The sequence below is a fragment of the Solanum pennellii genome, chromosome 3, assembly GCF_001406875.1.
Source record: "Solanum pennellii chromosome 3, SPENNV200".
NCBI classification, from domain to species: domain Eukaryota; kingdom Viridiplantae; phylum Streptophyta; class Magnoliopsida; order Solanales; family Solanaceae; genus Solanum; species Solanum pennellii.
The window spans coordinates 2,682,371-2,737,866 of record NC_028639.1 but is presented as its reverse complement, the minus strand read 5'-3'; the positions used below and the strand labels follow the sequence as shown (position 1 = coordinate 2,737,866).

Below are 55,496 nucleotides of genomic sequence, written 5' to 3'. Positions count from 1 at the left end.
CCCCCACCCCATCACCACCCCAAATAAAAATTAACTTTTTAAAAAAAAATCAATTTCATAAATTTTCTATTCTAGTAAAAATTAAAGATGTCTCTAAAAAACATTCTTCATTCGTAAATCAAACACTAAAAATTATTTTAAAAAATTATTTTCTACTCACCAACCAAATATGAAAAATAAATTTAAAATCTATTTATTTTCTAAAAAAACATTTTTCATTAAAAACATTTTCTTTCGTACCAAACACAACCTAAAAGGCAATTATTGGAAGACAGCTAATTCCGACAAAATACAATCGGTAATAAAATTTGAAGGAAATGTCAGAATTACAGAATATAAGATAGGGACTAATGACAAGAGCCAGTTACTCGGAAACACTCCTTATTTTTAACTCAAAAATGACAAATTTATATTATTAAAAGAGCAAAAAAGGGTGAAAGTTGTAAGAAAAAATTATAAAAACGTTAAAAACACAAGACTAAGGCCTTATATATAAAAAAAAAAAAAAAAAAACTAAGATTGAATTTAATTTGATATCATGTTGAAAATGAACCTAGGGCTGGTGGTATATGCAAAAAAAAAATAATATATTTTATCTGTCTTAATTTATGCTATTTATTTTTTTTAATTAATTTAAAAAAAATGTACATTTTTATACTGAGTAACAATTTAAAATGTGACGGAAAGAGTAACAACATTGATATTTCAATGTGTGAACAAATCTTTAACTAATGAATTAACTATTTTGCTATAAATAAAACATCACCCGCATAAATTACCACAACTCCTTTGAAATATCGCAAATTATTGAATTTTTAGCGGATCAAAGAGAGTGACACTTAATTTTAGATGTTTATCATTTACAGTATAGATTTGAAACTCAATTTTGAAAGTAGTTTGTGAATTGAGAATTGTACAAAATAACATATGGAGCAAAGTTATTTTTTCTTCGGAAAAGGCTTAAAAATATCTCTAAACTATTCGAAATAGCTCATATATATCATTAAATTTTATTTTGGCTTAAATTATCCTTCTCGTCATACTATTAGATCAAAAGTACCTTTCTTATTAACGGAAGTTGTTAAACGCCACGTGCATGTCATATGGATGCCACATTGCATGCCAATAGAATTCCACTGTCACGTAGACTAAATAGAAAGGTTCAAAAATATCCTTAAACCATCCGAAATAGCTCATGTATACCCTTAACAGAAGTTGTTAAATAGAAAGGATCAAAAATACATGTGGCATCCACATGACATTTAACAATTTTCGTTAATTAGAGGGGCACTTTTGACCCAATAGTTTGACGGAAAGGGTAATTTTGAGCCAAAATATAGTTTAAGGGTATATATGAGCTATTTCAGATAGTTTAAAGATATTTTTGAACCTTTTCCGTTTTTTCTTTTATAATGAGTCACTAAACAAGTAAATAATAAAATTTTGTGTATATATATATAATTACTAAACTAATTTAGAAAAAAATCGTATTAAAGGTGTGTAAGTAAAATAGTGGCACCTTTCATTGTACTACTATATTGAAGGGATTCTTTGGACCAAACTTAAATAATTACAGGCACCAAACTCTGTAGACATAAAGCTTTATTATATTAAAAGACGCCTCAAGCATATGCCAATTCGATCTATCTTCATTGGAATTAATGTCAACACCCCTCTTGAGATGTACTAATTTTTTTTTAAAAAAAAATATATTTTAATTTTGGAGCTCGCATTAAAATTTGGACTAAATTTGAATTATGAGGGCTCATTTCGGGTGGTGTCAGAGGTGAACTTAGGATTTAGAGACGACGGATGTACTATCAAAAGCTAATGCGCGTTTGTTCATTAATTTTACAATTTTATCTCAGCTTTTTAATTCTATATTAAAAAGAAATGCCGGAACGTGTCATTGATGGATCTTCTTAACTAGTTATAGTTTAACTAATTATGGTAGCATGTATGATGTAAATATTTTATTAATTAGTAGTTATTAAAATATTGGATTGTGATTTTAGGATAATGTATTACCTAGTTCATTATAATAATAAGAATTTTATGCCAAACTTATGAATATATATATATGATTATGATTTGTGATAATTAATGAACGTCACGAATGAAGGTTCTATATAATTTGAGCTTAGTAAGTATGTTTGTTTGATAGAATTGGATATTCTCGATAGTTTTTAAAATTTACGATATAAGTCGTGTTTGATATTTTTTAAAATAAAATAAAAAGTGAAATATATTTTGAAAAAACTATAGATAAAAACAATTTCAACTTTAATCCAAAATTCACCCAAGACAATTTTTTTCCGGAAAAAATATATAATCTTTAGCTAAACATTAGCTTAATTTATAAAAATTATTTCATCTGATTTATCCATGTTTTTGGCAAATGATAAAAGTGGAAATACTTCTTCAATCATTATATTAATATTGAAAACAGACAGTGAAGGGAAAAGAAAAAAGGGATAAAGTTGGAACCCTTCAAACAATCTCGATAGTATACTTTGTTAACCTGAGTTGTGGTGCACTGATGAGATTATTTTATTTTTAATTAGAGGTTTTAGGTTCAAACTTTTGATATTGAGAAAATTCTATTAGAAATATCTGTTTTCAACAAATTTAAACATATTGAAAAAAAATCAATCACGCAAATAAAATCTGAAAAAATATAAATATTTATTGATAATAGTACGGGTACAATACAGTTCCTCCATTAGTTCTACTCTCCTAAGAATTTATCAATAATTAGAGTATCGTTAGTGACGTACTTTTTCGGACTACGATAATTAGATTTGATCTCTCTATGAATAGTCCAAGAATTTGCGGAATATTTGAGATGCCTCTCAAGGGGATTATGTACCCTTTATGTAGACGTAAATTAGGGTGTAGGGTTGAGTAGCCTCTAAAAATTATAATTGAAACCGAACACTTTTTATTGAGTCGAACATGTCTTTTAGAGTTTCACAAAATTTTAATGTCTACATCATCACTCCTAAAAGGTCCTACACTATGCAATTCGAATTAATTAGAGCTTTGAAACGAACGACGAACAATGGGTGAACTTCGTAAAGAATCTTTCTTTTAATATTTATTATGTAATTTAGGTAGGATCTACATTATGAACATTTTCAATGTTATTGTTGTTTGTGGCATGTCAATAACTAATGATGCTAGAAATTAAATCGCAAGATTCTGAATTCTTTTTATTTATAATTGACAAAAGTTGTATTAAATTAATTTTGTTTGTATATCTAACTTGTGAAGATAGCAAACACATTTGATTGAAAATTGAAACCATCAATCAAGAAGTATCCAAAAACCTTCTTCCACAATCATACCTCTATTTTGTGGTCCTACTTATAAAAATAATCAACTTCTAAAATTTATTCTATGACGTTGTGTCTTTATTTTCTTAAATTTTTTTAATATTAATTATGAAACCTCCCTCCTTTCTTTTACGTTTTGTCTTCCCTTGAAATATTTAATTACTAATTTAGTGCATTTATAAGATATATATTCTTATGATATGTACGTCTAACGTGTACCATAAAAGAACAAAATAACCATTTTATAATCTTTTATTTCCACTAGTTGACAATTAATTTAAGTCTAACGTGTACCATAAAAGTTATAATAGATTAATACTAGGAATTCAATCTCTATGTTTTTAATCTGATGTATCGCTATAAGTTTTGAAATAGAAACAATTTTTAATAACGAGTGATTTTCACCTTTGAATAAATCTTATATGATATAAATTTTATTGATCGAAATACAAATGAGGCATTAAATATTGACTCGAAAATAAGTATTACATATATGCATAGTCAAAATTAAGTGCACTGAACTATCCTTTATTTGTATAGTTATCTTGTAGCATATGCTTTTTAGTTATATATTTGGATTGCCTTAAAAAAATATGAAATTTGTATAAGTAGAAGAAAAAAAACAAGTATAAAAAATAATTTAAATTTTACACTATCAAAATTCACGATCTACTAAGCTTTATATTGATTCAAAGCCAATTATAACTAACCGAATATTTATGTAAGTTACACAATAAATAAATGAGCCCAATCAGTAACATTGATTTATTGAAGCACGACTACCACAAAACTAACACAATCTTAAGATGCATATGACCAAAATAATACCCATAAGAGTTAATATTATATACATAGTGATAATATATATATTTTCGTTTATATACGGTAATATGAATTCAATTAATCATATTCGTGAAATATATACATATTTAATTTTTCAAGTGATCGACGTATGTTTGTTACATATTTTCGATTATTCTGCTTGTAATTTATTTTTAAATATAGTATGATTGTACTAAAAAGGTTTAGCTTGCGTTTGGTTGTTACATAAAGTTGTGATTTAAAATTAGTGTTTTGATATACAATTTGGGATCATAATTAAAAATTATCCAAATGTTATTTTCTTCTTTTAAAAAAAAATATGATTTGAGATTTCAAATTATGATTTCAACTTCTTTTTAAAAAATGTAATACTTGACGAATGGGTTCATATTTCGTAAGAAAAGGCTCATCATTTTAAATTTTGTAAGAATAGAAATTCATGTTCAGCGTGAAGAAATTGTTCTTTACAATCTGAAGAAATTTTATTAAAGAATAACTAGTTAAGTTAATACTATTATTGGCTAATATATCGTTATAAAATTATATTTATTTGAAAGTTTGCAATCATAGATATGCATTTTATTATTGTAGCACTTAAAAAATGATATACTATTTATGAATTATGACGTGCTTATTTATTTGGATCGTATAAGAATTTGAGAAATTCTATTAGTTTTCACAATTTGTTTGGATTTTATATTTATATAAAAAAAAAATACAGCATGAATAAATCTAAATCATATTCAGAAAAGCATCAATTTTGATTTAAGTTCAATCTACGTATATGTGTGTAATTTCACAAATAGGAGCTGATTTTTCATTTGTTTGATTTATATAGTATCACCATGTAAAAATCATAGTGAGTAATTAAAAAAATGTTCATAAGTTTATACATTTGATCAAACTTAAATTAAGAAAAAAAAATCTAATTAGGATAAGAGGATCTACTACTTGTGTCATTTTCTATTTAATTATATCTATTTGATGTACTACCTAATTTTAATTATTTATTTATTTTCCTTAAAAGAAAATCAAGTTGCTTCTTTTGCAAAAAAAAAAAAAAAATTGGTCCACAATTAGTCTACGTTAACATTATTCATATCACCGATAGCTTTTTTCTGGTAATATAAATAAAAAAAAATGTGTGTTCACAACGTCGGCCGAATTGTTTTACATATTATTTGCACCATGACATATGTATAAAATATTAGATTTTCATATGTATTTTAAAAAAAATATTCATATAAATATTGTATCAGCTGCATAATTATCCCTATAAATTTATATAGGTTTTTTGGAGCCATTATTGTCCATCATATCCCCAAATATAAAAATCATATGAAGAAAGTTTAAAAATAGTATCATACATGCTTTATTATTTATTAATACAAAATTTGCATATTATTTTTGTACATCTCCGTTTAGGAGAAATAGATTTTAATGTATGTCAAGATATTACTTAAAAAAACAATTTAAAATCAACTATTAATAAATTTATGCTTTATACGATTAATAGATAAGAATAATATTAAAAAATATAAAAGAAAAACTTACTGGTAGTGATGCAACGAAGTAGAAAGTTAAAAGCAAGAAAAAAAAGCAAACGACAAAAAGTAAAAAAGTTGACTAGTATCGCTAATTTTTTTTATGAAAGTTCAAGTAATATATAATATTTATAGTTATAATGATGTCTTTGATATGGTAAATCTAGTACCCTACATGGTAATTGGTAAATCTAAATATAATATGTGTAATTATTAATCTTTATATAAATATATAAATAAGTCATTTTTTTTTATTTTTCGATTTTTCATTTTTTTTTTAAATTCGAAATCAAATAAAAAAAACCCAAATAAAGTAACTTATAAATCCAAACTCAAACCAAAAATTCAAAAAAAATCAATCGAAACTACAATTGAATTTGAATTGGTTTGATTTTTTTGATTTAATCCAAATAGTGCATATCACTACCTGAGCAATGCGCAGAGTCGAAAGTGTTTGATATTTTATATTTTGATTGAATTCAAATGCCTTATTAATTATAAGTAGTATAGCAAAGGTAAACTCGACACAAAATAATAAATTATTTTATAGTTTTTCAAATAAAACAAATAAAATTGAATCGTTATTTTTAGTATATTAAACAAATACAAATAAGGAAAATATTTAAATATATATTTTGTTTATCATAATCTATGAAACCCTCAACTATTTTAAAAAAAATTCAAAATTCTCATTTTGTATACATCACTCTCCTCTTTTCTATTAGATACATCTCTGCTTTTTTTTTTAATACATCCCTTCATTATTCATCCCTTCTTTACATTTTGGGATAATTATTGATATATTTGGAAGCCAGTGATTTAGCCAAACTACATAAATTCAAGGAATTTTTATAATTTAAAAATTGATATAAAAATAATATTATAACACAGTATAATTTAGATAAACTAACTACAACTAAATTAAAGTAATAGCTCAAAGAAAGAATAATTATCGCGCGTTATATTTATAAAAATACTTACCACTTATCTCATTAATCTACGATTTGACTAATTCTTTTAGTTTGAACGAGATACAACCAATAAAATTTGTATGCTGATCCATTAATTTTCCAACATGTGCACTTTTTCATGTTTTTTTAACATTATTTGGTTACACCACAAAGGAGAGGACACGTATAACAAAGTAATACTTCATCCGTTCAGAATTATATGTCATGTTACGCTTATTGAAAGTCAATTTGATTAATTTTTAAAGATAAATTAGATCATATTAATTTATTATTTTAAATAAAAAAAATAGATATTCTAAAACTACATGAAAAATATTATAAATTACAATTTTTTGCATGTTAATCAAAATTTTTATAATTTGACTCTAAAAATAGAAACCATGACAAATAATTCCGTGACGGAAGGAGTATAACTGATCAGCTATGAGGTATCTATTTTTTTAACCTAAAAGAAAAATGGTTTTTTTTTGTTGATAAAAGAACGGAAATAATAAAAATTGCATTCAAAATAAAAATTGGTTCACTTAACTAGGTAAAATATTCTATAATTCAGTACTCCACTAATCTTGTTATCTCCAATGTCTATACCAATTAAAGGTTATGTTAGTTGGTAAGTGTCCATCCATTATTAATCTGAAATCATGTATTTGAACTCTCAAATTAAAATGATTCTTATACTCAAATTGTATACTATTAACATAAAAAAAAGTTCAACATAAAAATCTTATATCTAATAAATAGTGATATATGAATATTGAAGATAATTTAGTTGTTAATAATAGGTGTGAAAAAAGGAAATATTTGGTAGTTTATTTTGAAGTTTTTAAGAATTAATCTTGTTTGATTATAGAGAACAAAATGTTGTTAAACTGCTTTATTAGAGTAATTTTTGCTGTTAAGATTTAAAAACAAAAGAGGAAGCTTCTCCAACATTATAGCAAATTCTATGATTTTAAATTTAACGACTAAAAAAAGTTCTATAAAATATGAAGAGAAAATAGATAAATAAAAATAAACTATAGACAATAATTAATAATAATCTTATTAAAGGAAAAATTAAATAAGTAGCTAGATCGGTATGACAGCTAATTGCCGACTAATATTAAAAAGGGAAAATAGTAATAAAGATGCAATATTATATGCCAATGAATTAATGATGCGTTGAAATTTTCCACTTCAATTTTTTAATTTCTTTTACTATAAAGTCTGTGTTAGAGTCTCGATTAATTAAGTACGCGTTATATATTGAATAGTAAAAATCTGATGTACCACTTGATCCCAATCATGTTTTACTTGACTTCTATTTACACTGTTATGATTGGTTCATTTTTCAAGCTTGTCTTTTTTTTTTCATCACATTTGTTGAATATCAACTTTTTTTTTAATTAGGATTCGTTTTGTCATGCAATATAATATTATAATATGAAATCATACGATAAAATTAAATTTTTGTTTGAACATGCGATATAAATTTTTGTATTATATATTTTTTCATAAATATAAAAATTACACAATTAATAAAATAGCCCTAATTTCTTATTCAATCTTATGAAATAAAAAATTATAAAATCGCATAACAAACTATTACAAAGTTATTTGTTCTTCACTTAAGCAATTGCGACATAGAGTTTTAATTTAATAAAAGAAATTTGAACATAAATTGTAGTCTACTAATTTTTAATTTAATCCTCCCACATAGTACGAACAATTTTCTCAAATTGAACTTCCATTTCTATATCATGTGACTGAGAAGACAAATCAACATTGTTACATTGAGCATTTTGTTGGTCAATATCATCCGCAATTATATTTTCATGTTTATAAGCAATTAATATTTTGTCATTTTAACAATCGGTTGATGTGAGTTATAGTGACTATATGTTGGTGAGAATAATAAATTTTATGTCAGTAAGAATAATAAATTTTAAAAAGTAATGATGTGATTATGAATTTTATTTACATATGAATCAATAAATGATTAGTAGATACAAATGTAGGGTTGTTTTAACAAAATATAAATTTGTAGATCAATTTTTGTATTAAAGTATCTAAAATCATGTAATTTCATTTCATGCTTTTTGGAGAATATGAAATCACATCTCATGATATGAAATCATGAGATGAAATCAACGCGAAATCACATGTCCAAATACCATATCGTGATATGGTATCGTATGATCAAACGCCATCTTAGTATTGCTGGATTATTTTTATTTTTCACACATATCTAAAAAAAATGAGAAGATAATTTAATTAACTTATCTCTTAAATGGTGTATTGAAAATTTTTCAAACAAATGTAAACACATGAAAAGAATGTAAGAATAACATAGAAAAAAGTTAAATTAATGGTTTCTTCATTTTGTAAGGTAGGCAACTAATATAAGATAATTATTTTAGTATAATTATCTATTAATATAGGGTGGAGGGAGTAATAATCGGTGGGAAAATATAAATTAAATAATAATTTTTAATTTGAAATCAGAAATTCTATATAAAATTTGTATAAATTATAATTTTTAAGAAAAATAGTCAAATAACTTTAAATTTGATTTCTTCGAAAAGTAGAATTTTAAAATTTATTTTTGAATTTTTTAAAAAATCTATAAAACTTTGTCTATACACTCAATGACTCATCATTTGATTTGATTTTTTGAAAAAAACTCATACACAACATGAATAGATTGTTTATATCATGTTAACAAATGAAATATATTAAAGAATTGATAAAATTATATAAAAATTGATAAACTTTTTAATATTTTTTACAAATAAAATTTATATATGTATAAAAAAAACTTAACAAAATTCAAATTATATTCGAACAAGATCTCAACAACCTCTTATCATTTGTACTAATAACACATTGTCTACTTACCTAATTTTTTTCTTTATAACAACAACTAGGGGCGGAGCTAATAAGACTAGGAGTGAGCTAAAAAATATTTGGCGAAAAATTATATTATATATATATACTATGTGTACTTTGAATCTATAGTAGAAATAGTAAAATTATTTTCAATGTATTATTAGTTCAACAAAATAATCTTAAGCAATTCAACGAATAAAGTAACAAAAGTTTATCAAATAATAGCTAATTACAAAAATAACATATTGTAACAGAATAAGAAATTATAACCAAATAATATGATAATAATAAAAAAATTTACATATCTGAATTTACTCCTAGCATTAATTAGTTTGATCATTATACTCGAATTGATTATTTGTAACTAGAAAATCAAATTCAAAACTTAAATAAGCCACAAAAAAATAAAAGTAATCAAAATAAGCTAATATTTTAAAAAGTAACTAAAATAGGTTTAGTGGAAAAAAAAATTCATTTTATCCGATATTTCAAACATTTTTCATTAGTCTCATAACATTTATATTTTAATATATGAAATATTTCTTACACTTTATAAAATCAAACTTTTTTTTACACTTTATAAAATAGAAGAAAACTTACACTTTCCAAAAAAGGTATATTTTCACGTTTGCTCTCTTTATGAAGTTATTGTCGCGTTTGTCATACAATTGAGATATTTTTCTTATATATATAAAAAATTATAAATATTTGTCGCATTCAATTAACTTAAATAAAAAATCAAGTGTTTGACATACTGATAATCATTTGCACAAAAAATTAGGCAAGACATGAAAATTTGAAAATATCCCAATATTTTTCGTCATTCCAAACTGTGAGTACTGATCAAAATAATTTTCTAGTCCATAACTTGGAGCAATAATCTTCTCTTGCTGAAGTAAAACGCTATAAAATATATAATAATAATAATAATAATAATAAGAAGAAGAAGAAGAAGAAGAAGAAGAAGAAGAAGAAGAAGAAATCATATAAATTAATAAATAATAGACATAATAAACAAATAACAATCGAAATATAATTATTGAGCATTACATGTCACTTTCGTTCAAATCAAAATCATATCAATTGGTAAGAATATTTTGATAATGACTCATGTTAGAAAAATCAGTAGATTGAGTTAACGAAAATCTATCAACGTTGTTATGATTTTCAAATTGAGGATGAACATCGACCGATAATGGAGTACGTTGTTGGCTAGTCTTAGGCTCATTTCTAACATAGATCTCAAGTATTTTTGAACATGATTTGATCTATGTAATCATTTAAAACCCTCAAAAAGTCGGTCAACAATTCATCATTATAAATAATTCACTCTCCAAAATTTACTTGTATCTGTGACAAAAATGAAGTAGGTAAAATGAAGTAGGTATGTTCTGATCATAATAATACTACTTATACCCCATTCTTTTATAAATTGGTGGAAGAAATATATGATTATCGGATATGAATTGAATATGTAATATTGTATTTGGGACGACAATTATAATAAATGATATTTTTATCATGTATAATTTTATCATCCCAATAAGCTCGATGAACTTTCAAAATAAAAATAAAAAACTAAAAATACATAAGTGTAATAATTTTTTTATTTTTATAATATATCAAATTAATATAATTGTACGATAAATATTACAAAAATATCATAAGTAGAGCAAAATTTAAAAAATATTCCTCTTTGTAAAATGTAAGTTTTTCTTTTACTTTATAAAATATAAGAAAAACTATTAAAAAATAATTTCGTTATGTATTAAAATATATAACATCATGGACCAATGAAAAACGTGTGAAATTCAAATACTTCTAACTCTTTTAAGTATTAGATTCAATATAATTATGTTTTTCTTCAAGAAAGAAAAACTCTCTGTCAGAACTTTACGTTCTAGCAATGCATGGAAGATAAAATATTTCTGTTTGTTATAAATTTTAAACAAATAGAAAACAGATATGATGAATATGATTTTATTAAAAAAAATAAATTATAGATATAATTTTATTGATTTTTTAATTTTACTCTTTAGAATTTATTTATTATTCGAGAATCGTTAATGGCGTATAATAGCGTATTTTTTTTGAATTAGGATAATTTAGATTTGACCCCTGTATATAAATATTCTATTAATTTGTAAAGTATTCGAGATCTTGATCTCCTTATGAAACTTTCGAGATACAAAGAATTTAGTACCCTTTATAGACATAAACTAGGATTTAAGATTGAGTAGCCTCCAAAAATTCTAACTTGAATTGAGTACATATTGTAGAGTCTCAACTCGAATAGAACGCATCTTATAGAGTCCCACAAAATTTCATTGTCTATAATTTCCTCCGTTTTATATTAGTTGAATATTTTTTATAAATATTAAAAATTATAAATAAAAACTAATCTTACTAATTCATTCTTTACTTTCTATCATGAGAATTTTATGAACAAATATAAATATATTCACCAAAATATTGATTATGAAAATAACATTAAAAAATCAACACAACAACTAATATGAAAAGAATTATTTTATAGACGAAAGATTTGGGAAATATTAGAGCCGCCTAAAGCATACGCCACGATTTTACGTAATTCATTCAACGTGATACTAATGTCAAAATACCCTCTTCACACTCTAATTTTTATTACTTTTGACTCCCAAAATTTTTAATATTGCTATACTTTTTGATTATCCACGTTTTGAGAAAAAAAAAACGTGTTTCATTTATTTTTATTATTATTTTAGTATAGAATAATGTGTGGGGGAAAAAACAATACTAAAATTAGTTATATCCAACGCCGTTTTCTGATCTAGTAATATGGATTATTATGGTATTTATTCGGTTAAGAAATATTTTATTTTTTTATATTGTTTTAACTTTCTACCGAACATTAAATAAATATGAGATTGTAAAATTAAAAAAATTTCTCAAAGTAACAACAAATTAAGGAAAGGAATAAACAGAAATAAAATGATACAATATTAAGATTATATTTGCTCCCGTCCATTTCAATTTTATTTATTTTTTAAGAAAAGGACTTCCTAAATAACATGCTCATGTCTATTTGATTAATAAGATTAGATTGAAGTACAATTTAATTATTATAATTACCTCCGTCCTTAATTATTGGCCTATTTTTTTTTTATAATTGTTTCGAATTACTTGTTTATTTTGATAAATCAAGATGGAATATTTTTTTTACCTATTATATCCTTAATTTAATAACTAATTATTTTTAAAAAATGTATAATTTTTCATCCACTTCATAATTATGAGTACAATGATAAACTCATTACGTCATTAATTATTTTCTTATTAGATGTACCAATTCCAAAGTAAACAAGGAAGGATAAAACTTATCCGCACCAGATGTTTACATCAATTCAATATATGCATGTCATATGTTTAAATTTATAATTTATTTTACTTTATTTTAATTAATTAATTATATTTTACTCTATTAAATCACGTAATAATAAAAATTTAAAGATAAGTTTTTTCAACTAAAAGAGAACGTATTATTTTTAATGAATTGAACAGATGATAAATTGCAAGTGCTATTTAATACTCTTTTTTTAATGTCTTCGAATTCTTTTTTATTTTCTTTTAAGGACACTTTTGTCTTAGCTAACTTTAATGCAACTACTAATATCTACACCGTTAGATTAAATATGGAGTCATACTAACCGTTGGATTAATAAAATTAGGTGGGGCTTCAACCTGTCCACTCCCTCACCATATTCTACGAGACAAATTTCACAATGTGTTGCGCCTCTTTTTCGTGTCTTCATTCTTCTCAAAATAAGTGTAATGTTAAATGGTTAATTTTTAATTATTATAATATTTTTTTATTTAAAAAATTCATTTGTTAATTAAAAAGTTCCAAATTAAAATATTTAAAAAATAAAATAATATTATGTGAAATATGTTATTCTATCATCCGGCTAAAAGAATTTTTTATTTAAAATAATATTCCCTTTGATCTTTTTCACTTGTTCAGTTTTGAATTGATATATCTATTAAAAAAATAATTAATAATATAGTGAGTTTATCATTTTATCTCTATTAATTATAAAGTGGATGAAAAGTTTACATTTTTCAAAGTAATTAGTCATTTAATTATGAGTATAATAGATAAAAAATTATTCTTTTTTTATTTATCAAAATGGACAACTAATTAAGGACGAAGATAATATATTATTCAACTATTTCTTATAAGAATTTCTAAAAAATGATATTTATTAATTTCTTAAAAGACGTGAAATTAGGTGTAGATGACAATTATTTAAAAAAAAAGTATTTCGATCTTATTCTACCTTTACACGCGCTTTTCTTAGCGCGTGAAGTCTCAACCATTCGTCACTCTCGTTGGAATTTTTTCCTTTCTTTTTAATTAAAGGGCAACTTTCACATATAGCAAACAAAAAATTCATATTTGTATGTTATAGCAAACTTTGCATAATTGCGCTCCATAGCAAACATAAAAACTGTATAATTCGCTATACATATACAAGTGTATAATTCGCTGGCCTAAATTGTATAATTCGCTGGCCTATTTCGCTGCAATTGTATAATTAGTTTTGCATACAGTTGAATCGAATTAAAATGTATGTATATTGCATAATTATAAGTGTATAGCAAGAAGATATATGTTTTTCTCGCTTTATACAAAAACAGAAACACAATATATACACTTCTGTTGTATAAAGCTAGAAAAAATTGTATTTCACTGCAATTGTATAATTCACAATTGTATAATTCTTTGGCCTTTTTTTCTGCAATATTTGAAGTAAAATGTTTGTAAATTATATAATTAAGTGTATAACACGAAGATATACATTTTTGCATGTGTATATACAATTTTCTCTCGCTTTATACAAAACAGAAACAGAAATTATACACTTCTGTGTATAAAGCGAGAGAGGCGAGAATGGGAGAGTGGCGAGCGAGACTTCTGGGAGAGAGACGCCTGGCAAATTTTTGCCAACGTTTGCTATGGAGCACAATTAAATCAAACCTAGCAATTCTTTTTAATTTAGGTTATTAGTTTGCTATTATATACAATTTTCCCTTAATTAAATAATAGAATCTCCACGTAGATAGTTTAATTTAAAGAACCTTTTTAATTACACGTGGACTGTCCTATTCCCTAAGCAATTATCTGGGGATTTTAATTATTAATCTATTTAAAATTCAATAATACTGAAAAATTCATTTTTTTTATCAAACTATATAATACAATAAAAAGAATAACATAGAGAGAAAAAAAATACTTTTAATTTCTCATGAATAATATATTAAGGGATTGAGGTATAGTCATAGTTCTATTAAGAAAAGATTGACTTGATCTTTAAATAACATTTCAATGGAATATAAATATTGAAAAAAAATTCAATTTTTTTAGTTTATCAAACTATAAAATACAATAAAAAGAATAACATAGGGAGAAAGAAAAGACTTCTAATTTCTTCTGAATAATATATTAAGGGATTGAGGTATAGTCATAGTTCAGCTACATCATTAGTATTAAGGAAAAACTGACTTGATCTTTAAATAACATTTCACTAAAATACAAATACGTTTATTACGGTGTTTAAATAATAAAATGTTACGTGAATAAGCAAATTAGTATGAAATTGATTTTGGGACCTTATGCCCTAAGGTTAGGCAGGGAACAAGTGGAACATATGCCCCATGACTACAAATTAAATAATAAAAATTTGGATGGAAATTTGCAAAGCATCTATAGGAACATTATTAGAAAAAAAGTATAGATTAAAAGAATACTCAAAATATGTCTTCTTATGCAATAAACTCTAGTTTCTTACTCTTATATAATTTTTTAAAATTTAATTATGTTGAAAGTTTGATTTTTTTTGGGTATATTTGTTAAATAAAAGCATGTGGTGTAACAAGGAACTTGGAAGTAAGAAATAATATTTTTAGAAAAAATAATAAATTGGGGACCATATGTGACATTGTGTGGATAATATGTGGTACGTACCCGAAAAAAAATGAAAAAGAAATTGAGGATATTGAAAGAGAGAGATAATAATCCTCACCATTATCGAGTTGTTAGATAAAATTTAAACTTCATTATTCTTAAACAAGAGTTCTTACAGCAGTGCCACATAATGATCATCTTTACCTACAACGACTTCTGGTCATGGAGCAAATGGTTCCCATGGTTAAGGCATCGAAGACAGAAGGGCAGGTCCGACTAACGGTCATACAACTCTAGAAAAGTCCTAAGAATGAGAAGTTGACATTTGTGGCCACCATTACAAGTTTGAAAGAAGACAATGGTTCTAATAAGTTCTTGCCACAATGCACAAAGAAGGCTCTAAGAGGGAACAATGTCGTGATGTGAAAGAAACCGCCGAGGCGCTTGCCTCCTAGGAAGGAGGTAGGTCGTGAGGCCGAGTTAAAAGAGATAAGAAGCAATTGAAGGAGTTGCGCGAGGGAATTGATACAGTCAATGTACTATTGTTCGCGCATACGAGAAAAAAAACTCAAACTCGGTCGCCGATGCAGTGACGATGCAACGCGGTCGTCGCATCAGTAAGTGAGGGAGAGTGTCACGTCCTGCCAATTCTTAGTAAGATTTTGCATCCGGATAGGGACGGAAGAGTCAAGAGTTTTGAAATGGTTTATAGAAAAATTCTAGAAGCCCCTAGATCTTTCTAGAAGACGTTGGAGAGTTCTAGAAAGAAGATTAGATATTTTCTAGGAAAACATTGGAAAATTCTAGAAAATAGAATTATCTAGAATCGCCACCAAGGACTATATTGAATTTTTACAGAAATAAATACATGTTCAATAATTATACTTATGCCAACTTATCTTAATTATATATTTCTTAAAATTTAGTTGAAAATATGAACCATTAAACTATTGTTTAAATTACAAAAAAAAAAAAAAGAATTAGAATATAGCCATTTTTTTTCGAAATTGACAACACAAATCTTCTTCATCATAAAGTGGTAGGGAATCGAAAATCTCTATAAAAGCTAATTAAAAAGAAAAAAAAAAGTTAATTTTTCTTGTTTGATTTGTGCTCTCTAAGTGGAAAAAAAAACTTGGAAATACGTTTATTTGTTGTCCTTTTCTATTATCTTATTCATGAAAAAAGTATTATAAAATGTAATATAAAGTATATTGATGAGTAAATGTGGTCCAAGTACACTACAACACTATTATGAGATTGCGTGTACAATAAAAAGAAAATAATTTAATTTTCTTGATGTTGTTATTAGTTGTTAATTAAGCAAAAGCAATTGCTTGATACTTCAACTTAAATTACAAACAATGATGATATGATACTTAAGTAATTATACCATAACGTTATAAAAATTGGTTATCAATATATAGTTTCTACGTTTCAATTTAATATAATTTCGGTTTAACTCGATGTGCCTATAAATATTATTTATAAATAAAGGTGTTGAAAATGTGAGTATTCAGTTTAGTGTTAACTTCATAAATTACTATAAAAATTAGAAACTTAATAAATAAATAAATATTTGAGTAAAATTGCAAATATATAGTGTTTGCAAAAAAAATTTTAAAAAAAATAAATAAATTACACAAATAAAATCTGAAGAAACATGATTTTATTAATCAAAATTGTGAGTATAATTCTGTTAATCTATTGATTCTACTCTCTTAAGATTTACCCATTATTCGAGGTCATAAGTGGGGTATTACACGAACTAGGATGATTTAGATTTGACCTCTAATCCATCAATTTGCGGAGTATTCGTGATCTTGATCTGTTTATGAAATTTTCAAAGTGTTCTTAAGAGAATTTAATACCCAGGCATAAACTAGGGTTTAAAGTTGATAAGCCTCCAAGAATCCTAATTTGAGTTGAAGACAATTTGTAAAGTCCCATTATGGAATTTGCGAGATCTTTTAAGAGAATTTAGTACCCTTTTGTATAGGGATAAACTAGGGTTTAAAATTGATTAGCCTTCAAGAATCTTAATATGAGTTAACACAAGTTGTAAAATCTCATTATTTTCCGAAATGTCTTTTAAGAGAATTTAATATCCTTTTTTATAGGCATAAACTATTGTTTAAAGTTGAGGCATACATGAAATATTTGAAGTTAACTTTGACAAGTTTTATCAAACTTTATTAAAAAACGTTTGATATTTTTTACTTTTATAATTACACACTTCTTGTAAAAAAAAAAAAAAAACTAACTTTGAATATAAATACATGGTAACCCTAAAAATGAATTTTTGAATTAGTTTTCATCAAAGTGTAAATATATCAATGTTGAATTGAATGAATTAAAAATGGATTTATTCATGAAATAGACTAATTTAATCAAATTTTAATATACTAAACACCAAATAAAAAAAATAAAAAGCGATCCCTCCGAAGTCTCCCCCCCCCCTCCCTCCTTTTTTTTTTTCTCTTTTAATATATACATAAAAATAAAATATGACTAAGTTATTTCTTATAATTAGTTTGAATTACACAACAATTAGGCTTGACTTTCTTCATATTTTACCCTCTATGAATATGAATTTTGATGAATAAAAGAAAAGTATGTTGCAAGAATACCGACTTTGTCATTTGACAACTAATAAAAATTGACTATGAGCTCAAGTAACTAAAACAAACTAATATATTCAAAGTTGCTATGAATTTATTTTTATATATCTTGTACCGCACCAAATATTAGATGTCCATTTAAAATGTTGACTTATTGCAATTTCACTTCAAGAATAAAGTATAAATTTCTTCATTGCAAATTAATCTAGCTTTTTTTTCTCACTTTAAAAAATATTTTATTCGTCTCAATTTATATGACATTTTTCTGTATATCAAAATTTAAACAAATTTATAATGTAAAAGAAATTTCATACATATTTTAAATTTTTTAAATTAGCAGTTATGATAACTTATTGTACTTTTTTCAATTTATATGACCTTTTTTTGCATATCAAAATTTAAACAAATTTATAATGTAAAAGAAATTTCATATATATTTTAAAATTTTCAAATTATCAGTTATTATAATTTATTTTACTTTTCACGTAGTTTATAAATACATAAATTTTAATTAAAAAATAAAGATTTCTTGCGTATATTTATATTTGACTCTCGGAAAAAAAAAACTACATAGATTAGGACTTTTAAAGTTATTCTTTCTATTTTTAATAATTTTTAATTTCAATTTTCTACCTAATATATTTGTACAAAATTAAATACTAACATATTTTAATTAAAAATAATAATATTTGAAAGTTTTTTATTATTATTTTAACTCTCTATCAAATCAAAATAAATCGTATAAATTATAATGAAATAATTACTTTTCACCTAAAAATTGATTTTATTCGTTATGTTCGAATATGAAACCTACGATTTTTTGGGCGGCGTGTAACTTCTACTATGTTTTCTTCACAAAGTTCAATACGTAAAGAAAGTGAGGACGCGTGCCGGTGCTATTGAAAGAGTCAACCGGTGATAGGCTGTTGATGTGACTTAACATTGATTTTATTTTTTAATTCGGTAATCAATATTTATATTGAAGTTCGATTAAATCAATATTCACAAAGTAAATCCATCATTAGAGGATAATATGCTTTCAAATAAAAGGGATTTCGTATCCATAGGCCTTAAACTCAAAACCTTAATTACAGATGAAAAAATACTTATCGCTCTACAACAATTTTGTGATACAATAACAAACCAATAACATTAGTAATAAATGATTAACTTAGCTCAAAACCATATACCAAATGACCCTTAGCTTTACAAATTAATTGAATTCTGCATTTTCAATACGAAATTTCAGTAAATAACATATTTTAAATTCACAATTCCATTCTTAATATACACTCTTTTTTCTTTTTAGAAAAAAAAAACAATAAAACATCAAACAAAAGAATACACAAATTCATGATTTAAAAGACTTAAGTAAATATTTTTACTGTGTTAAAGAACTTTTTAAAGTATTAAATTCATTGAGTTAAAAATCGGAGCACTAAAGTCAATATTCATTTTTTTAAAAAAAATAATATTATTAGTCATATAATAAAAAACATTTTAAAAAATTATATTAAAAAATATATCTTCATATTATTGAAATGGTATTATTTGAGAAAAATAAATAATTGAAAGTATAAATGGAGGATTAAAGTGTAATTGTCCTTTGGCGTTTGACAAAAGGCGTCTCCATAAACTGTTGTGTTCAGGTGATCAAACTCAAGTCTCACGCGCTGTATCCTCCACATTCCCACGCGCTTCCCTCTGTTTTTTCCCTTTTTTTTTAAAAAAAAATGGGGTAGGGTCGTAGGGAAGAGAGTTTTGAATTCTTTCATGGTAATTTTTGTCTTTTCTTGTAAAAAAAAAAAAATTCCTTCAAATTAGAAAAATAAATTAATCCATGAAGAAATATTAATAGGAAAAAAAAAATTTACCCAGAATTTGATTAGAATGAGATTTTCTCTATGTAATTTTATTTTTAAAAAAATATTTTTATCTTTTTATCTTTAATTTCTTTTACTAAAAAATAAAAAAAATTAATTTATTTTAAAATTAAAAAAATATTATAATTTTTAAAATTTTCTAATCATATTCTAGCTTAACTTTCTGACTATATAGCAATTTCATATTAACTTATTGATTTATTTGTTATTAATCGTTATCAGTTCAATTATTTATTGAACCGTTATAACTTCAGACAAATCTTAAACTATTAAAAATCACTTAGCAACAACATGACAAGCCAAATAAACAATGCAATTGAGTTCACCAATTGTATCTTGCTCAAAGCCAGACATTGTCACATTAAAGAATAACATACATTTCGAGATAGTTAGAAATAGAAGTATGAAACTAAACTAACTCAAGAACTTTGTATACAAAATGATATAAATATAATTATTTAATTTGCTATTGAATTATCGATTAATTTATATTTATGAAAAAACCTCAAACCATTAAAAATAATTAACCCGATAATTAAAAAAAATCAAATTATTACTAAAACTTCTAAACCAGTAACTCATTATCAGTAAAGCAATAACTTAACTTTTTATGACCCAATTATTGATTTCGATTCAGTTTTAAACTACTCTAATTTCAACTAATGAAAGAGTATTTGTTCGTGGAATATAAAAGATAAACCTCTATTACTTGTGAACTAGTTTCATATAGAAGTCTGATTGATAATTGCTCCCTCCGTTCACTTTTGTTTATTTTTTTGTGTTTTTCGATAATCTATTTAACTAATTTTCAAAGTTAAATTGGAGTACATTAATTTGATATTTTAAATAAAAAAAAATTAGTTATTAGAAAACTAAATGAAAAGCACTATATATTGCAATTTTTAAAATATCAATATGATGAAAAATATATCTTAAAATGTTAGTCAAAATTTTTATTGTTTGACTCTAAAAAAACATGACAATTAATAGAGGACGCACGGAGTTCTTCTCTGTCTCATGTAGTTGCTTATTATACTAAAAATAGTTATTTTATATTAATTGTCGACACTACTAATTAAGAAAATGATAATTAAAAAAATTTCCATTGATTAAATATTTTTTAAAATGTTTATATTAATTTTTAAAATTCTCAAAAAAAAAATTTAAAGGGTGAATTGATAAAATTATTATTTTTTTTATAATTTCTTAAGAACCATACAAAATATGAAGTAATTAACTAGAACAAAAAAGCTTCAGACCATCTCCAATCCACCTCTATTTTACTCTTCAAAATGGAGAGTAAAATAGAGAATGAGACTCCACCCACCTCCAAATTTGCTCTCTATCCTTCAAATTTATAAAATTGAATAGTAGTTTTCCAAATTTGGAAAATTACTATTTACCCTCTCTATTTCACTTTTTCAATATTTTATTATTATTTTCATTACTTTTCAATTAACATATTATTTCACATATAGTTTCATTAATTAAATGTCTAATATTCATAATTCTTTTTAATGTAATATAATATTGTAAAAAATATATTATTTAATTAATTTTCATTATAAAGATAACACAAAATTAAAATGGTAAGATGAAAAGATTATAACAATACAATACGTAACATAATAATTTAAACAAAAGATAAAATACAATACATAACATAATAATTAATTCGTGACGAAACAAAAATCATGTCGAAAAGATGTGGAACATGCATTCAGAGTTTTGCAAATATTGCAAGACCGTCACGTTTTTTGAGAAAGGAAGTGCTATATCATATAATGACTACATGTATTATATATACTACACAGCGTGATAATTAAGAATGAACATTATCTTAATGAACCAACAAGATGTTGTAGAGACTCCATCTCCAACGACAAAAATGGTGATAGATGAAAATCTCGGACTTGAACAAATTTTTCGCTGGACATAATAAAATTAAGGAGAAAAATGCTCATTTTGAACACCGTAATGCATTAATAGAGCATATATGTGAGCAATGTTATAGTTTCAAAAATTGAATGTTTATGTAATATTTATGTAATTGTATTTGACTTTTATTTGAATTTGTTCATTAGTTTACATATTATATAATATTTTTATGCAATTTATGGAATTTAAAAATTCAGAATAAAATAATTTATATTAAATAAAAAAATTTGAAAAAGTAAACTTTTATATCACATGAGAATTATATTAATTAATTATTGAAAAGGAAATAAACTATTTATATTATGAAAAAAGAAAATAAGAATAAAATAAAAATAATAATATAATATTGAGAAGAGAGACAAAAATCTTTTTTTTTAAAAAATAAAATAGAAAATTGAGTTAAAGTTCATTGTCTAAAAAAATATAAAACTTTATTTTTGGAGAGTAAAATAGAGGGAAAGATTAGCGATGCGCCTCAATTACTTATCATCATTAACAGGTGGAAACCACTTATGATTAATAAAAATCAATGAATAAAATCATTTGATTTTTTCTTTAACATACTAAGCCGTGAGAAAAAAAAATTGTTTTCCTCATTATTCAAAAAATTCATGCACACGCTAGTACGCAGTAATCTATTATTAGAGACAATTTGAGAAGCAAGTATTTTTTTCATTTCGATTAATCAATATGTATTTTTTTGTATTATATTTCAAAAATTATTATAGTTTTATATTTAAAAATAATGTGATTTCAAATTTGTTATTTTGTCATTGATGTATAAATTATTTAACATAAATATTTCTAAAGTTGTATGTTACCACAACTTTAGTTTTTTTTTTTTTTTTTTTCCAATGAAATGAAAAACACGAGGTTGTTGGTTGTTGATCAGAAAAAGAGACATCCAAGTATTAGAAGTGACCTAATTAATATTTTTTTCCATTTTTATATTGATTATTTTATAGTTTTTAGTTAATTTTAAAAAGAATGTTTTAAAGTAATTTTCTAATTTTATTTTTTTACATAATATGTCTAGTTTCAGACCATATAATACAAAGATAGTTTAATTTACTATATAATATTTTTAATTTAAAATCATATTATATATATTATACGGAGATGAAACAACTAATATAAAAATATAAAATATTATGATAACTAGTTTTACCTCTTCAATTAGGGGTAAGCTGGTTAATGAAAATATTTTCTCTCAATACTCCAAATAAAATTATATAATGCATAATAATGTCAAATATAGTAAATCAAACATTTGAAGAAATAATCCAAACTCTCTATATCTAATTTCAATATGATTATTATTTATTTCTTTCTTCGTCTCAATATGTAGTTTGATTGATTATAAAATTTTAAAAATATGAGAAACAATTGTAATGTTTGAGAACTATCTAAGATAATTTTTTTAAAAAAAATAAAAGTGTATTTTTATGAATCTTTAAATAATAAACCGTACCAAACAAGTACAACATGTTAATAATATCGTTAGACATTTATCTTATCACTTAAAAGAATTAGAGTATGATACTAGCATTAATTTTTTCAAGTAAATAGTAAATATTGTACGATATAAGTTTTTGACCCTGTGTTCTCACGGAACGAAGGAGAGAACTTGAAAATAAATCATTTGGTGATGGGGTGTTCATTGAACCAAACGCATTGCCTCAAAAAATGACAGATTTAAATGGAATCTTCATAATAAAATATACGCGTATATTTAAAAAAATATTAATATCATAATTGTAATGGCGAAATGGTTTGGTGGACTCTTATACTTGTTTCAGTTTGTATTCTGAACCCTTTTATTTATTCCTTTGTCATCTGGACCCTTAAACTCAATTTAAAATGAGACTTTTGAGCCCATCCAACAATGTGTGTAGCCCACTCTTCTTTATATAATTGACATGTCATATCCACGTCAGATATATTAATGCCACGTCATAATTATTTAATAACTATTTCAACAATTATTAACCAAAATTATTTTAGAAAATATAAAAAAAATAACATTTTAATTTATTATTGGCATTTCTGTTTCTCCTTATTTTCACTATTTCACAACCAAAAGAAAGTCATCGCCACCGGGTCATTGCCATTTTTGCAGGCGAAATCACATATACTTTCTCCCTCATCCGTCTTCATCTCAGATGCACACCATCACTATTTTTCTTTCCTCCTTCTACCTCCACAGTAACAACTACATGCAGATGGATATTGGTGGCATTACTTTGATGATCTCCACTCCGATCATTTCTAGAATGTTGTTGCCATCCATTTTTCAGTCACCGACTGCTGGTGGGGTTTGGAAGTGTTGAAGTTTTTCAAGGTTTATTTGGAAAATGTTTGGAAAATCTCAACAGAAACAGAAATTTGGCGTAACTAGCCTCCACACATTAAATTTGGCCACGCACGACCAGATCTGGCCAAAAACATTTCCGTAATCCAACGCCGACTACTATTTTTACACTCAAAATTGCCTATAAATACAATTTCACACCAATATATGTCATGAAACTTGTCGAAATTTACTCAAATTTTGCCTGAAATTAGAGTTATCAAAATTGATTGAAAAAGAAATGTTTAAGGGATTAGAAGGAGACTTGGAAGAGATTTCTTGAGTTATCGAAGAAGATATCCAAAAATTGCAAGCGAAAGATATTAGAAGAAGAAAAATTAAAGGGATTAGAAGAAGATTTTCTTGAGTTAAAAAATTCATCCAGAAATTGCTGTAAAAGATTGAAAATATGGAAGAAAAGAAAGTTAAAGTTGCCATGAAAGCAATTAGCTTTGGAGAAGAAAAAATATCTTTTTAATTAATTGTTTTTTTTTTTAAAAAAAATCTTTTATAATTTTATTATTTTTTAACCTAAAAAATTGTTCACTTGCTTTAAAATACGTAATGTCACGCATTTTTACCAACTGAATCATTTTAAAAACACATAAGCTTGATCAGTGGTCAATGAAATTTATTAAATTATGTTTTATTGAATTTAAAGATTCAGATAACCAAAGTATAAGTACGAAAATTCAAAATATAAATTGATATAAATTTAAAGGTCTATCAGATCATTTTACCTAATTGTACTTAACAATAGAAAAAATTTACTAATATGATAACTCTAATCAATGACCAAAATGAACTCTCACTTCAATAGAATGATAAAGGTGGTATGCAGCTAGTGACATGCATGTTAAAACATGATAGCTACTTGACTTGTACCTTCTACCTATTTCATACTTTTATCTGCTTACTGATTTGACCACTAACTCTTCTTTTTCAATTAACTAATTAAACTTTATTATTCAAACTATCCACTCTAATTACTTCCACTCACCTCAGTAAACTTGTATAATTTCAAACACAGCCTGTTTAATTACCACTTTAGATATGGGACACCACCATGGTATCCTTTCATCTTAAATTATTTTTATAAAATCCAAAATTCAGAGAGTACTTTATTGTCGATGTGAATTTGAATTTAATCGGATTATAACGAGATGGGACCGATAAAATAATTGAAATCACAAGCATCCTCTTTTTTTGCTTTTTGTTAAGATTTTAATAGACCCTCTTATTAAAATTTAGTGTTGAAACCTTGGACATGATTAATTAACAACTTTGTCAGTTACACTGACTACTTAAACATCATTCCAGATTCTTAGTTTCTTTGCCTTTTTTCTCATCGCGTAGCTCCACGCTCTCTAGTATCGCGCGTGGTTGCTGTGTCCTTATCCGGCCCCATATCCAAGGACCTTTGAAAGTTCAGTGAAGAACCCGTACATCTACTTGTAAATCTGACCGTTGATCAGATATAGAATGAAATTAATGAGAGATTTTGAACGGTTGAGATTAAGAGAATAGCACCAAACACAAGGAATTTCAAATTAAATATGGCATACAAGAGACCACAAAACTACCCAACTTATAATCATGACAAGAATCAATCAAATTGCTTAACAACAAGCTAATTTTTTTCTCTCTCTTTTTCTCTCTATAAGGAAATTACCTTTTCTCTGTAATGCAGAATTTTGTTAAAGATCCGAACTTTTGCTGATCATAAAGCTGTTTTGGCCGGAACTTTGTTGAAATATGTCGTCAGGTTTCTCCGGCGAGATTTACGGCGCCGGTGGGAGATCTACCATGAATAACAACAACTCACAAAGGCCTTATTCTTCGCCGCTATCGGGTATTTTGCCTGACCCGGTTACGCAGATGGTTCATCAAGGGAGACCTAATTTGATGGGGAAGCGATCTCTAGCGGAGTTTCAACAACAGCAGCAATTGCAGTTTCTACAACTTCAACAGCAGAAACAACAGCAGATGATGCTACTTCAACAACAGCAGCAGCAAGGAATTGGGTTTTATCTCCGTAACGTAAAGCCTAGAAGTTATCAGCAGTCTTCTCCAATGTCTCCTCTTTCCCCTGTAGATTTTTCTGTTGCCGCTGCTGCTTCAATTTCATCTTCGAATTCAAATGTATCCACCATGATGAACACGCGCCAGGCTCTACCTGTTCTGCAGCAGCCTGCGAATATGGGTGGGTTTTTATCTCCGGGTATTCAGAATTATTCTACAGGGGTTTCGTCTCTAAATCCGGTTCAAAACAGAGCAACCATCGGAGTACAGGAATCTGATAAAAAAATGATGAATTGTCTTCAAGAGCTTGAGAAACAGCTCTTAGACGACAACGATGAAGAAGAAGGCGATACAGTTTCGGTCATCACCAACAACGAGTGGTCGGAGACGATACAGAATCTGATTAGCCCCTCTCAGAACCAAAACCAAATTCAGAAACTGGCATCACTATCTCCATCCTCTTCGACTTCTTCGTGTGCTTCTTCAACAGAATCTCCGGCAATATCATGTCCCAAACAGTCTATAATAGAAGCAGCCACAGCAATATACGATGGAAAAAACGACGTCGCACTGGAAATCCTCACGCGCCTATCACAAGTTGCCAATATCAGAGGCTCCTCCGACCAGCGGCTAACGGCATACATGGTTGCTGCTTTACGGTCGCGCTTGAACCCCGTCGATTACCCACCGCCGGTCCTGGAGCTGCAAAGCAGAGAACATACAGATACTACTCACAATCTATACGAGGTATCTCCCTGTTTCAAGCTCGGTTTCATGGCTGCCAATCTAGCCATCCTTGAAGCTGTAGCTGACCACCCATTTAACAAGCTTCACGTCATTGATTTCGACATCGGCCAAGGCGGACAGTACTTGCATTTACTGCATGCACTGGCTGCCAAGAGATCAAACAACCCAGCCGTTTTAAAAATCACTGCTTTCACAGAACAAGCCGGCGGAGTTGACGAGAGACTCAATTCCATCAACATGGAGCTTAACTCCGTCGCTAATCGGCTCGGGGTCTGCTTATATTTCAACGTAATGTCCTGTAAAGTAGCCGATTTGAGCCGAGAAAACTTAGGCCTTGACCCTGATGATGCATTAGCAGTTAATTTCGCATTCAAATTATACAGATTACCCGACGAAAGCGTCACAACAGAGAATCTCCGTGACGAGCTTCTCCGTCGGGTAAAAGCGTTATCACCGAAGGTGGTAACGGTGGTGGAGCAAGATATGAACGGCAACACGGCGCCGTTTCTAGCGCGTGTGAACGAAGCGTGTGGTCATTACGGTGCAATATTCGACTCGCTGGATGCTACAGTTCCACGAGACAGCATGGACCGAGTCAGGATCGAAGAGGGACTGAGTCGCAAAATGTCTAATTCGGTAGCGTGCGAAGGGAGGGACCGCGTTGAAAGATGCGAGGTATTTGGGAAGTGGAGGGCCCGTATGAGCATGGCTGGGTTCGGGCCGAAGCCCGTTAGTCAAATCGTGGCGAATTCTTTGCGTTCGAAGCTTAATTCGGGTACACGTGGCAACCCGGGCTTCACCGTGAACGAACAAAGTGGAGGTATTTGCTTTGGTTGGATGGGACGGACTCTCACCGTCGCGTCAGCTTGGCGTTAACTTTAGTATTATTATTTTCTAATCAAGTCGAAAAATATTCTGATTATTATTAGCTTATTAATATTAATTTTCAATGTGATTTGCTGTATTAAGGGGTTTTCTTTAATTTTGGCTATTATTATTGTTAATGAAAAATAAATTTCATATAATGTCCCACATTCGAAAAAAAAAATATTAATATTTAGATTCTCTTTTTGTAAATATATTTGTGTGAGTGCATGTATCGCTGTTGGATACAATTTTATTTTTAGGTTATGGTGTTTGGCAGAATGCGGACTTTGTGTTTGTATTATAAACGAATGGCTTTAGATGTTGAAAATTTTTGGGTCCACCAATTAGATTATTTTCTAGGTACATATGGTTGGTCGTGTATTAATGAATTTCATTTTATGGTGCATCTTATTTGTTTATTTTTAAGATTTCTTATTCACGAGGAGTTTGCGTTGAAATCTCGATTAAATTTAAATCACGTGACTTAATCGAATGTTTCTATTCAAAACTTCTAATTAATAGTGAAATAATCTCATTTCTGTACTACGATTTCTATATTGTGTTGGTGTAACATTTAACTAATTGAGCTTGGAGAGAGGTTCACGTGTAAGAATTGTTTATCACATTAGCAAGTTGTCACCCAAGATTTTTGCCAAAGGGGTTTGTTTCTTACTTACGCATTGAATAATTAGGTGCAAATATACCAAATTAACAATTAAACAAAACCAGTTAAATGTGAACTAGTTTTGCTTCATCTTTCTCCTTAAGATTAATTGCACCTTAATTTTTAATTACGCTTACTTAAAACGGATTACTATATAAAAAGTTGAGGTGAGTATTATGATTAATGACTAACTAACTGGCTAATTTTAGGATTCAACTAATGTAGGCTAATAAATTTATCATATTAGTGACAATGTAAAATTATAATTTCGTTGAAAGCAATTAAGACTTAAACTATTTTGTACATTGATAATGTAAACATGGGTATAATATAATATTAATGTGGTTTATCATGTTGTGACATGTTATATGTTTAGGATATCAGTATTTTTGATTCCTTAAATTTATTTAGATTTCATAGTATTTGACTAAACATATTTAATAAGAGATAATTTTATATATAATAGCAAATTAATAACCTAAAATAAATGGAGTAGTTAATGTTTGATTTAATTGTGCTTCATAGCAAACGTTTGCCAAAGTTTGTCAGTCGCCTCTCTCCCAAAACTCTCACTCGCCACTTTCCCATTCTCGCTCGCCACACTCCCTCTGCTCGCCTCTCTTGCTTTATAAAACAGAAGTGTATACATTGTGCTTCTGCTTTGTATAAAGCGAGAGAAAATTGTATATACACATGCAAAAACATATATCTTCGTGCTATACACTTAATTATACAATATACAAACATTTTACATCGATTCAATTGTATACAAATGCAAATTTTATACAAATATTGCAGTGAAAAAAAGGCTAACGAATTATACAATTGCGAATTATACAAATGCAGTGAAATACAATTTTCTCCTGCATTATACAACAGAAGTGTATAAATTTTGTTTCTGTTTTTGTATAAAGCGAGAGAAAAACATATATATTCTTCCTATACACTTATAGTTATACAATATACAAACATTTTACTTCGATTTAATTGTATGCAAAACAAATTTTATACACATATTGCAACAAAATAGGCCAGCGAATTATATAATTGCGCATTATACAATTGCAGTGAAATAGGCCAACGGATTATACAATTTAGGCCAGCAAATCATACAATTGTATATGTATAGCGAGGCCAGCGAACTATACAATTTAGGCCAGCGAATTATACAATTGTATATGTATAGCGAATTATACAGTTATATGTTTGCAATGAAACGCAATTATGCAAACTTTGCTATAACATACAAATATAAATTTTTTATAGCTATATGTGAAAGTTGCCCTTTAACTTATCATTAATTAAAAAAAAAAAATTTATTCCATTATTTGTCAATAAATAGAATGCTAATCTCGTACTCTTACTTCATATTTATTTAATAGTAATATACTCTTAAAAAACTGTTCAAATTTAATATATTTCCTTATGTAAAAAGGATGATGAATACGCACAATACATAATTGAAAATTAATTGTGCTTAATAATAGTGAAATACAAGAGGTAAAATTAAAACTTACCAATAACAATAGAGTATTAAGCCAATGTATAACTTGTGGGTTCAATAGACGTCACTAAGTTTTGACGTAAATTCTATATTTATTTAAAAATTTATTAAAAATGTTTAAATTATTAACTTTAAAAATATGTAGAGATTCGAAAATTTAATCAGAATTTTAAAAAAAATTATAATATTATTTATTCTAAAATATATTTTTCATCTTTTGATTAAAAGATATTAAAATTAAAAGAATAAAAATATAAAAAAATATAAAATCACATAAATATAATATCATTCTAATAAAATTTTATGGCAAATTTCTTTGTTCTAATATTAAATTCATATGAATTAAATTTTTTCTCCTATAAATAACATAATAATAGTTCCTAAAGTGTTATTTATACCATATCAAAAGAAGTAAAAGTAACGAGGAATAGTTCCTAAATTTTTTCTTATTTGTTTATGTTTGGTGTATATATGGTTTGGGAAGTGATAAATAGTTAGAAAATTTTAAAAAAAATTATAGTGTTTTTTTTTTAAATTTTTTAATTTTAAAATTAACTGATTTTTTTTTTTTAAGTTAAGAGGTATTAAAATTAAAAAGGTAAAATCATTCTAAAAGGTAAAATAATATAACAGAAAATCATTTTGACCAAATTTTTTGGCCAAAAAGATTTTTCTATATGGTTTATATTGAGTTTTATTTGTGTTGGTTTGCCTTTTACCTTCATGATATTTTGAATTCATAACTTTTAGGATCCATTTGATTCCAAATATATTTGAAAAAAGTTTAGGAAGTGGTGTTTGAAAGTTTTCATATTTCAGAATTTTTTAAAAAAATAATAATAATTACAAACTTTTATTTTATAAAAAAAATAACTCATTATTTATTAATTTCAATTAATATTTATCAATATTTCTTCCCAAAAAAATTGAGTTATTGAGTGATAAAATTGAGAAAAAAAGAATAATTTGTGTTTAATGAGTTATAATTATAACTGAATTAGTGACAAGTTTGAGTATGCGATTAATGTATTGTCTTGTCTCTATTCTTATGTTGTTATCAGTTATATTATAATGTTACTTTTCAACAGAACATATTCATTATAAAATATTAATACAAATTTAGTGGTATTTATAATTATTTATAAAAATTATGGGTATAAATCATTTTTTTGAAATAGTAAAAAAAAATTGTATAAAATAGCAAACTATCATTTCAAATTAAATGTTTTAACCACAATTTTATTTACTTATAATTCATAGCAAACACTTCGCCATTTTATACGAATTCAAAAATTTTATGCATATATATACAAACACAAACAACATATACATAAACATAAATTTTCATTGACACACTCGCTCAATTTATACAAATTGTTGTGATTTATACAAATCATATGCCAACGATTTTTATGCCAGTCTGATATAAATAGCAAATCTATAGGTACAGAGCGCTAATATGCTTTTTATGTTTGCTAAACCTAAAATATACTCAATATAATTCACCAAAAATATTTGTAAACTTGAGACTAAACGCTAGCTAAAATTTAAGGTGAAAAGCGTTTCCCACCTACACAATTGTCTCTTGTCTTATATGTGGAGTTTGAGTAGCTTAGGTTATTATTTTTTGATAGATGTATAGAAATCTAGGGTTACAATTAGGGGAAGATCTAGTGAAGACAAGTTGTGATATGGAAGAAAAGAAAAGTATATATGGACTAATGGAATCCACGAGGCAAAGCAAAAATAAACAAAAATGTATGTGGTGAAACTATAAATCAATTATGAACACCAACAAAGTTAGGGTTGGGTTAAGTTGAGGAGGATATAACACACTAAAGAGTGGGTCCTATACCCCATATTAGGTTTTTTTTTTATTATTATTATTAAACAAATTTATATTCACTACTTATATAGCTCTGTCAAAATATGTCACAAATTAAATTATTGTAAAGTTCCAACAAACACTTCCAAATTAAAGCCTAATTCCTTATTCCTTTACCACAAACATGGAATAAGATATTTAAGTTTGTTTTAAAGAGTATTTTTTTTTATAAAAGTAGTCTGAAGAAGTATTAAGAATGGTGATTAGAGAAGATATGGTATATATGTAAGTTACGTATTAAGAAGTTCAGAATAGGATGACGGTTTCGTTGGAAGTAACATACGTATTAAGAAAAATTATTCAAATACAAATATTATTTTTTCATAATCTCTAAAATTGTCTATCATTTAAAAATTTCAAAAAGTACATCACTCACCTCTCGCTGATACATTTCTATCCTCCTTTCGGATACATCATTTCTCTATGTATTTGAATGTCAACTGATAAATCTAAAAGTCTAGTGATGTATCTAGAAGTCCTATTACATCTCTGATACATCTCTCTCGTTTTGGATTCATCTCTTATCTATGTATCCGGATGTTTGCTAATATATCAAGAAGTCCAGTGATGTATCCGGAAATACAGAGATGCAACTGAAATCAATAAAATTTAAGAAACTTTTGTAGTTTGAAAAAAAATAATGTAATTATTTCTTAACACTATAAAATTAGGTAAATTATACTATATATTATCTAGTTTTCCTTCTCAATATTATTATTGATCCATCCAAAAGCTATTGGTGTTGTAATGAGTTAAAAAATGCAAGTCATAATTCGACCAGCCTCAGTTTTTTAAAAAACCAATTTTATTATTATAACTTTATAAATTTTTAATATCTAATAAAATAATTATTTTCTTTATGATGATTATAGGAGATATTTCAATCGAACTTCAAATAAAATAAGTAAATTTTATTATAAATAAACAGATCAATAAGTCGTCTAAACTTTAACTATTTTTACGAATTGAATTTGATTTCGTTAACACTAATTTTTAATTAGCTTTATGGTATATTAACAATGTAGGGACCAATATGACCTCATTGAGGAATGAAATCTGAAAATACTTAGTAGTAGTACCTTTTTTTTTCAGAAAATTTACAGTCAAATATTTTAGGTAATTTAATTTATAAAATATATCTTTAATATATAAATAAACAGGATATATATATATATATATACTGTATATTTATGTCTTTTTATTAATTAAATGATCCAATGGTATATATTGGCAACAATACATTCCTCTTTTTCCTAATAGCAGATATCTTATTTAGAATAAAACCTAAAAATTTTCAAACATTTGACATCAAAAGCAATTTTTGAATCATTTTTGTTTGTATACGCAATTTTGAATCAAAAGCAATTTTTTAATAATTCTTTTAAATTTTTCTTTGTCTATATGGAAAAGAAGTTTGTTTTTATCCTAATCACATAATTATTTGTTGACGAAGGAATCCCAATATTTACATGTTGCTCTGACACTGAATCTAATATTTATATTGTTTTAATATTGAATATATTATATTTTTAAAACTATAAATTCAAATTCGAATTTTATATTTAAGTGAAATCATAGTAGTTACGTATGGAACTAGAAAATTGTGGTGTTTTTCGATTGATTCACTGTGTCTATATGAGTTATTATTAATTTATAAATATGTTAAATTATAAATTGAATCAATATAAAATCACAAAGTAATTAAAATTCATTATGGTTACAATACGAAGAAATTAATAATTTTTATCTGATTCGATTTATCTATTAAATTAATATTCGCTGACCCCAACTAGCTAATATGACTGCATACGTCCTTGTTTGTTCATTTATACTTGTACTAATTATAAAATATATAATTCCTTTTCAGATGTCACAATAATTCCTGCTGAAATTAAATGTATCGATCGTAATATTTCTAAAACAATTAAAAAATAATATCATTAGAATTTAGTAATGATAATTTCCTTTAAAATAAAAATACAAAATTAACAGTGGCAGCATTCTCTTTTTCTTCTTCTTTTTAAAATAATGATTTAAAATCACATATACAAATACTAATTTTAAAAATTATAATTTCATTCGCGTGTCAGTATCACAAATTAAGTAGGAAGAATTTGGGGGAAAAAATAGTAATAAAATTTGCAGGCCATAAAGTAAAAATTGACAACAAAAAAAAAGTATATATTAAAAATAAATAAATGTAGGTACCCCACTTAATTAATTTCCAATATTCCCCACTCAACCCATGGTGGATATAATAGTGATATCATCAGCAGTTCAGCACATAGAGACTATATACTTTAGTAGTACTAAAAATAAATAAATATCATAAATGCGTTATAATGTATTTATTTTTATTTTTTTCTGATAGATTTGGGAGGCAGATAAAGTAGAAATTCAAAAGTACAAAGTGGAAATGAGAAATAAATTATATCCGTCACAATGTCTTTTTTTTTTTTTAAAGCTTAATGCTCGTATCAAATTTTTGATTAAATTAAAATTAGATTTTATAAAATTAAAATTAGATTTAACAAGTTTCATTTAAAAGTGTGACGCTTTTAATTATTTTTTTTTAACTTAACACATGCTAACAATACATTCAATACTAATAATTTGTATCTAAAATAAAATTTAAATTTAAAATCTTTGATTAAAAACAAATTAATATTATCACTAAAACACAAATTATATTATATTGATATCTATCATCACGTCGGATAAAAAGAAAAATAATATGATACGAAAATAGCATTTAAGATGAAATTAAATGATCCAATACTTTTTTGTATATTATATTCGTCACATTTATTCATCAAGCATCAAATTAAATGAATGTTGATCAATATTTCAAAATATATTTTTTTAGTTGTGTAAATATGAATATTACTAGGGAAAAAGGTCTGATATACCCCTCAATTTTGTCATTAAGAGCTGATATACACATTGATATGAAAGTGGCTCATATATATCCTTACTTGTAAACAAATGACTCACATATATCCTTTTCTTCTAACGGAAATGAAAAAAAAAATTAATCTAAATTTTTATTATTTTTTTCTAAAAAATATAATCCCATATGAGTAAATTTAATCCTCGTCAAGCATATTTTTTTTTACTTTTTTTTGTTTCAATAACTAATTTATAATTATTATTTTGATAATCAAATTTATTTATGTTTCACTAATTTTCTTGTAAAACTTATTGTAGATGACCAAATTTTTTCTTCGAATACGAAATTAAATTACAATACACACAAAAAAATAGTTGAATTTTTTTTCCTTTAAACTAAGGAATGAAAGAAAAAAATAAAATAAGAATAAGAAACTCAAATTAAAATATACCTTGAACTTTGATAGAAGAATCATATATACCCCTAAATAATTTTTTTAAAAAAAATTAGAAGTAATAAATATAAATTTAAAACTAATTTTTTAACTTTCGTTAAATGAAGGGTATATGTGAGCCGTTTGTATAACGGTAAGGGCATACATGAGCCACTTTTATAACGAGGGGTATATCAGCTCCAAATGACAAAGTTGAGGGGTATATCAGACCCTTTTCCCAACTTACTATAATTTATAAATTATAGTATATCTTTTATAATTTTTTCAGTATCTAAATATTGCTTTAACTTAATTTAATTCTAAAAAAATAATTAAGTGGACGCTTGCAAAATAAAATATGACACAATAATGAATATTGATTTAGTTTCATACGATTCTTTTTTATTTCCTTTCAGTGATGCTTAAGGGAGGGGGATGGATTAACATCTATTGACTAATTTCGAAATGAATTAAAAAATATATTTTCAAATTTGTTTATATAAAAATAAAAGATCATAAAACTGAAAAATTAAATACTATAAGTGACTAAAACATCAATTCTCTCGTGGCATAATGGTAGAACTAGTTAATCATATTTAGCCAAAGCTTGAATAATTTTTTATTAATAAAAAATAATGTAGCAACTTTAAAATACAATAAAATTAAAATTGAGTAATCAATTATGAAATAAACTCAGGATTTAAATAGCAAAATAATTTACATCAATACTAATACTCAAATTAGAAGTAGACACCTCTTCGTCAGCGCATATATTTTTGAGAATGCGTATGCTTTAAAGGTACTTTTCATATGTTTTTGACTTTTTTTTATTAACTACGTTAAATATTATAACATCATTAAATATCTATTAAATGAATAAAATATATTTTTCTTATCTAACTAAAATAACATGTCATATAAATGGAAGTCAGAAAAAATCTACAGAACCATTTTTGAATTGATTTGTAGGAATGTGTTCATCATTTAACTTAACTAAGTATGTTTAATTTACTCAAATATTAAGCACACTGCATAGATTATTATTGTTGTCACAAATTGAACCTTTTGTTTAATTAAAGCAAATTTAATTGAACTTTTTGTATATTCATCTTAATTATATATTTTTTGCTTTTCCTACTAATTAAAGAACCTTTTGAATATATAACCATCTGTCATTTGAAATTCACTAGTCTGATTAATTTAAATTTTAATCAGATAAAATTCATCAAACAAAAAAACAATTTTCTATATAAAAAATATTTTTATTTTCAATATTGAACCTATTCAATCCGCTATATATCATATGATTATTTGAATGTAATTTCAACCTCAAAAACAGGAGAAAAAAAATATGTTTTAGGAGGTCAAAAAGTTAGGTCTTATACCAACATGATTAGTTTTTCGAAAACTCATTTCTACTCCGTACTGTTTATACTTTATCCGTTCAATAATAGTTCTCAGTTTTATTTATAGTTTTTCAAAAATATGCAAAGTCAATAGTAAATAAGTATTATTGGACAAAATATCGATAACTAATTTAAAAGTCCATATTAAAACCTCAATTAAATCTGAATCGCACATTATCGGATCCGTTCAGAGCTGACACTCGCATTAAAATTTTCTACATATTCAAAGCTCAAATTCAAAATCTTTAATTAAGAATGAGACAAACTTATTACTATAGCACAACTCATATTAATGATTTTCAAATTATTTATGATAAACCTAATGTTCTATTACTGATCAAATAGTCTTCCTAAGCATTAACGTGTATAACAACTTTTAAAATTCAAACCTACCTTCCACTCAACATCGCGGATATCGAAACTATAAGATAAAATTGCACGTTAGTTTTTTAAATAGATTTAGTTTTAAATTTCGTCTTTTGATAATCGAATTATGTCTAAGGCTCGTTTGTTTATGCGATATGATATCATGCAATATGAAGTTTTGGTATTGTATATTTTCTCATAATCATAAGAATCTCATAAGTTGTAAAACTATTAAAACAGCTCAATTGTTTATTCGATTTTACCAAATAATCAAAATTAAATTTATAAAATTGCATAATAATATTATTACAAAGTTATTTGTTGTCCACTTAAGTAACTGTATCATCTAACTTTAATTCAATAAAAAAATTTGAACATAAATTGTAGCGTTCTAGTCTTTAATATTAATCAACAATCGATAAGTGTGAGTTAAAGTGACTATATGTGGGTGAGAATGATAAATTTTTAAAATTAATAATGTCATTGTAAATTTTATTTAAACATAAAACAAATGGTTAGTAGATATAAATATAGGGTTGTTTTAACTATATATAAACTTGTGGATCAATTTTTGTGTTAAAAATATCTCAAATCATGATATGAAATTTTCATATCATAATTTTTGGAGAATAAGGAATCACATCCCATAATATTAAATCATGAGATGAAATTTGCATAAAATCACATGTTCAAACACTAATATCATTTTATGATATGAAATCACATTTCCAAACATTAATTGCATATCACGATTTCACATGTGACAAGACCAAACACCTACTTACTAAACATAAATGCTTCAAAAACTAATTCATGCATGTACATATAACTTATAGAATATTATAATATAAAACTATTAACTTAAGTTCCATAAAATATTATAGTATTTATAATGAAAGATACCCCTAAGAATGAATATAAAATTTCATTAGTTTAAGGTCTAATTACATGTCTTTTTCAAAGTATTGAAATTATCATTCGTATTAAATTTCTGTCACCATGTATTTACACTAGGGGTGGGCATGGTATGGTATATATCGAAATAATATATCATATCAAAATTTTGAATATCGTGATTTTGATACTATGATATTTTGTGTGGTATATGGTATACATTTTTTTGTATTTGATATTTAAAAATAGCATATCAAAATATCGAATATCATGCCGGAGTATATAGTTACATAAATAACAAAATTCAAATATTAAAGATATGCAACCTTATATTAGTATAAACTAAATGTAGAAGTTAAAATTTTAACTATTCTATTTTGATTAAAATGTATTTGAATTGTATAACTGATTAACAAAAAAAAGATGTTTATACTTTATTTTGCATATTTATTTTTACATGTGTAAAGTGTCAGTAAGATACAATTGAAAAAAAAATTTAGTTGTCGAGTAATCATACTCTATTATACGATTATATATTAGTAAAAGTTGAACAATTATGATTGGCGATTTTACCAGAATACCGAAATCAACGTCAATTATCGAATCATACAGAATTAAATTGGTATGGTAATAGTATAATATTTAAAGACCGACTACCGAAATTACGATATCAAAACTTTCAAATACCATACCATGCCCACTATGTCTGGCACGATTAGATACATGTATCTCAAATACAGAGAGACAAAACTAGATGCAATTTATTCTATTTTCATTTTATACAGTGTGTTTGCATGTATCAGACATACATCGACTCTTTCGCTTGTCTTTCTCCTACTCTCATTTGTCTCTCTTACTATGTGTGTGTATTTCAGAATCATGTGGTATTAAACATACATGTATCTAGTGTTATTCACATGTATTTGGGATTTACTGATTATCTCGCTCGCCTCCCTTCTACCTCGCTTGTCTCTCTCCTCTTTCATTCCTCTCTCCTTATGCATATATATTTTAGTGTCTAACTGGTAGTTGTATCTAGGTATATATGACTTGATTCGTATGAAACTATTAATTAGTAAGACAATATATAATTGAGAAATTTTCATCATTACACGACTTAAGATAACAGAATATTAAAAAATCTCTAGCAATTGCATTAATTCCAAAAATTCTCTTTTTCCTTCCCTCTCTTAATATCCGAACACATCACTCCACCTCTATGAGGTACATTACATTTTTTTTGTGTACAATGTAACTTATAATACATACCATCCATTATTTCAAACATAGATCAATATAAATCTAATTTATAGTTATATATCTGATACATAATTCATGTATTGTTTATTATCTATCGAGTGAAGGAACAATATATTCATGTATTCTGAAAATACGAAATTATTGCAATTTGAGAATTTTTTTAAAATAAGAGGTAATCGTGTCTAAATTATTGGGTTTATATACTTTGCCTTTAAAAGTTAGAACTTCTAACCTTGGCCCATGCTGAGATTGACCAATTGGGCTTTAAGCCCAACACAATTACATCATTCTCCGTTGGGAGATTGACATTAAGGTACAAGTTATTACCTAGAATTGAGTAATAAACATCTTTTTAATTCAAAACTATTTAGCTTAGAGGTTGTTTATAGAGTGTATATACAAATAATGTCAAAAATTTTGTGTATTAATAATATTTATATTAATAATAATTATATTAATTATGCTTAAATTAGTTATACATAAATAATTTTTTATATGCATTTTTGGTGTATTAGAAATTAGTATGGCTTAGAAAAAATATATTTATTGACAAAGATACCTTTCACAGTTATGGTAGGTCTTTAGTCATGTTAATGCATGTGTTAAATCTCCTTATGTTACTAATACATCGAAATTCATGATATTAAAAATACACGCCTATAAACAATGAAATATATAATTAATACTTGCATTAGTTTTTTTTTATATTTAAAACAAAAAGTTTATCGAAACAAGATATTACTAACATACAGAACTAATGCTTATATTATTTTTATAAATACACTCTGCAAAGTTTTGAAATTTTGGCATTACACGACTAATTAAGTAAAGAGGTGAAATCAATATAATTATTATTCAAATTAGAAAAATAAGAATATCTCTTTTCTCCTGAAAATCAAGCATATTTTGGCATTAAATATAATTACTTGTCATTAATTTAATATTAGAAAAATATGAATGCTTATTTTGAGAAAAAAATTATTATTCAAATTAGAATAATACGAGTATCTCTTTCCTCTATAAATTACTCTTATTTATAATTTTAAATATAACTACTTATATCAATTTAATATTGGAAATATGTATATATAATTGAATTTTGCTAACAAATATATACACACACAAATATGTTCACATATATATATTCGACGGCAAGTTTGTCTATTATCGTTTGTTCATGTTGTTGGAATTTGTATATTCTTGTTGTATATATTTACATGTTATTTTATCGTTGTATACATATTTAATTTTAGATTAATATGCACAATATTTTTCTAGCATTTGAATATAATATTATACATCATGTATATGAAAATAATAAATTGAAATATAGATTATGTAGTATGTACACTACACTGTTATATACACATAAAAATCAATCAAAAAAAAAGAAAAAGAAACTGCATGCAATAAACCTATATATGTATAAACTTAACTTGCAGTTATAACTCAACATATCAGTTTGTGTATATATTAGTGCAATAATTTTTATTTTTTTTGTCTCCACTCCAATGTTCACATATAAGATGTTCTTTCACAACCTTATTATATCAATTTAAACGTGATACATAAACAGTAATGTATTATGCATTAATTTTTTAGATATGATACATAAATTTGAATTTATACTAAATGTATCAATCACATGACAATTATCACACAGTAATGTATCGACCTCAAATATAACATTTGATTGTCAGCAATTACTTATTTAATGTATATAATATAAATACAAAACTTATCAATTTAAATGAGATACATAAATAGTAATGCATCATGCACTAATTTTTTTAAATATGATACATAAATTCGAATTTATACTAAATGTAACAATTAAATAACAACTATCACACAATAATGTATCGATCTCAAATCTAATATCTTATGGGCAATAATTATTTATTTTATGTATCTTATGGTGTTAACTGGATATTTTCTATTCAATCCTCCATATATGAATATAACCAAACAAAATCACCAAGTATCTATTTTTTTAACTAAATAATTGTTTGAAAAATAGTGAAATGAACAACCTTTGCGAAAAATGAGTATGAGTTAAGCCAAAATTATCATCAGAGTGAGTTTCACCGCCTCTATCACGAGGATGTATCTTCTGAAATTTTATGACAATTTTGAATCAAAATCGAAAGGATCTTCAATAAACAAAGAGAAAAATTTGAAATCTCAAAATTCTTGGATAATCTTGAATCAAAATTGAAAGGATCTTCATGAACTTTAAGATTCAAAAGTATATCGTTTGTCCAACAACGATTCTGTCACTTTTGTACCTTCATGACTCACCTCCCTTATCCAAAATTTCGACAAAAGTTTTTGAATCAAATTTGAAAATTTTCTTCGTTGAACGGGGGAGCAATTTGAAATTTTGAATTTCTTCGTTTGTATTATCATTTGACTATGTATGATTGAGAGTAAGAAGAAACATAACCTAATTTATGGTATTTAATTAATTTTCAAATTTTATTTCCTTTTTAGCGCAACAGAAAGATTTTTTATTATTAGAATTAACATATCCAGATGGTGAATTAATGTATCCAGATGGTGCGTTATGTATTCGGAAGGTTCAAATTTTAAGGGACTATTGTAATTAAAAAAAGGGAAAATTACCCGGCTAAGCAGACTTATATTTATTTAATTACTCATCATAGCTATAATTCGTTATAATTACCACTAGCGACTAAAATTATACATTAATTGCGTGGGCTGTCTCGAGTTTGTATAATTAGTCATGTTTGTATATGTATAATTCGCTAGGATATACAAATAAATATGTATAATATACAAATTTTTTAACCTATATACATATACAATTCACCTCTCTCTCACTCTCTGCCCTCTCTCGCTGGCCTCTCTCCTCCCTCTCTCAATATCGCTCGCCTCTCTCCTCCCTCTCCCGATCTCGCTTGCCATTTATACAAATGTATATGTATATTATACAGTTATATACATATACAATTCACCTCTCTCCCACTTTCTTCCCTCTCTCGCTCGCCTTTCTCGATCTCGCTCGCCTCTCTCCTCTCTCCCAGTCTCGCTCGCCTCTCTTTTCCCCCTCCAAATCTGTCTTGCTATATATATATATAATATACGATTATCTAACCAATATACATATACAGTTGACCTTTCTCCCACTCTTTTCCCCCTCTCTCTCGTCTGTCTCCTCTCTAACCCAATCTCGCTCGCCTCTCTCCTCCATATAACATGTAGCTACAAATTGTAATTATCAAACTATAACTATGGAGAGTAATTAATTATTTTTAAGTGGCTATATGTGAAAGTTTCCCTTAAAAAAATAAGAATAGGGTATAATTTACTCTTTACACTATGTGATTTATGTAAGTTATACTTATTTATATACGATAACATTTTCGTGCACGTTTATTTAGAATTAGAAATTCATATGCTTGATAAATTTCAAACACGTTTTACGTTATCTTGTTTGTATATTGTAGCAATTTTGATCAAGTTGACATATTAGAAACCCAACATGCTTCAAGGATCCAAATTCATTCCACCTCATCCATTAATCTTGGTCAATACCCAAAATTCTTATAAATTTCTTTTTTGGTTTTCATATAAACACGATATTGACTAATCATATAGACTATGATATGAAATTATAAAATAAAATAAAAGAAATAATATATAAAAATATCTAAAACTCTTACAAACTCATTTTTGGTTTTATATAAATGCGATATTGACTAATCATTTAAAATTTTATATGAAATCATTAAATGAAATTAAAAAATAATATATAAAAATACCCAAAACACTTACAAACTCATTTTTGGTTTCATATAAACGCGATATTGACTAATCATATAAAATATGATATGAAATTATTAAATGAAATTAAAAAATAATATATGAAAATACCCAAAACTCTTACAAACTCATTTTTGATTTCATATAAACACGATATTGACTTATCATATAAACTATGATATTAAATTATAAAATGGAATAAAAAAAATAATATATAAAAAATAAATGTCAGAAGTGGGATTTGAACCCACGCCCTCTTACGAAGACCAGAACTTGAGTCTGGCGCCTTAGACCACTCGGCCATCCTGACTTGATGTTAATATTTTTCTATGTTTTGAATAAGTTATACAAAACAAAAAATGTGGAAATGGAAACAATTGAAATAAACAACTACCGAGAAAGTCCAAATCCAAATTAAATATAAAAGTAGTTGAAAAATTTATCCGATTTAAAAGCATGAAATTATAAAGAAAGGAATTTTAAAGTCTAACAGTTGGTTGGAATGATCATCTATTTTTCCTCGTTATATGTATATTTACACATTGCTCACTAATAAAGGGAAATAACACACAAGTCATCGTTACCATCATTTTTTCTATTTGAGATATTCCTTAGCTACTTTTAATATCGAATCATCAAAATTGAACTTTAAAAATCGAATATCAAACGTCCATCCTTTTTAATGAATTGTTTACCACATATATAATGAATAACATTAACGAGTGATTTTAATGTCTTGATTGACATACACCGAAAATCCCGAAGCAATTTATCTACTTTTTGTAATTAGCATGTAAAAGCAGGGCAATTTAGTAAAAGGGGGCGAAATGTGACCGTTGGGAGGATCGTTCCTCTATATTTACTTCTGCCTGTTCTTCAACACCAAAACTCCGACGAAATAACACAATAATTTTGAGAAATCATCAACAAACTGAGAAGAAAGCTTGTAATCTTGTTCGCAAATCCTCTGAAGAACGCTGTAAATTTCTCTATTTTGTGAGTTTTTTCTGTTCTTCTGCTACCTATCATCTTTTCGCTGAGAAAAACTAGTAGTAATTTTTTTTTGTCTAACTGCTATGGAACTATGTTCAATTCTCGAATCTTGTACATTTTTTTCAGTTGGGGTTTCTGCTATTTTAGGGTTTAAGTTGAAAACAGATTTTAAATTCGAACTTTGGTTCTTCATATGGAGTTATTCTAGGGTTTTTCTTTGTTGGATAAAAGGAAATTGTAGCGATCTGATCTTGATACAAACCCTTGGTACTTTAGAAAAGTAAGAACCATACACAGAAACTCTAGCAGTGATATTTACCCCTTTACAAACAAGAACGTTAGAAAAAGAGACATCTTTCTGTTGCAATCTTAGCAAAAATTGAATGACAGGTAACGTGTGGGAATTATGTTGTTTAGTAGGAGAAACATCTGCATAAACTTGCCCTCTCCAAAATCCCACTTCTGGGATTACATTGGGTTGTTGTTGGAGTTGTGTTTGGTTATAGTTTTTGCGAATAATATATGGCTATTTGGAGTGTAAAAAGTGAAAACAGGGTTTTGATTGTTTGTAGTTGTATTTCAAATTTTCGATGGTGGCCGAACAACTACCTGTTTGGCGCTATATTTGGGCATCTCTTTCTTAGCCTCTTTCCGGGATTGATGGTTATGTTTCTTGCTATTACTGCAATGCAAATAGTTCTTACATGGTTCCAGTGAATATAGAGTTTACACACATTGGTTCTTATAAAGTCATGTTGTTAAGCTTTGATTTTTGTATATAATGTTCATTTCTTTGTTGCAAAACCTGGTATGTTAGGCAAAAGTCTATGTCTTCAATAGTGTAGTATCTGTCTATATTTAGTTGCCCTCTTGAAGATGGCATGCCCTTTATGGGCAGAATTTGAACTGCATATAGAGTTTATACACATTGGCTCTTATAAACTCATGTTTTAAGCTTCAATTTTTGTATATAATGTTCATTTCTTTGTTGCAAAACTAGATGACCCGGTGTATGTTAGGCACAAGACTATGTCTTCAATAGTGTAGTAACTGTCTATATTTAGTTGCACCTCTTGAAGATGGCATGCCCTTTGTTGAGCAGAGTTGAACTGCTTATCTTGAAAAGCTATTACAAGCATTTTTTATTCTTTGTTAAATCTGTTTCTTGCTACGACTGCAGATGTTGTTCCAAGTGATTGAATAGAGAATATAAATCTATATGCACTGAATCGAAATGTAACATAAAATTCTTTGATGCTTACATCACTCAATTGTTTGTTGTTTTTGCTTGTACTTTCTGTATGTGATCGATCAATCATGTTCTGCTCTCATTTCATGTAATAACCCCATTTACAGGGTGCAGGATCTTCTCCAAATTCTGTTGGAACACAAAGACATGGCTATGCTTCAGGATCAGAATATCAATATACATTTTGATGGTAGAAACCTCATTACATAATCCTGAGAGTTTAATGCTATGATATACTTCTGTTGGTTCACTAAAATTTACTCTTCACAGGAGCTTCTTTGTTTGGAAAGAATGATACTTCCAAAGCCCTGAAGAAAGGAGGAGGACTTGGCGGAAGAAAAGCACTTAATGATATCTCCAACTCAGCAAAGCCTTCTTCTCTGCAGGCATCAAAGAAAAACTCCACGAGTGTTATTTCCATCGGGAAAGATCTTAATGCCACCAAAAACAAATTTATTGCTGGGACAAAGGATAACCTTGCTAAATTACCTGACAAGGGTGGCAGGAAAGCTCTCACTGATCTTACAAACTCAAGCAAGCCATCAGCAAAGCAGGGGTCCAAGAAGGGATTTGATAAGAAATGGAGTGCTGCTGCAGCAGCAAATATTCCAACTTCTATAGCTGAAGAACAATTTCTGCATGATCATAAGGAGTGCATCAAAGCACAGAGGAAGGTGATCGACATGGACTTTTTTCTGAAGGAAGTTGGACTAGACAATGGTAATAAAGAAGTTACACTGAGCAGTCTATCTCTTTTTGTTGTTTAATGAAGCAGTTGATAATCTGATTTTCTTATGACAGATATCCCTGTGCAGCCGCTAGCATCTCCACATGCGTCTAAACTCTCAATGAAGTCAATGGTGAGTAGGATTTTCAGTTACTTCTTCAATAATTTGCTTTATCCATAGCTTTTATCAGTTATTTTTCATGGTCCTAGTTATTTTTCATGTCCTAGTTATGATTCTGTGAAATTAGAGTTGCTTCTGAACCTCTTTTCTGTTGGTATATGTGAATCAGTCTGTGACGTACCAGCTAGAGACCCCCGTGAAGAAGCACTTTGAGGTAGACGAGATGCCAGAACTGCTCATGTGTGATCAGGATCCTCAATGTGATAAAATGGGAACTTGTGGAGACTCTTCACCTTCTCTGGGATCTCCTATATCACCAAAGCTATCATATATGAGCTGGAAAGATGTCAGCGATCCATGTTTCACCTTGACTAGTTCACCTGATCGACAAAAGTATTGATGCGTCTTCTTTGAGATGCATGATCTCAAGCACCCTTAATTCAGTTGTGGTGATCATCAGTCAGTTGACTAAATGACTCTTGAACTTGCTTAGTTCTTTCTGGTTTTGCAGCAAGAAGGCAGGCTAGCTCCTTCTTCTGACATGATTTTACATTTTTGTTGTCATATGAACTGTCGTTTTGGATTCTATTTCTCCTATTGTAAAACTTAATTTCCTGTTTCAGATGTTTATGAATTGCTGGAGTAAGTCATTTACACCTTCTCTAGTTTTGGTACTAACCAAGAATGCTATTGAATAAGGAATTTTGTTCATACTTACCGATCGCATTTAGTTCTAGCTATTTCTGCACCTATCCTAGTGCAATAATATCGACTTATTTGTCTATCGACATATTGATTCCTACCTCTTTACATTACATCTATCACTTTCCTCCTATTCACAATTCTATCGATCTCTCCCAAATCTAAGTATATGACATGATTTATTCTAACCAAATGGAGTTATTCATAGCATTACGTCGTTCACAATACTATAATATATGTGAAATATGTATATAGTATAATTCATGTTTATCGATTAAGAAAATTAATCAATAAATCCGATCGGCTATTTGAGTAAACATTCCAATGAAAAATGAGTCTGATACTATATAGGATTATATGTATTAGTTACACTACTAGCATTGGGACCCTGGTCTAATTGTTACCAAGTCAATGTGCAGGGAGATTTAATTTCAACCGAACTTTAAGTTAATGCCTAAATTCCATATTAATAATAGCACAAATAGCTACTTTTATGGTTATTGTTTAATTAAATGGAAAATGATTAAGAATATATTTAAATCACTCAACTGAATAAAGTGTCCTAGTTAACAGTTTTTATTATAAATATCCTTGCCCTTCAATAGTTTAGCTTAAAAATATTTTTATTTTATTTTTATTAATTACTGAATTAAAAATATCCCTTTCAAATAAATATATTATCCGTCCTTTTTACTAATTCATTTTTTCTTTTATAGTTATTCCTAATTACTTGTCCATTTTTGACAAATCAATAATGGACAATTTTTTTAATCTATTATAGCCTCAATTAATGACTAATAACATTGAAAAATATAGAATTTTTCATCCACTTCATAATTAATATAGATAAAATAGTAAATTCAATACGTCATTAACTATTTTTCTTACTAAGTGAGCCCAATTCAAAAGTGGACAAGTAAAAAGGGTCGGAGGGAATAGGAAATAAGGATAAAAATCCGATCAAGTATAATTAGGTCAAATAATGTTCAATGGTCTTATAGATTCATGTCATGCGTACTATATAATAATTTATGGTTGAGATCCATTTAAATTATACACTCATCTTAATAAAAAAACAATAAAGGCGTCAATTATCTTTATTTTTTAAAACTATCAAATAAAACAATTAAGTGTACCTTGGCTAATATTTTCAAGAAAAAATAAGACTGACGAAAATATGCGTACTTCTCGACTTTTTTACCTGTCTAACCTCGTACTTGTATTGAATTTTTTATACTATACTAATTTCAAAGAATCCGACACTTTTCAAAGAAGTTTGACGGGTAAAAAGTCAGGAATTTCGGATATTCCCGTTAATATTAATTTTTTTAAAAAAATATTAACTTGGGTACACTTAATTACTTTATATGATAATTTAAAAAATAAAAAAAGTAGACACCTTTAATGTTTTTATTGTAATAATAAATACATAATTTAAATGAACTTCAATCACAAATTATTATATAATATACATCGCATGAACTTATACTTGATCGAATCTTTATCGAGGAAAATACTCCTATTTTTTTCTTTTCTTTAAAGAATAAGATCCAAACGGAAGAAACATGGTTGGCATCTTTTGACTTTTGGTACCAAACACGTGGGGCCCACGAAAGGTGGATGATGATACATATCATTCTCACCGTGTAACTAAAGTAAGAAAAAACAGATGAGAGATGCTATGTGATCTGTTACATAACACGAAAAAATTCATTTTAAAAAATATAAGAACATTTTATGTATAAAGTATTTCTTTTCTAGTGTATTCAAAATTCATCATATATCGAAATAAGTTATCGTATATCATCACTATATTATATATAATGATAAATTATTTCAAATATAGTCAGTATTCCTTTCGTCGAGTATTATTTGTCGTGATTCTATTATAGAGTCAAATTTTAAGAATTTTGACTAACATTTTAAGATATATTTTTTGGGATAATGCACAAGTACCCCCTCAACCTATGCCTGAAATCTCAGAGACACACTTATACTATACTAAGGTCACATTTGTATTTCAATGGAAGTGGGTATTTATTGTGCTCATTTTGTATTTCAATCTCAATTTTCAATGACAACAAGTTTGTATTTCTTTTTTTATTATGTTTTCATCATAATTGTATATCAACAACTTATATATTTTAAGTGCTCACTTTACCATTCAAATTAAAATTGAATATCATATTGTGGTGAGTATTTTACTGTGATTATTTGTACTTAACTCTCACATTATATTCAGAAAAGTTTGTATTTTTTTTTGTGTTAGTCATAATGATATACCAACAAACTCAATTTTGTATTCCAATTGATGTGAGTATTTATTGTGCTCGTTTCGTGTTTTAGTCTCAATTTCAGTGACTACAAGTCTATATTTCTTTTTTATTATGATTTCATCATAATTGTGTATCAACAACTTTTATATTTTATGTACTCATTTTTACCATTTATATTAAAAATGATATTTTACTTTCGTAGTGAAACTAAAATTGTATTCACATTGATCAAAATTGTATTACATAATTATCAAATATATTTTTCATTTATTCGTATTACAAAAATTTTATGGATTTTATTCCAATATAATCTAATCATTACATATGAGTATGATTAAAGAAAGATACAAAATTCTAGAAAAAGAATAGCATACATAATAAAAATACTACAATATGTTGAGGATTGATCCAATATTCTAAAAAAATATAAATTTAAAAAACATGTGTAATGGCGGGAATTTTTTTTTTTTTAGGCCGTGCGCGCAAAGAACATGTGTAGTGGCGGGAAGTGGAAAAATTTGTTTGAAATTTGAATCAAACAAAATTTCCACCTTTATCATGTCGAGTTGTGGGCATACTCATTTTAATGTTTTCTATTTAAAAAAAATTGAAGTAGTTCAACGGATTGGTATTAAATCGAAAAAATAAATGTAATATTGTTACAAAGTATGTAGATTTAGTTTTGGTGAAAGGAATACGATTCTTTTTTCTTTAATTTAAGGTCAAAAATTTAAATTTAAAATATGAAATTAATGTTGTTGGGTACAAAGATTGATTACGCAAGGATTAATGATGTAGAGATTAACAACGCAGAGATTATTAGTATATTGATTGGTAATGCAGGTTTATTTTTACCGAGTGTTTGGTTTATTGTTTTCCACCTCATCTTGTGTTTAGATTAAAATTTTATAATAAGTTTCTTTTCAATTATGCCCTTGAATTATTATGCGATTGGATCAAAATAGATATTTGCCGGGTAATATTATTTTTCTATGGTCTAGCTAGGAAAAGAACAATTTTGTTGTTATATTAGCTATTTTTTCACTTGAATTATTTGAGGATAAATAATTAACATCTTAATAAATTGATCACTCATAAAATGTCAACTTTTATTTTAAAAAAGATAAATCATCTACTTTCAAAACTAAAAATATGATAAACAATAATAAAATTGAAAGAAACATCTACATTTATACATAAAAATTGCAAGTTGTAATTTTAATATGTATGTAGTTTTATAAATTGTTCAAAGTATAAATAATTACATAGACTTATCTCGTGATATAGATTTTATGCATTATTAATACCTGTAAGTCACGAGCGGCTCAAGCGTATTAGTGGCCTAAAACAAAAATCAAACGGGGCCTTAAACTTAAATTATTAATAACTTTTATATAATTTATTTCTTCTAGTTTTAACCTAATAATATAACCATTCTTATTTTAAATTATTTTTCATAAGATATAGTACTCAAAATATGTCTTCTAATAATTTCTTCATTTTTTATGAAATGTTTATTTTTTCTACAAATAGTATTCAATATTTGTTAAAAAAATAATAACTTATAACCTATTATTATAAAAAAAATGAGGCTCCTTAAATTTGGGAGCCTAAGACACATGTCTTTTTTTTTAACACTGTCGAGCCACCCCTGCTCTAAGTGAAATGTATTAGTAATACATTATATAATATCAATTACCATGTTAGATGCATAACTAATTTGTGAATTAGTTATATGTAAGCCCAAATAATATCCATTTGAATTAACTTATTTTTAGGTGATTTGGACTTTTAAATAGTTTTTAGTCTTTGAGGGGTATGGAAACAAATAAAAAGTGTTTTTGAACCCTCACATTTAGGTATTTTCTAAAAAAAAGTCAAAAAAATAGGTATTTCTTTGGTCCACTTTTAATTATCGTGATTTTATTTTTTAGAGTCAAACTATAAGAACTTTGACTATTAACATTTTATGATATATTTTTTCATATGCAAAAAATTTATACTTTATAGTATATTTCGTATGGTTTTTGAATACACAATTTTTTTGTTTAAAATATTGAATGAATGTAATATAATTTAACTTTAAAAATTAGTCAAATTATCTTTCAGAAAATGTAACATGACAAATAAAAATGGACGGAGTACTCTTACCATTTCAAAAAAGTGATATGGTTTGACTTGCCACAGAGTTAAAGAAAGTAAATAAGACTTTTTAATCTTGTAATCCTAAATTAAAGTTATGTCAAAATGTACAAAATTGTTCATTAATCTTGTGGCGTTAAACATACCTAGTGAAAAATTAAAATTAAAATATCACCAGAAAAAGGAAAGAGGTCATTGTTTACTAAATAGTAGGGCTGGCAAGGGAAAGGGACAGGGATGGGGGGACGGTGATTGAGGGATTTAGCCGGTCACTGGATTGAGAGGACAAAAATATGTCCATCCCGACCACTATATACAGGATGGGACGGGGTTTAGCGGGACATGACGTGACGGGGGATTTTTTATTTTTTAAATACTTATTTATTTGTATTGAAATTTTATGGTTTTAGCTAATAAATTTTAAATTTAACTTTTAACTTTCAAATTTCAAATTAAATTTTCAAATTTCAAATTATATTTTCAAATTTCAAGTTTCAAATTTCAAATTATATTTTCAAATTTCAAGCTTCATGTTTCAAATTTCAAGTTTCAAGTTTTAAATTTCAAATTTCAAATTTGAAAAGTTTAAATTTGTATTTTAAATATTTTAAAGTAATTTAAACTTGAAATTGCAAATGTCAAATTTCGGTTTTTAAATTAAGTATTTTAAATTAGTTTAGTATATATTTACATATGTATGTATAATTGTATATATTAAAATTAAAATGCAAGACAATAATTGTATAAAAAAGTTTTGGATAAAGTCTGTCAAATTTATTCAATAAAATCTAATTGCAACTTAAAATTTAGAAGTTACAATTTACAAATATTCGTGAAATAACTAATCTACGCAACCACCTTCTAGGAAGGGTTTCGTTTCAATAAATCTCATATGTAAAACTAATATTTGTTACAAATATTAGATGAGTAACTAATTTTACGCAGCCATCATCTAGGAAGGGTTCTGTTTCAATTAGTTCTCGTATGCAATCTAATAATATCTGTTTTCTCATTTAAAATTCAATTCTAATTGTCGCATCATATCGATGGTGATATCCTGCGGTGTTGGCAAACTTGCTAGAAATTCTTGTGACTCTAATTCATCATCACTACATTCAATTGTCGTTTTGATCCAAGTTGCTTGTTTGGAACTTAATTATGACAAATTATTATTCCTTCTATCGGCATTGACCCAGTCTCTAAATAAAACTGTTGTTTCCAAACTTTCTTCCGTCAATGAATGTCTATGATCGCCAATTTGAAACCTTACAACACTGAAAGTAGTCTCCGATGCAACTGATGAAGCTTGAATAGCTAGAACATCACGAACCATTTTGCTCAAAATTGGAAATGCAACACTCCGCCTTCTCCACCATCCTAATAAATCTTTATTGTCATCTTTGATTTCCAATGCTTCTAAAGATTGATTAAGATATTCTTCAAAATCATCATGGTTAGTAGAATTAAGACCAAGAACACCTCGCATATAAGTTGAAATTCGAACTTCAAAATCAATCTCAGGATTAGAAATTTGACCAACTTTTCCTTGAGTATTTTTTGTAGTTCTATACTTTTCATACAACATTTTTACTTCTACTTTTATGTTATACTTACACGTTTCACAAGTTGGAATTTCTTCCGGTAAAATTTCTTAAGTATCATAAAAAGTGTCAACAAGTGTCTGCACACCTCGTAATTTATAATCAGGAAGAAGTAAAGTAACAGTTAAATAAATCCGAGTAATAGAAAAAAAATATTTTTAAAATTTTTCAATCATACATTCAATTGCAACTCTAAATTTATCTATATTTTTATATTTAGAAAATTGAATTGAAAGAGCACAATCGGCCTGTTTAGCCGGACCGTGTCGACCGGGATGAAGGGGTGAACTGGCCCCTGAACCCCTATCCCTAAAATCCCCTTGTGTGACGGGATCGAATCTGGCGGGCCGGTTCTCGATCCGATCGCGGACCAGGGCGGGCCGATCCGATTCCCCTGCCAGCCTTACTAAAAAGAGAAATAAATTCATTCTTTTTTAAATAGAGAATATATGATTCCAAATTCAAGAACCGATGACTATTACGGGCAAAAAAAAACCATTTTCTAATCTAGTTTACTTTCCAATTTTTTTTTTGTTTTGAGAAAAAAAAACAATTGATATTTTAAATTTGAATATGATAAGTAGGGGGTGTTCACGGATCGATTTGGATCGAATATAGGTCGGAATCAAAATCAAATCAACTTAATCGATTTAAAAATTATCAAAACCAAACAAAATACAATATACATTTATCGGTTTGGTGGTTATCAGTTTCGTTTGGTTGGGTTCGGTTATTAACCATACACAAAAATAAAAAAAAACAATTCATTTAAAATCTGAAAAAGTGACAACAATCCATTCAAAACGAAAAATAGTTAGAAGGACTTAAATAACCGAACTTTTATTCTCTGAATTTTCTATCAATAATGTTTTCAAATTCACCACATTTAGAATAAAGAGGCAATAACATTTTCAGTCCCACAAAGAATTGTCATAAACACTCATATACATGAAATCAATAAGATAACTGTTTTCACCTTGGGTATTTTGATTTCAATAAGTAAAGTATAAAGAAATTTAAATGAAAACATATATACGATCTTTAAAATTGTTTATATATTAAGTATGTATATTAATAAAACATAAGTATGTAATTCGGTTATTTCTTCGATTTTTTCCGAATAAAATCATAACCAAATCAAATACTATTGAATTTTAAAAATCGAAAACCAAAACAAACCAAATCCAAATAAAATCATTTTTATTTTATCAGCTTGATTTGATTTTTCGATTTGAATTGATTTTTTTCCAAACCGTGAACATCCCTAATAATAATTTCACTTTTTTCATTTTATCTTTAATACTTTTTAAAAAAAATATTAAGATGTATTTAATCACAAATTCTCAACTTTTTACATAATTTTGAATCAATTCAAACTTATCATGTACACTGAAATCAACATCAATAATAGGAGGGTAGAAATAGTCTTGGCCAAGTTCATGAAGTTAATAATATCATCCATTCACAGCCACACATGTCCAATCTTTTCACAAAACTCATAACAACAAGACTAGGTCAAAAATCAAGAATCACATAAATTTTATCTTCAATAAAAAGATAGATTTTCACCTCTAAAAGTTTGTCCATTAACATTGTTTTCTTTATGAAAAAATATAATATATAAAATAGACAAATTTTTATCATTTTCTTTGGAAAGAATAATTTTTTGTTATATAGACAATACATGAATGTACATTTAAGTTAAACTAGAATTATTTTTTTAGGAAGATTGAATTTTGGATGCATTTATTTTATCTTCGTAATCAATTATATATAAGTTTGGTAAACTATAACAGATCGATAAATAAATATATGAAAATTTTATAATATCATTTCTTTTGTTCATTATTTTATTTTATACAGAAGCGACTTTAAGGGCCAAAAGCTCATTTATGTGTTATTAGTCATTGAAGATCATCTTATCATTCGTAATATTCTATATTGATGACAATTCTAATTGAAAAATAAATAAATTAAACGATATCGCAAAATTAAACCTAAAAATTATTTGAAATATTTTCACCCTTTTATTATATTTGAAAAGGAAAAATGTAAATTGAAATGTTACATTATATATAATGTAATTATCAACAACTCTCATCTCACTTGAGAATTAAGTATAATTACTTAGATTATTTACACAAAATTATATTATGATAATATTATATGATTAACACGAAGTAGTTTGACTAGATATATAATGATGAAAATTATGAGTGTTAAATTCGGATCTTGGTCACGCAAGTGATATCTTATACTTGCATCAGCAGCACTCCTATGCTCCTCACGGATGTACTATTAATTATATCATAATTTCTGTCAGTTTTTCAAGATAAATATACATATTATATGTACACGTTCTTTTTAGAAAAGTTAATGAATGCATGTGAACCTAACTTTGAATGTGAGTCCGACTGTGTAAATGATATCTTGTAGTAATAAAATGTGATATTTTCATAAATCGTTGAATATATATTTTCTCAATAATATTAAAAATTTACTCTAGATTAATTTATGTGTAGATCACCAATAAATAAAATTGTGAAACAATTTTTTTGAACTTAATCACAAATGAATACGGCAATTTTTTTTTTAATAATATAATGAACAAGCAAACGAAAAATAAAATAAAAATTAGTAGTGTATAGCTTAAGACAAAGAATCCATATACCTAGCTATACT

General features: G+C 26.6%; 2 protein-coding genes and 1 non-coding gene across 3 annotated transcripts; 2 read left to right on the top strand and 1 right to left on the bottom strand.

The window, feature by feature from the left end:
* The first annotated feature begins 25,853 nt into the window (after positions 1 to 25,853).
* On the top strand, positions 25,854 to 28,136 carry LOC107015046 (scarecrow-like protein 8). The gene has a single exon (XM_015215207.2). It carries the CDS (start codon positions 26,035 to 26,037, stop codon positions 27,922 to 27,924), a length of 1,890 nt encoding a protein of 629 aa, XP_015070693.1. The 5' UTR covers positions 25,854 to 26,034; the 3' UTR covers positions 27,925 to 28,136.
* A 15,093-nt stretch (positions 28,137 to 43,229) lies between these two features.
* On the bottom strand, positions 43,230 to 43,313 carry TRNAL-CAA. The gene has a single exon. It is a non-coding gene; the product is annotated as a tRNA-Leu (tRNA).
* Positions 43,314 to 43,848: 535 nt separating this feature from the next.
* On the top strand, positions 43,849 to 46,806 carry LOC107012402. Its single transcript, XM_015212241.2, has 5 exons — positions 43,849 to 43,999; positions 45,353 to 45,435; positions 45,516 to 45,965; positions 46,047 to 46,105; positions 46,263 to 46,806. Exons 2-5 carry the CDS (start codon positions 45,393 to 45,395, stop codon positions 46,491 to 46,493), a joined length of 783 nt encoding a protein of 260 aa, XP_015067727.1. The 5' UTR covers positions 43,849 to 43,999; positions 45,353 to 45,392; the 3' UTR covers positions 46,494 to 46,806.
* Positions 46,807 to 55,496: the final 8,690 nt, after the last annotated feature.

Coding starts and splice junctions, on each gene's coding strand:
- LOC107015046 (XM_015215207.2), top strand. CDS start 26,035: ATGTCGTCAGGTTTCTCCGGCGAGATTTACGGCGCCGGTGGGAGATCT.
- LOC107012402 (XM_015212241.2), top strand. CDS start 45,393: ATGGCTATGCTTCAGGATCAGAATATCAATATACATTTTGATG. Junction 45,436..45,515: donor TATCAATATACATTTTGATG/GTAGAAACCTCA, acceptor TACTCTTCACAG/GAGCTTCTTTGTTTGGAAAG. Junction 45,966..46,046: donor GGAAGTTGGACTAGACAATG/GTAATAAAGAAG, acceptor TTCTTATGACAG/ATATCCCTGTGCAGCCGCTA.